The 72,089-nt window shown below is 42.3% G+C and overlaps 1 pseudogene; it reads left to right on the top strand.

Moving 5' to 3' along the window:
* Positions 1-26,790: 26,790 nt before the first annotated feature.
* On the top strand, positions 26,791-27,960 carry LOC114316870 (vacuolar iron transporter homolog 4 pseudogene; annotated as a pseudogene).
* Positions 27,961-72,089: the final 44,129 nt, after the last annotated feature.

Raw genomic sequence — 72,089 nt, 5'->3', positions numbered from 1 at the left:
ATTGCCTTTTCATCTTTTTAGTTAGATTCTCTATCTAGTCCTTTCTACTTGTGGCATTCTAGATTAGGGCATTTGTCTGCTGATTGCTTACGGTCTTTACCTCAGTCTGGTATATTAGGTAAAGTTTCTTCTAGTGAACTTACTGAATGTCGGGGGCGTAAAATTGCCAAAATGATAGCCTTACCTTTTCATAAAAGTACTTCTATATCTGATACACCATTTTCTTTAGTTCATACTGATGTTTAAGGCCCTTCTCCTGTTCTCCTGTCTGCCTCCTAGCCATCCTCGTCTGCCTCCATTGTTCTCTCTTTATTCAGGTTTGCTTAGGTCTTTTTCAGGTATTTCTTCGTCTGTCTGGATTTTTGATTTTGGCGCCTCTCATCATATGACTCCTCATCTATTATTACTTCATAATTGTACTCCACCTCTCGTTCTTATTACTGTTAATGCTGCTAATGGGTTTGGTATGTCTGTTATATCTGTTGGGTCTATTCTACCGTCTAGTATGTCTGTTATCTCTAGTCCATCAGTTTTATATGTTCCTCAGTTATTTGTCAGCTTGTTAGCAATCAGTCAACTTGATGTCTTTGGTTTTGATGTTATCTTTTTTTTTTCTTCTATTTGTTCTGTGTAGGATCGGATGATTAAGCAGCAGATTGGGACTGGCCGTAGAGCTGGAGACCTTTATGTGGTGGAAAGCTTGCATTTGCCTATGACAACTTCTCTGAATGTCTTTTTTTCTTTTTAGTTAGATTCTCTATCTAGTCATTTTTACTTGTGGCATTCTAGATTAAGGCATTTGTCTGCTGATCGTTTACAGTCTTTAGCTCAGTCTGGTATATTGGGTAAAGTTTCTCTTAGTGAACTTACTGAATGTTGCGGGTGCAAACTTGCCAAAATGACAACCTTACATTTTCATAAAAATACTTCTATATCTGATACACCATTTTCTTTAGTTCATACTGATGTTTGGAGCCCTTCTCATATTCTCACCAAAAGGGGTTCTACATACTATGTGTCATTTGTTGATGATTGCACCTGTTATACTTGGGTTTATCTTATGACTCATAAGCCTGACTTCTATCGAATACACCGTACTTTTCATTTTATGGTTACTACATAGTTTGGGTTTATTATTAAATTGTTATAGTCTAATTTGGGCAGGAAATACTTTAAAACTGAATTATGTGAATATTTGACCAAATTGGGTACCATTCACCAAACTTCTTGTACTCATACACCTGAGCAAAATGGTCGAGCTAAGCGTAAACACCGTCATCTTCTTGAGACAACTAGGTCTCTCCTTTTCTCTACCTCTATTCCGACTCCGTTTTAGGGTGAGTGTAGACGTCCCCGAACGCCCCGGGAGGATGAGTCCCGTTCTGTTCATTTGGGGTTCACTACAGTTCGGACTCTCAAATTGTCACGGTTCTAAATCTGAACCAAAAAGTCCAAATCCGACAAATCGTTTTGAAAAAACAGATTTTGAAAAAAGTGCCAAACAGGGACTGCTTTGCCAGATACAGAGTCGCCACCTAAATGTTTTATTTTGGGAAAATTTAGGAAACCCTAACTTGTTTGCCTAAGGCCACGTGTCCGTCATCACCAAAGTTGCCTCGGCTTGGGAACTTGGGTACGATTGGGGAAGGTCACTTCGTGAGCACCCCCGCTCGCCCGATCAAAGATCGGCATCTACTAACCATGATACCTATTTTTGAAAACATTATGCGTTCTTATTTCGGTTATTAGCCTAGATTTACTATGTGATGCGCACAGCATACAAGTATAGACTGGATCGTCTGAATTGGAACAAAATGTTTCATGTTTATTTTTTTAAAAGTGGTTTGATGGTGCTACCCGCAAGTAGGCTAAGACGTGGATTTGCCACCCTCGGGTGGGCTTAGAAAAACATGATTTTGCCACTATCTTGTGGGCTTAAAACACACATTTGATGAATTGTTCCAATTCAAATAACCCAACCTTCACCCACAGGCATTCAGACAGTTATATCACATAAGCAATTAGCCTCATGGTAAGCATGCTATCATGGCAGTCACTCACACGCATGCAAGGATGCTAAAGCATAAAACTTACCGAGTACTCCAAGCCAAAACAGAAACTAATTAGAAATCCATGCATGATCCTAATTATACAGAAATGCCTAATGCAACACATGCAAAAGTGCAACTATAGCAGGCTCGGCTATTCTAGACATGGTATATGAAATGCTACAACTAACATGTATTCAACTTGGAATTGAAAATTCAATGCAGTTAGTATGATGTGCCGAGCCCGGTGCATGCAAGACAGATGAATGAATGCAAACATGCTATCATACTGTATGCTAATTGAAACATGCCCTAATCTAACCATCATAAGCGGGTAAATAAAAGGGAGAAAGACGTGGGGTTGGAAGACATACATCACACACACGCACACTTATTACAGTTGTGCCCTCGCTCGGAGGGTCCGAATAAATAATACAGTCCCGAATAAATAATTACAGTCTAAATAATTACAAAATCCTAATTAATTAACAGATTAAATTAGGAAAGCAATAAATTGGCATGCAAGCCAGGGACTGCCTCAAATCTGCTCCGGATGATGAATGATGCATGCTCGGGTTGCCTTGTGCGGAGAATCCCTCGCGATGCCCCGGTTTGCCTCTGTTTGCAATTGTTCTTGGAATGCGTGCCAAGCTTCGGAAGGCTGCCGATTTCTGATTTGCTACAACAGAGAGCAACAAAGGGGCATGGCGAAATATTTTCACATATGTATGCATGACTACTCTTCAGGGAGTGTAGTCCTCGGTCCTCGTGCAACAACACGCATATCGATGCATGATGGCCGAGGAGTCGAATTGCACGACTCAATATGAAATGAATGCACATATGGACACAACAAAACCTAAACTCCATCATGGATAATCCGGAGTGTCGGTGACTGGGAATTGAGACACGTTCCGTCACTCGAAGTACGAAACGTCCCTCGTTTTCCGTGCTCGGGCTAACTCCTATCCCAAGCACAATGCAATATGCATGACATGCATGAATGCAACTAATATACAACCTAGCATGCACAATGCTATGAGATGGCATACACAATGCACGATGTAACAAGGCATACGCAATGCTCTAACATACAACCTAGCATACGCAATGCTATAAAATGAAATGGCATACACAATGCAATATGGGCTTACGCCAATGTGAGTGGACCTCAGCCGCACTCACATAGGAGGCCATGAGATGAAAAATGAGACACTCGAAATGCGTGCACACATGCACGCAAACCGAGGACCGAACCCAAGGCATAACATGCAACACTAACAAGGCATGGCAAGGCATGAAACATGGTATGCAAACTTGCAAATTTCAGTGCTGAAATATGATGCAAAACAGCCCCGAAGCATGGAAACATGGCACCCGATGTATGGAATGAACCCGAAACACAAAACTAGGCATATGCATTGGCCTATAGCTATACAAAAGATGCATTATTTGATCATGAAGTATGAATACAGAAGCAAGACAGTCCCCAAACATGCATATTTCCAGTCTATAACAAGTCCCAAAAACGAATGCAAATAGGGCTAATCTATCATGCAAGAAAAGGCCTAAAATAGAGATTAAACCCAAAGGGACAGAAGCTGGCCCCAAACAAAGAAGATCCATTCAACAAAGTTGAAGAGAGGCTCAAAATAATTCACTTTACAGTTTATGACCAAGTCCAAAACAGTGCACAAGTAAGCTTAAAACACTATGCAAAAATAGGCATAAAAGAAGGTTTAAACACAAAGAGCAAAAAGGGAGCCTCAAACAGCAAAGGACCCTAGATCAAACATGAAGAGGGGGTGAAAATAAGGCTATTTATAGTTCGGACCAGATCCCAAAAACACAAGCACAAGGGGCTAACAAAACATGCAAAAGTAAGGCCAAAAGAGGGATGAAGAGGCAAGTGACAAAAGGAAGACTCAAACAGTGAAGAGCCCTTCAACAATATTGAATAAAGGCTCAAAATAAGCCACTTTTCAGTTTATGACCAAGCTCAAAACAGTTTACAAATGAGCCTAAAATACTACGCAAGAAAGAGGCATACAAGAGAGGTAAAGAAGCAAGTGGTAGCTAGAGACCTTAAACATGGAAGGACCCTTAATCAATCATGAAAAAGACATCAAAACATGACTATTTTCAGTTAGGGTCGGAGCCCAAAAATGTAAGCAAGTATGGCTTAGATATAGAACAAAATAAAGCATAAAAGAGGGAGAATGAAGACTCACCCTTGTAGACCAAGCTTCAGTAGCTCTTGGCTTGAGAAAATGTGCTCCTAAGCTCAAGAAAACCAGCTCCAAGTGTTGGAAAGGATTGTGGTGGTGTGGTGCTATGTGGTGGTGTAGAAAGGGGTGTGGGATTTGAGGGGTTTTGAGGGTTGGAGTGTAGAGAGAGAGAGATACAATGTAGGAGGCTTAGACCAAACTTTCTAACCCCTCAAATGGGAGCTGGAGGGCCTGGACATATAGGCAAAAGAGGGGGAAAAAAATAGGGGAATGGAATTCAAATTTCCCCCCAAAAGTTGGCCCCCCCCCGAATACAAAATCTGGGGGGAAACAGAGGGCATTTTTGTAAAGTACCTGAAGAGAGGATCATGGCCAGCCGGTTTCCTAGGGTTTAGGTGGCCGGTCGGCCTTCCCCATGGCCGGTCGGCCAAGGGTCAAAAGGGTCAATGAAGGTTAATGGCCGGCCATGCCAAAAAGAGGGCCTCTTATGTGTGCACAACACAACCATGTGGTCAAAAACTGGAGAGAATGAACCAGGAGAGAGAAAAGGCCACGTTTAGGAGGGGTTCAAAAGGGTCACACACAATTACTGGCCGGTCATATGATATTGGTGGCCTCCCAGGTGTGTACAACACAAATATGTGGTTTGGGGCAAGAAAAAGTGTTCTTAGGGTGGTCAACATTGGCTTTCAAGTGGGAAAAACGGGCGACGGAGGGCGATGGAGGAATAAAACATGGTCGTTAGAACAATTGCTGGCCTCCCACCCTTCTACGACCTTCCTAACAATGAAATAGAGGTCCCTGCCAAAAATGAACTCAAACCGATGCAAAATGGAGGTTCGGGGGCCGAAACGCACAGCCCGAGGCCTCGAAAACTGACTGTTAGGCACCGGAAGTGGTGTTCGACCACGAAGTTGGTTTTTCGGACTGCAGTGTCCTTTAAAAGGGAGTAAATAAGATGCTTGCCAAAAATCGAAGCAAACGGAGGTGGTTAAGCGGTCCCGAACCGAGGCACACGGCCAACGGCTCCGAAAAACTGGAAACCGGACTCCAAACGGGCAAAATGGCCTACGACCACGAAACGTAGCCTACGGCCACTGAGAGATGATCTATGAGACTTCTCCCTCCCTTCGGGAAGAGAAAACAGAGAAAACAGAGCCTGGTTCGCAAACCGAGGCAAGACACGAAAGAGGCCGAAATTTCGGAGGCAAGGCTCGCAGCCGAAACTTTGAAACCTCAGAACGAGCACAATATGCAATATCACCGAGCGTTCAATCAATGATGTCTGAGTCTTAAGGTCGGTCAAAAATGGGGTGTCTACAGTTGCCCCTCTTTGACAGAACTCGGAAGTCATAAGTGACGGGAGTGAATGTCAGAGCCCAGAGACGACCCATTTTTGACAAGGCCGAAGACTTAGACAAACAGGCAAGACAAACAGAGATGTGCCCGCAGGCATGCCCGTAGGCAGGGGCAAAATGCAACCGACAATGCATGAAGCCGAAGGTATCTCAATGATCATGCAAATGCAGCAAGCTGTAATGAAGCACATATTCACAATAGATGCAACAGTTTTAAGCAAGAATGCAAAGCAACAACTACATTTCATGCAGTTAAGAATGCGGAGATTTGTTTGATTCTCGCCACGTTTCACACGGAGAAGATACAATATCTGCGCGATTCGTCTGGTTGCACCAGCTTCGAATGAACCGTGCATGCAATATCGTGCCTCATGCTGCTGGGGATCTCTCGCTTCTTCTTGATTGAGCCACAGGTACTACTTTTCTCCCTGACTATGGTCGCAACTTTCCCTATTCTCCAACAGGGTGACAGACTAGGTTGGTTCAGTATCCAGAATTGAGGCGCATACACATGCTATCTCAATCTATGGGGCTGCCATACAGATTTCAAGCCGAGGATATACCTCTGGGTATTTAAACCAGACTTTAGTCTCGGAAATTCTGAACCTTTGCGTTCTAGGCAAGTGCCATTCGAACTCTAGTTTCCACCGTCTCAGTTGATCTTCTAGGAACTCACTGCTAACACAGGCAGGTGGCTATACCAGACCACTGGAAGTCGTTTGGGCATGACAAACACCAAAGGAATTGCACCTTTAGAGGATTTAAGGTCTCATAGACCCGAGGATTTAAGATCTCCTAGACCAGAAAGTACACAAGACAGTGCGAATGATACAAAAAAAAACAATGTGCACAAGACAGTGCGATGCAGAGTGAATGCACAAAACAGGGCCAAGCAAATGTACAAAATAGTGCGATGCTAAAGGTGTACAAACTAGTACGAGCATGGTGAATGCACAAAACAGTGCGATACAGATAAGGTGCACAAGATAGCGCGATGCAATGCACTAACACGTGCAGGTGGGATGCGCAAGATAGCGCGAATGATACAATGTAATGCACAAAATAGTGCGATACGCTAAATAGCGCGAGTGTAAACTGCACAAAATAGTGCGATGCGCAAGAAAGCGCGAGTGGTTACAAATACGGCAGTGCACAAGACAGTGCGATGCGCAAAATAGCGCGAATGTAAACTGCACAAAACAGTGCGATTGAGGTGCGCAAAATAGCGCAAATGATAAACTGCGCAAAACAGTGTGATACGCAAAATAGCACGAATGTAAACTGCATAAAATTGTGCGATTGAGGTGCGCAAAATAGCGCAAATGATAAACTGCACAAAACAGTGCAATGCGCAAAATAGCATGAATGTAAACTGCACAAAATAGTGCGATGCGCAAGAAAGCGCGAGTGATTTGAAATGCACAAGACAGCGTGATACGCTAAACAACGCGAGTGATTTGAAATGCACAAGACAGTGCGATATGCTAAACAGCGCGAGTGTTTTGAAATGCACAAGACAGTGCGATACGCTAAACAGCGCGAGTGATTTGAAATGCACAAGACAGTGCGATACGCTAAACAGCGTGATTGATTTTGAAATGCACAAGAAAGTGCGATACGCTAAACAGCGCGATTGATTTTGAAATGCACTAAACAGTGCGATACGCTAAACAGCGCGAGTGATATGCAATGCACAAAATAGTGCGAGTGAGATACAAAGTGTAAGTGCACAAGACCGTGCGAGTGAATGCATGTTCTATGCAAAATGAGGTGCATTTTCTATGCAAGAAATAGGAGCATATTCTATGCAATATTGAAACCGTATTCCATGCAGAATCGAAAGCAAACATATTCTATGCATGAATCATAACGATGCGCGGCACGCATGTAACAGAACTGTATATGAAAGTGCACATTCTATGCAATAAAGGAGCATCAAATATGTACTCTGGTGCCTCTGATTTGCCTCTTAGAGGGCTTTACAACTCACTCAGCTCAAAAAGGGCACACCATGTTCATATTGGCGAGAGATAACATCTGCATGTGAAACCCTCGGGTGCTGCTTGGACTGCCATTCTGACTTGAAGTAGGCTTACACTTGGGGTCGAGATACACTCATACGCCAGAGAAACAGCGAGGCCTGAGAAGGTGCACCTGGAATGCAGTCTCGGATTTTCTGAAGGTGAAACACACTCAAATGCTCAAAATTTTCCCTCTTTTCTTTTACTTTGCAGTCCGGAACTTATATAGCTTCAGATAGGTCCTTGTTTTACTGTTCACACTTATCGGGGGTGGACCCTGCAGTTTTATGAAAGAACAAATCCTGTTTTGCACAAATGTAGAGAATGGCACAGCACTCTGAGCACAAGATGATTTTTTTGAAATTGAGAAATGAGTTCTCGACCGAGTATTGAGCCCACAACTGAACACAGCGAAAAAGACTCAATAATGGAAAACAAAAGGTAAACAACCTAAACACATCGAGACACACTCGGACTGACTCAAAGCAAGAATCGAGACAAAACAAATGACACAACACTCAGACGTGTTACAAAGACGAGAGACCTCTCAGTACGCAAGGAGCCAATATCTCCGGGTATTATTTCCCACCCTTTCTCATTTGTGATTCTCACATCACTCGGCCCTCAAGCTCTGTTTTTCTAAAAAAGCCCTTTCCTCACTTTTTCTCCCAACGCACACCTCTCTATTTTTCAATCTCTCATTTTAAATCCCTCCCCTGGGCGGTTGATGGATAAACAGAAAGTTGTGGGCTCTTGCCCCTAGCATTCTGCTAGATTCTTCTTCTTCTGTACGCAGCTAGTGAGTTTCTCCTACAAAGGGGCTGTGCTACAACTGGGTGTGTAGCAAATCTGCAGCTGACATCGGTTGACGATGCTCTGCTGGGGAGTTTGGACGTTATCAGATCTATCCAGATGAGGGAGTGGAATATCTTGATCCATTCCAGTTCGTGCTTCGCACTTGGCTTGATACCTCGTTGCTCGAAGGGTGAGAGAGCTTTCAACCCTTTTGTTGTTAACTTCAGTTGTGCCCTTTTCTGGTAGGTAGAGTGCCCTTCTTGGCAAGTATTGTGGCAATGGGGAAAAGACAGAACACCTGACTCGACTGTGCCCCTAGTTCATCATTTCGACCATTTTTTGTTTTTTGGCTTTCTACTAAGACAATTTTGACCAAAATGAGAGTTCGATTAACATGCTTGTTCAATTTTCTGATTTAAAATCATGCAAGTCAGGTTATGAGCACTGAAAATTTTTCTTTTTTGGGTCCAAGAAATGGTCCAGTTTTGGAAAAATGGAATAATTTTTTAGAGAAAATTAGTCAACCTCATTAAAAATTTTCAAAAACTATTTTTGCAAACGGCTACTTACTCAACGAGCATGAAACCTACTCCTGAGATGCACAATCTCGGATCCAAAGGAAAACTGCCCCGTGCTTGAAGAGAGCTGCATGGCAACGAAAAGTTGCCCCTTGTTTGAACGGCACCGCGGCGCATTGAATGGAAACGGAAAGTTGCCCCTTGTTTGGATGGCACCGCAGCGCATTGTAGGCAATCCTCAGAGTGACGAACACAACCAAATCCTCAGATACAGAGAAGACAAAGATGACCAGAACCATCGCATGGACACAATCGAATTTGAATTGTTTTACGGCTGGACTTCAGAATGAAGTTGCCTACGTATCCCAAAGATGGGAATCAAGCCTCACGTAGTTCGGGGTTAAGGTACACTCGGGTATTTAACCTCTCCTTTTGCGCTCTAACTTTTGCCAGGGCCACCCTTTGCGGGTTTTTAACCTTGCGAGCTATGTTTTTCTTCTTTTCAATTTTTGTGTTCTTTTCTTTTCTTTTCATTTCTTTTTTTCATTTCTTTTTTTTTTTGTTCTTTTCTTTTGCATCTTTCTTTTTTGTTCTTTTGTTCTTTTCCCTTTTTTCCTTGCTCTAACTTTTGCTTGGGTCGCCCTTCCGAGTTTTCGACCCAGCGAGCCTCTCAAGGGTAAAAGTGTAGCTTTGTCCATGTCAAATGGTTCTGAGATCTCAAATCCGTCTGAATCCAAGAGAGTGACTGCTGTTCGCTAACAATGCAGGAGTCCATCCCATGGGGGCTGGATTTGCCCCTAGTGTTGTGGATAGGAACTCAGTTGTTCTTCAGCAATACTTTCTTCTTTCTTCTCTTCTGGGGTTTGGCATTCTTGCCAGTCTCATTGATTTGCAGGACGATCCATCTTCGGCTCTTCGAGCACATCTGGCATTTTTGCCCCTAGTTCCAGGGATACTTCTGATCTAGCTTTGCAAGCTTCTTTTGGCGACATCTGATCTCCTTGATCTGACTTTTCTTGCCCCAAGTTTGAGGGCTGCTTTAAATATGGCCACACATGCCTCCTTTGATGGTTGACCATTGACCATTTTGAATTTAAGTCCAAGGTTTGAAAATGAGGGTCAAGTCTCGAGGCTGAGAGCGATCCTAGGCTGCACAATCTCAAGAGCGATTCCACATAGGTCTTCGCAGGATCATGCAAAACATTTATTTTTTTTTTGAAATCTTTTAAGAAAGCGACTAGTCGCTCACGCTAAAGACGGTGTGAGACCAATCTGGATCAAGCCAGGATCTTTCTCAATACTCACGTTAACAAATATGATTTCATTCATTAAGGGCTTAGCACGCCTCTCTTTCTCTCAATTTGATCAAAGTTTTGCAAATCCCAAGGAATTCCTTCCCCTTTGTTTTCATCACAATGTTCAAAAGGTTTTGAAAAACTTAGGTCAACGCGATGATTTTCAAAGCACAGAAAAGCAGGTGAAAAGCACTGTCGTTTCATTCAGAACTTCTGGTATAACTGGCACAAGGCAGAAGCGAACACAAGAATATAAAAATCACTGTTGTTCATTCAAATCTGTTGGCATTACTGGTTCCAAGACAGAAACAGACTCAAAAGAAAGCAAAAAGATAAACACAAAACAAAACAGTGATGCCCGAGGTAACACCCCCGGAATCACCTGACTCTAACAAAACAGGACTGACTCGGTACAACAAGACAGACCCAACTGACTCAGTAAAAAAAGACTGACTCTGTACGACACAACAAGACTGACCCAATACCCAAGTTAGAAAGCACAAAAACTGGTATTTGCATATTGCTCAGAACAGTGCATGCCATTCCCACGTCTGGAGTTAATCGACCGCTGCTTGCAGGTGGTTCATCCCCCGATCACATAACATTATCCCCCCAAATTCACCGATCCAGTGCCGATAGACTTTGCTGAGCTCGGCGGGAGGATGACCCCATTGTCAAATAGATCCTGTACTTCATGGCGAAGACGGAAGCAGTTGTCAGTAATATGGCCAGTTTGTTGATGGTACGCGCAGTACTGGGTAGCATCATGTGTAGCCGGAAGAGGATTTGGGAGAGGCCGAGGCTCAAGGGGTTTGAGATGGCCTTGTCCAACAAGGACTTGGAGAGCTTTGGACAAAGGCATATAGAGGGCATGGAAGACCCTTCGACCCCGGGGTTGGTACTTCAAGGCTTGTGGATTTTTACTGGGCGCACCAGCAAAGGGATTGGTAGGTGCTGGCCTGGTTTGCCGATCTCTTCCGAGTGGAGGATTAGAGATAACAGGATCGTCTCTGGTATGGCAGCCCTTCTCCCGATGTTCCCTTTGATTCAGACTGCCCCCAACTTGAGTAGCGAAAGTGTCATCCATAGCTTTTGTAACAACTGCGAGGACTTGCTCTTTGTTCAGTCCCTCGGCTTTCAAAGCCTTAACAGCGAACAGGAGATGTTCATGGGGATCCATGCCCGCCCCATCCATGCCCGCCCCTACCTTGTTCTTTCCACTCGCCTCCACTTTGCCAAGGGATTGGCCTTCCTCAAATACAGCTCGTCCCAAGATTGGGGAGCCTTTTGACATGAAGTTCCCGGTATGTGGTGTGGTCGATGATGGAGCCAATGTCCCGGAGGCCAGATCTGTCACGGTTCTCTGAAGATCTTCGATCATTCTCTTCAGCTCAGAAGTAGTGGGTTCACGGGTTTGAGGTGATTGGGGTTCAGATGTACCCATCATGCATAAGTCCATGCTTTCTGGGATAAACACCTCACGCTTGGGTAGATGGACTAGGGTGATGTATATGCTGGGATCGTAAGGGACGGCCAGTGTGTGGATCAGATTGAGATGTGGATGAGGTACTTGGTCATTGGGGGCTGAAGGTGGAGCTATCATTCGGCTGTCGATGAGATTTTGAACCTCATGACGATGGCGGTAGCAACGATCGGTGCCATGACCGCGCTACTGATGGTACATACAGTACTTGGAGGGGTTATGTCTGGCTGGGAGTGGGTCAGACAGAGGTTGAGGATCGAGGGGTTTGAGATATCCTCTTTCCATCAAGACTTTTAGTGCGCTAGTCAGGCTCATATAAAGAGGGGTGAAAGTTCTGCCCTGAGCTTGGGCTGGGCCGACGGTTTGTAGGCTTGGTTTGGCAAAAGGGTTGGTTGTGGTGACTGTATTGATTTTAGTGGGTTCGGGAATAGTGCTACTTCCAGCATTGGTACTCCTTGAAATCATCCTCTTTATCAGTTCCCTTGTTCTGGGAATGATCCCACTGTTGAACGCATTCTCGACCTGAACCCCCAGTTCATGTAGACTTTTGAAAGTGAATAGTGGAGCGACTATCAACTTTTGCAACATATCATGCTCGAGGTTTCGCACCATCATCTGCACTTGATCCCTCTCAGAAGGGCGACGATCTGTCATTTGTGCTGCCTTTGCTCTCCACCTCGCAACGAATTCCACAAAAGGCTCTGTTGGGTTTTGGCAGGTTGCTTCAAGCTCTTGGATGGTCATTTCAACTTGGGTATTGTAGGAATACTGATCGACAAAGGCCTCAGCCAATTCTTCCAAGTTTTGCTTCACTGTATTCTCCAACTTAGCGTACCAAGTGGCTGCTACACCCGATAGGGTTCTCCCATACAGAGAGAGTTTCTGTGGCTTAGTCAGACCCATCGGCTTTAGGACATCCAAGAAAAGTCGGATATGTACCATTGGATCCCCAGACCCGTCGAAACGGTCAATATATGGCATTTTGAATCTGTCTGGGAGCCGTACGGCAGACTCGGTCTACCCATCCTCAATGTCGGGAATGGAGTTAAGGCCTTGTGCCTTTTTGAACTGCTTCTCAAGGTTTGCAATTTTCACTGCAGTCGGATTGAACTCATCAACATGAAAGGGTTGAGTTCTCTCATTAGGCTGCACCAGGGGTTTGAGCACCTGAGCTTGAGTCAACCTTTCTTGAGGATTCGAAGACTGCAAATCTTCAACTGGCAGAATTGGGTCAAAGTTCGACTGGGGTCCCAAAGCTGGATGTGAAGCAGATGCCCCAGATGGGCACTGCGTTTCAATACTAGTCTCAGCCTGCATGGCAGTTCCCTGATTTAACGCTGCTATCACGGCCACAAATTCGTCCGAACCCTGTGCCATCACGGGTCTGCTGATGATGTGACTGGTGACTGTCGGATTAGATGAACCAATAAGCCTTGTCTGGCCCTTCTTTGCCTTGCCTTAGCGAAAGAACACTGGTTGCCCTTGAATTGAATCTCTGACCTAAAAAAGTCTATTAGCACTAGTTCAATGTACACGGGGGATATCGGAGCCTTCTGAAACTATGGTTCCCAGACTACCTAGCAAAAGAGAAAACACGCAGCATCTCAGCCTAACTTCACCAAAACAGATACGAGCATAGTAGGATGACTGTGCCCTCTACTGAATTCTGCCCCCAAAATTCTGCCTCAAATCTGATACCCTCGGGTAAAACTGATTCTTAAATACTGATGCCCGCAGGCCTGATACCCAGACTTGCAAACTGTTACATGCATTCCTGTAGGGACACACCCTAAAAGCACATAGCAAGCAAGTGAGAGCCAAAACACCCCTATGTTGGGGTAGGGTTTCCCTGTCCTATTTTGTCAGGAGCTAGGGTTTCACTACGCACGCAACGGTTTCAAACAACCTAAATCGGGTAAGCAACCTGTCCTAGCTTGGAATGGTCACTATGGATTCCGAATATGCACTAGGTCGAATGGTTAAAAGGGTGCCCTGGTAAAACCGGGGTTTGTGTTCCCATACTGGCAGAGCCCACAACCGGTCAGCCTTATGGTCATGTCTTGACAAGACAAGCCTCCGGCAAACCGTTCAGGAATAGCAGATGGCAAACACGGTGTCCTAGGCGCACCAATGCAAATGCAATGCAAAGAAACACATAAGTGCAGTCAAAACAAGATATCATGGGTTCGAGTCAAGTTCTCTAAATTCCCTAGCAGAGTCGCCAGAAACTGTAGACGTCCCCGAACGCCCCGGGAGGATGAGTCCCGTTCTATTCATTTGGACTACAGTTCGGACTCTCAAATTGTCACGGTTCTAAATCTGAACCAAAGAGTCCAAATCCGGCAAATCGTTTTGAGAAAACAGAGTTTGAAAGAAGTGCCAAACATGGGCTGCTTTGCCAGATACAGAGTCGTCACTTAAATGTTTTATTTTGGGGAAATTTAGGAAACCCTAACTCGTTTGCCTAAGGTCACGTGTCCGTCAGCACCAAAGTTGCATCAGCTCAGGAACTTGGGTACGATTGGGGAAGGTCACTTCGTGAGCACCCCCGCTCGCCCGATCAAAGATCGGCCTCTACTAACCATGATGTCTATTTTTGAAAACATTATGCGTTCTTATTCCGGTTATTAGCCTAGATTTACTATGTGATGCGCACAACATACAAGTATAGACTGGATCGTCTGAATTGGAATAAAACATTTCATGTTTATTTTTTTTAAAGTGGTTTGATGGTGCTACCCGCAAGTAGGCTAAGACGTGGATTTGCCACCCTCGGGTGGGCTTAGAAAAACATGATTTTGCCACTATCTAGTGGGCTTAAAACACACATTTGATGAATTGTTCCAATTCAAATAACCCAACCTTCACCCACAGGTATTCAGGCAGTTATATCACATAAGCAATTAGCCTCATGGTAAGCATGCTATCATGGCAGTCACTCACACGCATGGAAGGATGCTAAAGCATAAAACTTACCGAGTACTCCAAGCCAAAACAGAAACTAATTAGAAATCCATGCATGATCCTAATTATACAGAAATGCCTAATGCAACACATGCAAAAGTGCAACTATAGCAGGCTCGGCTATTCTAGACATGACATATGAAATGCTACAGCTAACATGTATTCAACTTGGAATTGAAAATTCAATGCAGTTAGTATGATGTGCCGAGCTCGGTGCATGCAAGACAGATGAATGAATGCAAACATGCTATCATACTGTATGCTAATTGAAACATGCCCTAATCTAACCATCATAAGCGGGTAAATAAAAGGGAGAAAGACGTGGGGTTGGAAGACATATATCACACACATGCACACTTATTACAGTTGTGCCCTCGCTCGGAGGGTTCGAATAAATAATACAGTCCCGAATAAATAATTACAGTCCAAATAATTACAAAACCCTAATTAATTAACAGATTAAATTAGGAAAGCAATAAATTGGCATGCAAGCCAGGGACTGCCTCAAATCTGCTCCGGATGATGAATGATGCATGCTCGGGTTGCCTTGTACGGAGAATCCCTCGTGATGCCCCGGTTTGCCTCTGTTTGCAATTGTTCTTGGAATGCGTGTTAAGCTTCGGAAGGCTGCCGATTTCTGATTTGCTGCAACAGAGAGCAACAAAGGGGCATGGCGAAATATTTTCACATATGTATACATGACTACACTTCAGGGAGTGTAGTCCTCGGTCCTCGTGCAACAACATGCATATCGATGCATGATGGCCGAGGAGTCGAATTGCACGACTCAATATGAAATGAATGCACATATGGACACAATAAAACCTAAACTCCATCATGGATAATCCGGAGTGTCGGTGACTGGGAATTGAGACACGTTCCGTCACTCGAAGTACGAAACGTCCCTCGTTTCCCGTGCTCAGGCTAACTCCTATCCCAAGCACAATGCAATATGCATGACATGTATGAATGCAACTAATATACAACCTAGCATGCACAATGCTATGAGATGGCATACACAATGCACGATGTAACAAGGCATACGCAATGCTCTAACATACAACCTAGCATACGCAATGCTATAAAATGAAATGGCATACACAATGCAATATGGGCTTACGCCAATGTGAGTGGACCTCAGCCGCACTCACATAGGAGGCCATGAGATGAAAAATGAGACACTCGAAATGCGTGCACACATGCACGCAAACCGAGGACCGAACCCAAGGCATAACATGCAACACTAACAAGGCATGGCAAGGCATGAAACATGGTATGCAAACTTGCAAATTTCAGTGCTGAAATATGATGCAAAACAGCCCCGAAGCATGGAAACATGGCACCCGATGTATGGAATGAACCCGAAACACAAAACTAGGCATATGCATTGGCCTATAGCTATACAAAAGATGCATTATTTGATCATGAAGTATGAATACAGAAGCAAGACAGTCCCCAAACATGCATATTTCCAGTCTATAACAAGTCCCAAAAACGAATGCAAATAGGGCTAATCTATTATGCAAGAAAAGGCCTAAAATAGAGATTAAACACAAAGGGACAGAAGCTAGCCCCAAACAAAGAAGATCCCTTCAACAAAGTTGAAGAGGGGCTCAAAATAATACACTTTACAGTTTATGACCAGGTCCAAAAAAGTGCACAAGTAAGCTTAAAATACTATGCAAAAATAGGCCTAAAAGAAGGTTTAAACACAAAGAGCAAAAAAGGAGCCTCAAATAGCAAAGGGCCCTTGATCAAACATGAAGAGAGGGTCAAAATAATGTTATTTACAGTTTGGACCAGAGCCCAAAAATACAAGCACAAGGGGCTAACAAAACATGCAAAAGTAAGGCCAAAAGAGGGATGAAGACGCAAGTGACAAAAGGAAGCCTCAAATAGTGAAGAGCCCTTCAACAATGTTGAATAAAGGCTCAAAATAAGCCACTTTTCAGTTTATGACCAAGCTCAAAACAGTTTACAAATGAGCCTAAAATACTACGCAAGAAAGAGGCATACAAGAGAGGTAAAGAAGCAAGTGGTAGCTAGAGACCTTAAACATGGAAGGACCCTTAATCAATCATGAAAAAGACATCAAAACATGACTATTTTCAGTTAGGGTCGGAGCCCAAAAATGTAAGCAAGTATGGCTTAGATATAGAACAAAATAAAGCACAAAAGAGGGAGAATGAAGACTCACCCTTGTAGACCAAGCTTCAGTAGCTCTTGGCTTGAGAAAAGGTGCTCCTAAGCTCTGGAAAACCAGCTCCAAGTGTTGGAAAGGTTGGTGGTGGTGTGGTGCTATGTGGTGGTGTAGAAAGGGGTGTGGGATTTGAGGGGTTTTGAGGGTTGGAGTGTAGAGAGAGAGATACAATGTAGGAGGCTTAGACCAAAATTTCTAACCCCTCAAATGGGAGCTGGAGGACCTGGACATATAGGCAAAAGAGGGGGAAAAAAAGGGGGGGGGGAATGGAATTCAAATTTCTCTCCAAAAGTTGGCCCCCCCGGATACAAAATCTGGGGGGAAACAGAGGGCATTTTTGTAAAGTACCTGGAGAGAGGATCATGGCCTGCTGGTTTCCTAGGGTTTAGGTGGCCGGTCGGCCAAGGGTCAAAAGGGTCAATGAAGGTTAATGGCCGGCCATGCCAAAAAGAGGGCCTCTCATGTGTGCACAACACAACCATGTGGTCAAAAACTGGAGAGAATGAACCAGGAGAGATAAAAGGCCACTTTTAGGAGGGGTTCAAAAGGGTCACACACAATTACTGGCCGGCCATATGATATTGGTGGCCTCCCAGGTGTGTGCAACACAAATATGTGGTTTGGGGCAAGAAAAAGTAGCCTTAGGGTGGTCAATATTGGCTTTCAAGTGGGAAAAACGGGCGACGGAGGGCGATGGAGGAATAAAACATGGTCTTCAGAACAATTGCTGGCCTCCCACCCTTCTACGACCTTCCTAACAATGAAACAGAGGTCCCTGCCAAAAATGAACTCAAACCGATGCAAAATGGAGGTTCGGGGGCCGAAACGCGCAGCCCGAGGCCCCAAAAACTGACTGTTAGGCACCGAAAGTGGTGTTCGACCACGAAGTTGATTTTTCGGACCGCAGTGTCCTTCAAAAGGGAGTAAATAAGATGCATGCCAAAAATCGGAGCAAACGGAGGTGGTTAAGCGGTCCCGAACCGAAGCACACGGCCAACGGCTCCGAAAAATCGGAAATCGGACTCCAAACGGGCAAAATGGCCTACGACCACGAAACGTAGCCTACGGCCACTAAGAGATGATCTATGAGACCTCTCCCTCCCTTCGGGAAGAGAAAACGGAGCCTGGTTCGCAAATCGAGGCAAGACACGAAAGAGCCCGGAATTCCGGAGGCAAGGCTCGCAGCCGAAACTTTGAAACCTCAAAACGAGCACAATATGCAATATCACCGAGCGTTCAATCAGTGACGTCTGAGTCTTAAGGTCGGTCAAAAATGGGGTGTCTACAGTAAGGCACTTCTTACTGCTGCTTTTCTTCTCAACCGTATACTTATCCCCTTTTTTTCTGGTCGGTCTTGTTATGAGACTCTGTTTTCTCAACTTACTAATTACTTCTTCCTTCGTGTGTTTGGGTCTGCTTGTGTTGTCATTTTATCCCGTAAAGATAGGACCAAACTGAGTGCCTGGTCTATCCTATGTGCCTTCTTGGGTTATAGTTTCACTCATAAAGGTTATCGTCTCACTGAGAAAGGTTATCGCTGTTATGACCCTGTTTTCCATTGCCTTTATGTCTCCCGCCATTTTGCCTTTCTCGAATGTCTACCTTACTTTCAGCTTCCTCCTCTCATTGCCCCAGTTTTCAAAGAGGATTTGGTTCATATTGATCGGTTTCCTTCTGAGGTCCCATCTGATGAGTACATCTCCACAGTTCCTCTTGAGCTTGTTATATATGTCCTCCCCTTGGCCTTCACCATTCTTCTGGACAGGTTTGTTGCCTTCGGTATGCTTTGTATGGTCTGAAGCAATCTCTTAGTACTTGGTATGATCGCTTTCAGACTGCTGTTACCGAGCTTGGGTTTCATCCTTGTGCCCAAGACTCTGTTTTATCTCCTCTCCATACCTTTTCTGGATTTATTACGTTATTACTGTATGTGGATGATATGATCATCACTGGTTCTGACTCTTTTGCTATATCTGAGGTCAAGCAGCATCTTTTTCGCACTTTTAACATGAAGGATTTGAGCCCCTTGCAGTATTTTCTTAGTATTGAAGTAGTTTCTTCTCTTAAGGGCTACTTTCTCTCTCAGGCCAAGTATGCCAATGAAGTTATTCATTGTGCCCGTCTTACTGACACTAAGATTTTTGATACCTCCATTGAGCTTAATGTAAAGTACAACACTACTGATGGTGTTCTTCTAGATGATCCTACTTTATATAGAGAACTCGTGGATTGCTTAGTCTATCTGATGGTTACTTGTCCTGATCTTGCCTATATTGTTTATGTGATTAGCCAGTTTGTCTCTTCTCCTCGCTCCACACATTGGGCTGCATTGATTCAGATTCTTCGCTATCTCCGATGTATTATATTTCAGGATTTACTATTGTCCTTTACTTCTTCTCTAGATTTGGTGGCCTATGTTGATTCTGATTGGGCTGGTGATGTTATTGATCGCAAATCCACGTCTGGTTTCTGTATGTTTCTTGGCGATTCTTTGATCTCTTGGAAATGCAAAAAATAAATTGTTGTTGTTCACTCTACTGCCGAAGCTGAGTATAGTGTCATGGCTCATGCTACTGCTGAAGTTGTTTCGCTTCGTTGTCTTCTCTCTGACTTGGGCGTCCCTCAGTTTTCTCCGACCTTCCTGTATTGTGATAGCTGCAGTGGTATTTAGATTGCACATAACACTATCTTCCATGAGTGGACCAAACACATTGAGATTGATTATCACTTTATTCGTCAGCATCTGCAGTCTGGCTCTATCTCGTTCCTTTTTGTCTCTTCGGCTCTACAGCTTGCCCAAACACCTTGAGTTTGAGTGCGGCGGCCGCAGGGGGGGGGGGTTGAGTATAATATTAATATAGTATATATTATGTGAATATTGTTTCCTATTTAGGATTGGTTTCGGTTTATTCTTTTCTAGGTTTATTCTTTTCTATTTAGGATTGGTTTAGGTTTATTCTGATTTCTTATTTAGGATTAGGTCTAGAATTGCTAATGTATTAGATGTACACATTGTATTGAAACACTATTGAATATAGAGATTCATTTAGAAATCTTACACCATCATCTTTGCATTCAATCAAAGTCATATGTGGTCAATTGATTAGAAAAATTCAATTAAAACTAGTCATCCATGACATAAACCATTCAATAAAATTTTTGGATTGTTTTTCTACTTCCGATTTTTGCGTCTTTCTAACCTAATATTTTCCAAATATCTTCATCTATGTTTCTTTTGGCATTTCTTATTTTATTTGCCTATGGAGTTATTGAACCAATCTTGTCTCATCTTTCATTTGTCTTAGAGAATGTACAGCTGCATTTCTTGCCTAAAAAATGTGCAGCATGTTGAGAGTTGTCAGGATGGTGCCCCCATTCCCTTTTCGAATCCTCACGCAAATTCATGATCCAAACACAAATTGGAAGTGTTAAAAGCTTTGTGAAACAGTTATATAGATCCTCTAATTGGCCTTAGTTTGAGATAATTGTTCTTTGTTGTATATCATTTTTATCCAGTTGAATTGCCGTTTGTCCAAAATTGTTGGAAAAGTCATTATTCTATTCCTTCTTTTCTTGTGCCTTTTAATTGTTACTATAACCTAACCTTGTTTAGCAACATTTGTTTCTGAAGTATTTAATTTGGGTATTTTTAGAGGGATTAGGACAAGCCAACCAAGCTGGGATCGTGTTGTTTAAGCCTGGCTTGTATACTGGGCGGAGCAGTAATCAAAGCTGTTGCTAACCCCAATTGATCTCTTTTATGTAGGCATGTGTTGAAAGGATCCAAGATGATGATTCTGGGCATGTGCAATGCAGTATTTTGATTATTGGTCTTGTGTTGACAAATGTGTAAGCCCTTTCTCTCTCTCTCTCTCTCTCTCTCTCTGCACTAAATTTTAATGATATAAGTAGATTAGTTCAATTTCCTGTCTTTGATTTTATACTGAAACCGCTCTGGAATGCACCCAAGCTGTTTGTGAAACTGAAGTAATGAGGGGATAGCTTTGTTTTCATGTCGCTCCTTTGTTCTTCAACCAGACATCTCGTGGATTGTGTCTTTTGCCGCAAACTTTTAATGTTTGTATGGTTACTTTTTAATCAGCGTTATGGGAGACCTTTGAGTTAGTCAATAATGAGGACTTTTGTGGGTTAAATTTGTTTTACTTGGATTTTTATGTTAAAACAGATCTGAAATAATAAGAAAATGTGTTGAGACATTTCATTATTGCAAAAATGAAGTTAATATCCCACGTGCACCTATACAAAAACATGTTTCTGTTCATTGTTTTGAGTTTGTAGAATTTCATTTACTATGGATTTGAATTTTGATTTGAGTATGTAACGTGCAATGATGACATGATATGGAAAAAAAGAGGTTCAAATTGTGTTTCATGTTCTGTTGTTCATCTCTTCTCTCTCTCTCTCTATAGAATTTTGGCTTTTTCAGAATTTGGCTTTAAAAAAAAGAAGAAGTTGAAACTGTGCCGTTTTAGGCACAGCAAGGTCACAACAGTGGGAGGTCATAGCAGTGACCTCAGATTTAAGGGACTCAAGGTCACTGTTGTGACTCCCCTCTACTGTGCCTAAAACGACATAGTTTCAATTTTTTTTTTTAAAACTCTAGAGAGAGAGAGAGAGATGAACATTGGAGTAGGAAACAAAGACAAGGGTTTGCTATGAAGGCTTCAAGTGATAAAATTGAAGCAATTAGGGAAGCTAGGACCTGCCTTCGGAATTGGCACCGGCTGTGGTGTCGGCCTCGACATTGGCCTCATCGGCGGCAATGGATTTAGTCCTGAAATCCCTGGCTTACAGCTCAGGGTTGGATGTGGAGTCGGCCTAATTGAACTTGTCATGAACACCAAGAAGCTAATCAAAGCCACTTCCACACAGGTTGATAAGTGGAGGAGGTTTGAATTTTGATGTACTGTGTTTTTTGGGTTATGTTTTGATTACTCAAATTTAAGATCTCATACCTATACAAAAACATGTTTGTGTGAATTATTTTGAGTTTGTAGAATTTCGTTTACTATAGATTTAAATTTTGATTTGAGTATGTAACATGTGGGTTTAAATTTTGATTTGAGTATGTAACATGCAAACAACTCATTGACAATATGATATAGAAAAAAAGAGGTTGAAATTGTGTTTCATGTTCTGTTGTTCATCTCTCTTCTCTCTGTAGAATTCTGACTTCTTCAGAATTTGGCCAAAAAAAGAAAGTTGAAAATGCGCCATTTAAACGTGTAAGGATTTTTAAATTTAAAAAAAAAAACTTCACTAAAAATAAAAATAAAAACTAATAAAAAGGATGACATGTCTGAATTTACTTAATAGATGTGGGTTACGACTGAGTATATTAATTTATATGGTGATGATGGGTTTACAGAATAATATACATTAAAATTTATATTCTGTGAATGGTTCATAGAATATATATATACAATAGTACGATTTAGTCATGGTGTATAATTGTATATCTTTTACTTGACAAAATGTCTTGCATTATATTATGATGGCCTTTCGATGGGCATTGGCTTGATGCCTTATGGCCGTCTGATTACGGATTGGCTCTAGTTTCACGTTAGCATGTTTTTTTTTTTTTTTTTTTTTTTTTTTTTGTGAAGGATTTGGGTTATATTTAATGGGACAGAATAAATATTTGGTCCATTTATTAAATAGGCTAGTTTTGAAAATATTTCATATAATTTAGTTCAGAGAAAAATGATATACAAATTCACTTTTTAACTTATTTTTTATTTAATGATGTGTTGTAAGTGGTATAATTAATTGATGATTACACAAGATATGAGAGAGAGTGTTACATTTATTATTTTAATTAATTACGACACCATTGAATTTATAAATTAGATCTAATTTTTGGTCTTGAATAGTAATGCTAGTTTTATGTCTAGTGGTTTTTATTTTATTTTATGTTATTTTTTAAAATTTAATAATGAAAATGCACCCTTGTAGAAAGAAAAGGGCAAAAAAAAAAAAAATACCACCATCGTCAAGCCAGTGCCTATCCTTATTCAGAAGGCAAACTTGCGGGATGCTTTTTCAATTTCATAATATCTCATAGATGTTAAAATGAAGGTGAATTGACTCGATTATGAATGGGCGTAGCATGGGTTGAGCCATTATTGTGTGGGATCAAATCTAACATGATTTATTCAAACTTATATTATGTTTGGTTAAAAAATTTGAATAAAAATTTAGAAAGAGAAATGAAAAATGTGAATAAAATATATTTATATTTCATCTATTTTCACACTTTTTTCATTTTTATTTTCAAATCTCTCTCCAAATCTCCCAATTAAACACAATGTTCAAAAGATAATTTTTCTCATTCTCCTGTGTTGTGTGTAAGTTTTATATTATACCAACAAGAATTTTCTTCCCCTTCCTATAAATTCTCTCCTTTGTCCTGATTACTACAGTATAATATAATATAATTTATTTTTTATAAAAGTAATAAAAACTAAATATCCAAATATAATACTTAACATTCATTTACTTCTTGCTAGTCTTATTATGGAGAGAGAGAGAGAGAGAGAGCATTCTGTCACATTGGACCTTTTTTTTCCTTTTGTAAAATTTGTACAAGATTAGAAAGAAAAATATATAATTAATGTTAGCTAAGAATCATAATATTATCTTTTATTTCGACTTTAATTTTAAAGCAAAATCTCACTACAAAAAGAAAAATACTTTATGTAATTTTTACCTTTCATATTGGCTTTAATTTCAATGCAAAATGACCACAACATAACTCAATTTTTACAAAAGAAAAAAAAAAACTTTGCAGATGTAATTTTCCTAGACAAATGTAGGTGAGAATCATATATTTATGGTACAAAAATTCAATTTGGTTAATCAAGCTAAATCCTTAAGTTTAAATTATATTAAAATTTCCTTAATCATGTGAAAAAAAAAAAAAACTGTATATGTTGCTATATATGTAAGTCAATAGTTTGTTCAACATGCTTTTGCTTTGGGACAGAATTAATTAATATGATGTTGTACTATATTACCCATTGATCAGTGGCATTACAAAAAAGCTAATTTTTTTTTTAAATCCGTAGTTGAAACACGAAAAATTAAGAAGAAAAAAAAAATTAGAATGATCAATTATACATACACAAAACACAAAGTTTGCATAATTGATTCAAAACTATGGTTACGTTTATGATTATTGTAATTTTTATTATACTCAAAAACTTTACAAAAATAATCACATCCCTTCAACTATGAATACATAAAAATTATGATAACAAATCATAAATGAATATAAAAAAATCCCTTATTTTAAAGTTGAATCCGTAGTCTAGTGACTAATGACTTGCATTATCAAAATTCACAATGCCCAACACAATTAGCCCATTATATAATAAGCTTCACTTTTTGTTTTCTTTTTTTCTTTTTTTTTTTTGGTGTGTGAATATTGTAGGTTTCATTACAATTAGTTTTTAGGTTTAATTCCAATCAATTGAGTTTTCGGGACCAAACTCAATGAAGAAGGTATTTTAAATATTTTATGTATAATTATATTAAATTTAATGGTAAAATACTCTTTTTCCTTTAGTTTTATTTAGCGAAAATGGATAAATAATTTAAATTGAAAATAATTGAAAATATTAAGATTTAAATTAATAAAATTAAAATATCCAAATTTATTTTGTTACAAGGTTGGATTTTTTTTTTCTATAATTATTCCTAAAAATTGTATATATATATATATATAGGTTTTCTTATCATTACAACAGACATTTGGCTCCGTTTGGTTTAGTTTTGAAATTATGATTTGAATGTGAAGTTGTGATTTAAGTGTAGAATTATAAATTGAGTTTTGAAAAGAGAAAATATATTTTGTTATGAGTTTTGAAAAGAGTTTTGAGTTATATATTGAGTTTTGAATTTTTGAATTTTGAGTTGTATTTTAAAATTTTTTGGATTTATTTTTTTAAAATATTAAAAAATGTTTAAGAAAATTTTATTTATTTTTTATTTTAAATATATAATTTTTATTTAATTTTTAATTTTTCTTTTATTTTAAGTATTTTATTTTATTTTATTTTGTAAATATTTTAATTTTGTTAATTTTAATATTTTAAACTCAAAATACAACTCTACACTTAAATTGTAACTAAACACATAACTAAAAACTCAATTCAAAAATTATTTTCAAAACTCATAACCAAACACATATCTCGAAACTCTACATTACTTTCAAAACTCCACACTTAAATCGTAACCAAATGTATAATAAAAAAATAAAATATTTAAAAATATATTTATAAAATAAAAATGATTTTTTTTAATTTTTTAATATTTAAAAAAATACAGCACGCAAATGCAAGAAATATAATGTACATTAAAATAAATAAATAAATATTTAAAATATAAAATAAATCTAAAAAATTTCAAAATACAAGTCAAAACTCTTTTTAAAACTCATAATCAAACAAATTTTATCTTTTCAAAACAAAATTTATAACTCAAAATATGACTCCATATTCAAATCATGATTTTAAAAAATAAAATAAATAAACATTTTTTTGAATTTTTTTTCTTAAACTAAAGTTTTGAAAGTTTTGAAAAGAATTTTAAATTGTACATTTAGTTATGAATTTTAAAAATAATTTTTAAATTAAATTTTGGGTATTTTTAAATTGCATGTTTGATTATAAATTTTAAATTTTTTTAATTAGTATCATAATTATAGAAGAAACGCAGACTAGAAGTCAGCTCCTACATATCAACAGGATACTTCTATTACCAGTGTGAACGCGTCAGATGCCACTCCACTGTCCCCATGCTCCACCTAAAGCCAAAGAATACATTAATACTATACAAAATTGTTTCATATTAGAATTTATTTATTTATTTTGTCTAATTAATGGTATTTATTATTTTAAAATTAAATGTTCATTAACTTATATTTAATTTCAAAAATGCTATTGTGACATTATTTTGTAAAAATTTTTGAAAAAAATGATAATTATTTAGTAGTCTTAAAATACTATGAGACATTATTTACGTAGTATAACTTGTTAATTTGCTTTTGTTAGACGATTGAGAAATAAAAAAAAAAAACTCCAAATGAAATATTTGCATGGAACCCAGAATGTGCTACAAATAAAAAGAGCAATATTAGAGATAAAAAAAAAATCTACTAAACACTTTTATGGGTGTAAAATCCATATTCCCGTGGTGTTTTGTGAAATCCATATTTAATACCTTTTTTGCATGTAAAATGTGGGGACAATAAAAATAAAAATAAAATTTTAAATTTGTATATTAATTTCTTGGACTAATTTAGAGGCAATTTGGCAAGCTAGTTAAAAGTTAATTTTTAACTTTTAACTCATTTTGGCTCATATTACCTCTCATATTTTTTATATAAAAAAAAAAAATCAATTTTTAACCAACTTTTTAAATTACCCGACTCCTAAACACGCCATTAGTATGTGTGTTAGTTTTTATTTATTTATTTAATATATGACATGACATATTGAAGTGAATTTCATTTAATAATCTTGATTTTTTTTAAATAATACTATATGTATAAATTAATATATTAATTAGCATATCAATATATATTATGATATTATTATTAATCTCACCTATTATACAAATTGTAAATATTTAAATTTTTTAAAATAAAATAATAAAATTTATGACACATTAATTAATAAAATAAAATAATAAAATTTATGACACATTAAAAAAAAAAGTCAAACTATTAAATCAATAATAAAATTTACATGCTGTCACGTGATTAGTGGTGTATTAAGGGATCTGAAGCATTTTTTTTTCCTATAAATACCCCCCTTGAGCCGTGTGTCCTCCACACTTCTTCACCCATTACAACAAATACACACACGTGTATCTTCTTTTTCTTCTTCTTACATGGCTTTTTCAACCCAAGCTCAAACCCACCTCAACCAAACAAAATATGAGACTCCTAACGTTGTTGATGATCTTGAGAGAGAACTACAACCACTCACCATGGAACCCCTCGAGCTTGAGGTCGTCGATTACTCGAAGCGAGCCCAGTGGCTCCGAGCCGCCGTATTAGGTGCAAATGATGGGCTGCTCTCCACCGCATCGTTAATGATGGGTGTCGGAGCGGTCCGAAAAGATGTCAAGACAATGATCCTCACTGGGATAGCCGGAACAGTGGGCGGAGCTTGTAGCATGGCGATCGGAGAGTTTGTCTCGGTGTACTCGCAGTACGATATAGAGATGAGTCAGATAAAGAGATGGGGTGGGGAGAGAGAGATGAGTGGAAGTGAAATTGAGGAGATGAAGAAGCACTTGCCGAGTCCATTGGCGGCAGCAGTGGCGTCAGCGGCGGCATTCGTGGTGGGGGCGGTGGTGCCGCTGTTGGCAGCAGCGTTTATGAAGGATTATTGGGTTAGGGTTGGGGTGGTGGTGGCGGCAGTGAGTTTAGCACTGCTAGGGTTTGGAGGGTTGAGTGCAGTGCTTGGGAGGGCACCTGTGGTGAAATCTTCACTTAGGATTTTGGTTGGAGGGTGGTTGGCCATGGGGATCACTTTTGGCTTAACCAAGTTGATTGGTTCTACTGGAATTTAAATTTTGAGTAGTAGAAAAAAAAAAAGATATTTGAAAATTAGTATAAATCAGATGTATTTTGTGTGAAATTGAATTTGTATTATATACTTATTTTCTTGGTATGTAATTTTCATTTTTTTTTTTTTGTGTGTTTATTTTGTCTTTTTGGCAAGTAAGATTATATCTTCTTGTTGTGAAGGTTCATAAAAAAGGGCTAGCTTGGAAAAGAAGCAAGGTGTAGATCTAGAGCAAAGGAAGGAGTTTTTTTGTTTGCTTATGATTGTTTTTGTTACTTTTCTTCCTTAATCTGCAGTTTAATAATGATTAATCTTCAGTTAAAAGACTCTCTCTCCCAATACCAGTCAGCTTGTTTTGTTTCAAGATTCAGTATTTATTATTATTTTTTTTAAAATTCAATTTTTTTTTTTATTTTCTGTATATTTTTATTATTGCTGAATTTCTTTAATATTCTTAGCAATTTTTTTAATTTTTAGATTCTCTTAACATAAATACACTTAAAAAATTATAAAATTTGTGAAAAAAATCTTTAAAAAATACACTAAATACAAAAAATACAAAAAAATACGAGAATTCAATATATTTTCATATTCTTGTGTATTTATTGATTGTTTAAAATATATTTTAGAAATATTTTACTTTTTAGATACATCTTAGTAAGCTGCATCTAAAAAAAGAAAAAAAATGACTTAAAATTTTAAAAATATTCACTAAATACAAAAAAATCCAATTTCTAAAAAATTGAAACCAAACACATTGAGTAGGTTTATTTTTTGAAAGAATAAATTTAAAAAAAAAATGAGTTTTCTATTTTCTGTATTTTTTTATTTTTAGTGAATTTTTAAAAAATATTTTAAGCAATTTTTTAGATACACCTAATCTGAATAAGTTTAAAAAGTATAATACTTGTGGGAAAAAAAAGTTTAAAATTCACTAAATACAAAAAAAAAAATGTTATTTAAGATGAAAAATTAGACCTACCTTTCAAGTCTAATGATGTAAAAATCAATTAAGATATTAAAGAAAATAATACTCTCTCTAATACATTATTTAATTATTAATTAATAGTATCACTTACATCCATTCACCTTTTAAGCTCAATGATGTGATGATGAATTAAAATATTAAACGACTCAGACAATACTGTCCCAGTTATCGGTATTTTTATTCTTGTGATGACACGTGTATATCATCAAAACCAATTGTCGGTCTCTGTCCACATTCACACGAGTCATAACTCGTTTACGGCTAATTATTGACAGCTTCGACCAACTTCATTGTCTCCTCCATGACTACTCTACGGAAACGGACCAACATGGACAGTCATCCTAGACAAAATTAAAATTAAAACGTTGCAACACCAGATTCATGAAGTTTTTCTTTCTGGAAAGTTTCCCAAATGTAATTCATCAAGAACTAAGAGAACCATGTTTGTGGAAATCTCTTATTCACTTCTCTCTATGTATGTATGTATATGTACATGTTTGAGTTTGTCAGTCTCTGTTATGCTAGTTCGCATATAGGGTTTTTTCTCCATAAATCAAGCAGACTTTGGTGTACGATTTGGGGGAAAATAGTTGTGATCCTTTATCTTTCACTTTCACTTTCAATTGATTATATATTTTTTCTATACACATTAAAAATACAGTTTATTTATATGTGAATATTGCATATATATATATATATATATATTTGTATTGTTGATAAAAGAGAAATAGAGGACAAAGAAGAAACTAGTGTGGTTGTGAAGCAGAGGATCTGATCATCGTCTTGTCTGTTTACTCGGTCGAGACGGAACTTCGCGACGGCGTTTGCCAACTACTTTAGCCGGAAAGTTTTATTCTTCAGGCTCTTGTTCGGAGCCGCAGAGTGGTCAACGCAGTTGGCCAGGGCTATGAAGCACAGATTTAAACTCATAGTAGAGTTGGTGAAGATGACAACAAAGTTTGAATCCATGGCCACCAGGAAAGGAAGACAAGACATTAACTTGTTGCGAATAGAGAGAGACCGGAAGGATTTGGTGGAGTTAAAATTGGTTGCTGGTAATAGACACATGTCAGCAAATGAGCAGTGGTACAGAGAACTGGACAGATGAATTTGTGTTTAATATTTATAAATTTAATTAGAATTAAATAAATTTTATATGATTTAATTTTTATTTTTTAAAATTTTAGTCTATATTTTAAGAAGTATTTTAATTTTTAAGTGATATTAATTATAATCATCAAACGGGTTTAATTGATTATTACTTAATCAATTCAATTTTAAGTATTGAATCATGTTATCAAAAGATGCCCTTACACATCATTGGGTCTCGAAAATAAGTTGAGGAACTAGACTTTATATCATTTTCCATACAAAAAATATAAAATTTCAATCAGCTTGTTTGGTTTTGGTTATTAGAAAACACTTTTCAGAAAATTCTACTTTTTTATTTTTCGTATTTTTTTTTTGTTTTCAATGAATTTTTTTAATATTTTAAGCAATTTTTTTTAATTTTTTTTAAGACACCCTAAAATAAATACACTTAAAAAGTATAATATTTGTGAAAAAATCTTTAAAAAATTTACTAAATACCAAAAATATAAGAAAAATACAAAAATTCAATATATTTTTCATATTTTTGTATATTTATTAATTTTTTAAAATATTTTTTCACAAATATTTTACTATTTAGATACATCTAAATAAGGTGTATCTAAAAAAGTTAAAAAATTGCTTAAAATTTTAAAAATATTCATATGGGAGCCGGATATTGTTGATATACGTGCAATAAAGCCAAATACAGGTATGAGGACAGTCAAGGACAGAATTTGTATTCGGCTCCATCTTAGACGATCGCAAAACCAAATAGATTAATCGACCGAAGAACCAGTTGAACAAAAGCCGAATAAACAAACATGCAATGGATTAAGGGTGGGCCCGACCCTGAGGCCCAAAAGAAAAATATAAATAGAGGGGTATCAGCCGAAGAAAGGTGTGTGAGAAAAATCCTAGAAACTTAAGTCACAAGCAAACTTGAGAGAGATACTAATTTGTCTGTCGGAGTGCTAATTCCGACCCCCGACCGAAATATTAATCCCTTTTTTTTTTCAGGTGTCAATCAGAGGACCAAGAACGTTCATCAGGATACAAGAGTATTTCCAAATCTACCTCTCCATAATTGGTGCCGTCTGTGGGAATACTCAAGCATATTCATGGCGAGCGTCACAGAAGATCCTCCGATAGTCGTTGACGAAACTACGCCAAGAGACGACCTTACTCCAAGAAACATGCTGGGACCGGAGAATATCGCCGCACGACGTGCGTTAAACTTTGATTCAGTAGCTCAGACCTCACCCTCGACTTCAATGCAAGAGACAATGCAGGTGATTATGGATCAAGCAAAGCAAAATGAACAGCGGCTTGAGAACATGATGGCTGAGAATGAACGCTTGAGCCAGGATTTGGCCTTAAAGTGGCGAAATCCCAACAAGCTGCATGCCAAGACCAAGTTCGACCTTTGGGAAAGAGGGATGATCGACGACGTCGACTTCAGAAACGCAATAATGACAGTGATTCAGACTCACCATCCCCTAAACCCAGAAAGAAAGGACGCGCCAATGTATCCAGCTCATTTGAGGGAAGTCCACATGTGCAGAATAAACGAGGGAGAAGCACTGATTCGGATGAGGAAGATAAACATGACCCTTTCGTGCGCTGTATTGCAAGGGCAGTGCTTCCCAAAAAGTTCAAGGCACCGTCGTTCACCCTTTACAACGGAAGGTCAGACGCCACTGATCACATTCGTCATTACAAGCAAGCGATGATGCTCCATGCTGATGACGAAGCCCTCATGTGTCGAATATTTCCAAGCAGCCTGGGACCACTGGCCGTGAGATGGTACTATAAACTGGAGCCGGCATCGATTCGGAACTTCCACCAACTCCAAAAGTCATTTAGGGCGAGATTCATCACTAATGAGGTCCAGCCGAAGCAAGCCGACTCTCTCTGGGCCATGCAAATCAAACCGGAAGAAACTCTTCACGCATACTTAGCTCGCTATTGGGAGTGCTTTAATATAGTAGATGATGCTTGCAATGACTCCATGGCCATCACTGCCTTTAAGATGGGTTTGCATCCATATAGCCCCCTCTGTAGTTCATTAACTAGGTGGCCCCCAAAAACCGTCTGGGCATTAATGAAGAAGGTCGAAGAGTACTGCAAAGTTAAAGACGATGCCCTGCAGGTTAAAGCCGGACATCAAACTATTGAGGCGGCCACGTCGGGAATTGTTCAGTCAATTAGCGTCGTGCCATCAAAAAGACCAGAGCGGCGGAGCCAACCTAAACAGGATAAAAGGCGTGATTCGCGCCGATCAAACGATCATTGTTCACATCGAGCTAATGAACAATATAAAGTGGATAACAGGTGCACAAGACGCTCAAGCAAGAAATATACAGAGCTAGTAGAGACGATTAGTAAGATCCTGCCGAAAGTACAACATCTTCCCTTCTTCAAGTGGCCGCCCAAGATGATGGGACCTTCCGATGCGAGAAGACAAGATAAACGGTGCGAATATCATAAAGACCACGGTCACGACACCGATAGTTGTTCTCATTGAAAGATCACCTGGAAGAATTGATGCAAGATGGCTGTCTTACGCAATACCTCCGAAAGAACAATTCAACAAATACAATAGCCATACGACCGCAGTCACCCCCTTTGGATGTAATTCATATGATATACAGCCTGCCGATGTCGTCCGAGGTACAAACAATCCAGTTTCAATCAACCTCATATAGCCCTATGATGTCAGCAAAACGGCCCCTTGACACTGGAAGGATCAGCTTCGATGATAGTGATTTAGCTGGAATAACCCTCCCCCACACTGATTCTCTTGTCATCGAGCTATGCATCAACAAATTTTCCGTTGAGCGTGTTCTCATTGACTAGGGCAGCACTTTAGAAATAATGTATTACAAAACTTTCATCAAACTTGGCTTTACCGACTCGGACCTGTTCCTAGCGGATTATCCGTTATTCGGCTTCAATGCTAACCCGGAGTACCCTATGGGCAAAATCGCATTACCCATACAGGCTGGCACCAGATCAGTGGACGTGGAATTTTTGGTTGTCAAGCTTCCTTCGCCGTATAATCTCATCATGGGTAGAGCTTGGTTGCATACGATGCAAGTCGTGCGAAGCACCTACCACCAGCTACTTCATTTTCTGACTGAATACGGAGTCGAACAAGTTTGTGGCTCTCAGAAATCAGCGTAGGCATGCTATCTTCTAACCGCGAAGAGACCAAGGAAGGTGAAAGTGCATTCCATTGAGATACCGGATAAGGAGAGCCTTGAAGACGTTGGGAGGATCCCAAGCGAAAAGGCAACTGAAGCCCTGCATCGGGTTGATATAGACAAGTGTCCTGAGAAGTTCTTCATGATCGGCGCTTCCTTGGATACAGTTGAAAGGTAGGAGTTGGTATCTTTCTTACTCGGCAATATTGATGTATTTGCATGGTCACCATATGAGATGCCAGGAGTAGAACCATCAGTGACCCAACACCGCTTACACGTTGATTCGAAATGTAAGCCAATTATTCAGAGAAGTCGACGGTCAGCCGTGGAGGATAATTCGGCCTTTGTTGAAGAAGTAGATCGATTACTTGACGTCGGGGCAATTCGAGAAGTAACCTATCCTACATGGTTGTCCAATACTATGGTCGTCAAGAAGAAGAATGGCTCTTGGCGTGTCTGTGTGGATTTTACGGACTTAAACAAGGCTTGTCCCAAAGACTGTTTTCCCTTGTCCAGAATAGACCAACTTGTAGACGTAACGACAAATCATCAACGCATGAGCTTCTTGGACGCCTACAGGGGCTATCATCAAATTGCTATGCATTCGGAGGATCAAGAGAAAACCGTTTTCCTCACCCCAAGAGGAACCTATTGCTACAATGTCATGCCTTTTGGGCTGAAGAATGCGGCGGCAACTTATCAGAGACTAGTGACTGCAATGTTCAAGGAAAAACTCGGCAGTACTATGGAAGTATACATCGACGATATGGTGGTCAAATCCAAGGAAAAGCACTCTCATCTAGCCGATTTGGCAGAGATATTTGGCATCCTTTGAAAGTACAAAATGAAGCTAAACGCCTCGAAATGTGCATTCGGCATTAGATCCGGTAAATTCCTTGGCTACTTCATTAAAAATCGCGGAATCGAAGCCAACCCGAAGCAAATAATGATGATTCTAGAGCTTGGCTCCCCTTGGTCAGTGAAATAGGTTTAGAAGCTAACAGGAATGGCCGCTGCACTCAACAGGTTTATTAGCCGTTCCACAGACCGCTGCCGATAATTCTTTCACACACTTCGGCAAGGCAGGGCATTTGACTGGACACCCGAATGCCAAGCCACTTTGGACGGCTTAAAATCCTATCGTCGATCAGTACCACACTTGGAAACACATGCGGCAAACGATCCCCTCATTTTGTATCTAGCGGTATCCGACAAGGCAATCAGCGCCGTATTGTTAAAGGAAGAACTTGGGGAGCAGCGATCGGTTTACTATGTGAGCAAAGCAATGGCCGACGCCGAAACACGTTAACTTCCATTGGAGAAGCTTATCCTTGCCCTCGTCATGGTTGCAAGAAAACTGATGCATTACTTTCAGGAGCACACCATTGGGGTACTAACAGATTATTCCCTCCGGTCGGCACTCCGCAGTGCAGAAGCATTAGGCCGTGCTTCGAAATGGGTTCTGGAACTCGGCCAGTATGTATAGACGTCCCCAAACGCCTCGGGAGGGAAATCACGTTCTGTTCATTGGGGTCACTACAGTTCAGGACTCTAAAATTGTCACGGTTCTAAATCTGAACCAAAGAGTCCAAATCCGGCAAATCGTTTTGAGAAAACAGATTTTGAAAGAAGTGCCAAACATGGACTGCTTTGCCAAATACAGAGTCGCCACCTAAATGTTTTATTTTGGGGAAATTTAAGAAACCCTGACTCGTTTGCCTAAAGCCACGTGTCCGTCATCACCAAAGTTGCCTCAGTTCGGGAACTTAGGTACGATTGGAGAAGGTCACTTCGTGAGCACCCCCGCTCGCCCGATCAAAGATCGGCCTCTACTAACCATGATATCTATTTTTGAAAACATTATGCGCCCTTATTTCGGTTATCAGCCTAGATTTATTATGTGATGCGCACAACATTCAAGTATAGACTGGATCACCTGAATTGGAACAAAAAATTTCATGTTTGTTTGTTTGAAAAATGGTTTGATGGTGCTACCCGCAAGTAGGCTAAGACGTGGATTTGCCACCCTCAGGTGGGCTTAGGAAACATGATTTTGCCACTATCTAGTGGGCTTAAAACACACATTTGATGAATTGTTTCAATTCAAATAACCCAACCTTCACCCACAGGCATTCAGGCAGTTATATCACATAAGCATATAGCCTCATGATAAGCATGCTATTCATGGCAGTCACTCACACGCATGCAAGGATGCTAAAGCATAAAACTTACCGAGTACTCCAAGCCAAAACAAAAGCTAATTAAAAATCCATGCATGATCCTAATTATACGGAAATGCCTAATGCAACACATGCAAAAATGCAACTATAACAAGCTCGGCTATTCTAAACATGGCATATGAAATGCTACAGCTAACATGTATTCAACTTGGAATTGAAAATACAATGCAGTTAGTATGATGCGCCGAGCCCGGTGCATGCAAAACAGATGAATGAATGCAAACATGCTATCATACTGTATGCTAATTGAAACATGCCCTAATCTAACCATCATAAGCGGGTAAATAAAAGGGAGAAAGACGTGGGGTTGGAAGACATACATCACACACACGCACACTTATTACAACATTGCCCTCGCGCAGAGGGTCCGAATAAATAATATACAGTCCCAAATGAATAATTATAGTCCAAATAATTACAAAACCCTAATTAATTAACAAATTAAATCAGGAAAGCAATAAATTGGCACGTAAATCCATGGACTGCCTCAGCTCTGTTCCGAATGATGGATGATGCATGCTTGAGTTGCCTTGCGCGAAAATCCACTGCGATGCCCCGGTTTGCCTCTGTTTGCAATTATTCTTGGAATGCGTGTCAAGCTTCGGAAGGCTGCCGATTTCTGATTTGCTGCAACAGAGAGCAAAAAAGGGGCATGGCAAAGTATTTTCACATATGTATGCATGACTACTCTTCGGGGAGTGTAGTCCTCGATCCTCGTGCCACCAATCACGCATATCGATGCATAATGGCCGAGGAGTCGAATTGCACGACTCAATATGAAATGAATTCACATATAAACACAACAAGACCTAAACTCCATCATGGATAATCCGGAGTGTCGGTAATTGGGAATTGAGACACGTTTCATCACTCGAAGTATGAAACGTCCCTCGTTTCCCGTGCTCGGGCTAACCCCTATCCCAAACACAATGCAATATGCATGACGTGCATGAATACAACTAATATACAACCTAGCATGCACAATGTTATGAAATGGCATACACGATGCACGAGGTAACATGGCATACACAATGCGCTAACATACAACCTAGCATACACAATGCTATGAAATGAAATGGCATACACAATGCACAATGGACTTACACCAATATGGGTGGACCTCAGCCACACACACATTAGTAGCCATTAGATGAAAATGAGACACTCGAGATGCGTGCACGCATGCACGCAAATCGAGGACCGAACCCAAGCCATAGCATGCAACACTAACAAGGCATGGCAAGGCATGAAACATGGTATGCAAACATGCAAATTTTAGTGCTGAAATATGATGCAAAACAGCCCCGAAACATGAAAACATGGCATCCGATGCATGGAATGAACCCGAAACACAAAACTAGGCATATGTATTGGCCTATAGCTATACAAAACATGTATTATTTGATCATGAAGTATGAAGACAGAAGCAAGACGGTCCCAAAAAATGCATATTTATAGTTTATAACAAGTCTCAAATATGAACACAAATAGGGCTAATCTATCATGCAAAAATGACCCCAAAATAGAGATTGAACACAAAGGGACAGCAGCTGGCCCCAAATGGCAAAGAGCCCTTCAACGAAGTTGAAGAGGGGCTCAAACCAAGGTATTTTATAGTTTTCATCAGGCCACGAAAATAATCACAAATAAGGCCAAACTATCATGCAAGAAAAGGCCTAAAAGAGGGGTAAAGTGACAAGTAGTAGCTGCTGTTCTCAAACAGAGGAGATCCCTTCAACAAAGTTGAAGAGGGGCTTAAAAAAATACATTTCACAGTTTATGGAAAAATCCAAAACAACTTAAAAATGAGCCTAAACTACCATGCAAAAATTGGCCCAAAAGAGAGATAAAGAGGCAAATGGCAGTAGGGGACCTCAAACAGAGAAGAGCCCTTCAACAATGTTGAAGAGAGGCTTAAAATAAGACTATTTACAGTTTGGCTTGGAGCCCAGAAATGATCAAAAATAAGGCTAATATATCATGCAAGATTAGACCCTAAGAGAGAGATAAAGAAGCAAGTGGTAGTAGGAGACCTCAAACAGCAGGAGGTCCTTAATAAAACATGAAAAGAGGCTCAAAATATGACTATTTACAGTTAGGGTCGGAGCCCAAAGTGTAAGCAAGTATGGCTTAGATATGGAACAAAACAAGGCAAGAAAGAGGGAAAATGGGACTCACCTTTGTAGAACCAAGCTTCAACGACTTTTGGACCAAGTTTAGAAGCTCTTCACCTATGGAAATCAGCTTCAAAGGTCTGGAATGGAGTATGGAGGCTTTGTGCTATGAGGTAGTGTAGAAATGGTGTAGGAAACTTGGGGTTTGGGAGCTTGGAATAGAGAGAGAGAGAGATATATATATATATAATGCAAGAGCCTTAAAGCAAATTTTGTAACCTCTGAAAACACAGCTGGGGGTTCTGGTTATATAGGCAAAGGAGTGGAGGAAAAAAGGGGGGAAAATGAAATTCAAATTTCCCCCCAAAAATAGGCCTAAAAGAGAGATAAAGAGGCAAGTGGTAGCTGCCGGCCTCAAACTGAAGAGAGCCCTTCAACAAAGTTGAAGAAGGGCTCAAAATAAGACATTTTACAGTTTATGATCAAGTCCGAAACAGCTCACAAATAAGCCTAAAATACCATGCAAAAATAGGCCTAAAAGAGAGTTAAAGAGGAAAGTGATAGTAGGAGACCTCAAACAGCAAAAGATCCTTAATCAAACATGAAAAGGAGCTCAAAATATGACTATTTACAGTTTGGGTCGGAGCCCAAAAATTCTTTCAAGCAAGGCTTAGATATAGAGCAAGATAGGAACAAAAAAGAGGGAAAAAAAAGCTTACCCTTTAAGACCAATGGACCAGCAGCTCTTGGTCTGAGAAATGGTGCTCCTAAGCTCTGAAAAAAACAGCTCCAAGTTGTTGGAATAGATGGTGGTGGGGTGTATACCAAAAACCGGAGCAAACGGAGGTGGTTAAGTGGTCCCGAACCGAGGCACACAGCCGCCGGCTCCGAAAAATCGAAAACCGGGCTCCAAACGGGAAAAATGGCCTACGACCACGTAACGTAGCCTACGGCCACTGAGAGATGATCTACAAGGCCTCTCCCTCCCTTCGGGAAGAGAAAACAGAGAAAAGAGAGCCTGGTTCGCAAACCGAGGCAAGACACGAAAGAGCCCGGAAGTCTAGAGGCAAGGCTTGCAGCCGAGACTCTGAAACTTCTGAACGAGCACAATATGCACCATCACCGAGCGCTCAATCGGTGACGTCTGAGTCTTAAGGTCGGTCAAAAATGGAGTGTCTACAGTTGCCCCTCTTTAACAGAACTCGAAAGTCACACGTGACGGGAGTGAATGTCAAAGCCCAGAGACGACCCATTTTTGACAAGGCCGAAGACTTAGACAAACAGGCAAGATAACAAAGATATGCCCGCAGGCATGCCCGTAGGTAGGGGGCAAGATGCAAAATGATATGCAGGAAGATTTTGATAATTGGACTTATACGCTATGCGAGGCCGGTTTGAAAATTGGACTTATATGCTACGCGAAGCCGGTTTTGAAAGTTGGACTTATACGCTACTCGAAGCCTGGTTTGATAATTGAGGATTCATGCAATGCGCTGTAATGTAGTGGCTAAAATGCAATGTAATAGCTAAGAGGTAAACGTACCTTACAGGAGCAATTGGCAATGACTTACCTCATGCTGTTGGGGATCTTTCGCTTCTTCTTGGTTGAACTGTAGGTGCTACTTTTCTCCCTGACTATGGTCGCAGCTTTCCCTATTCTCCAACAGGGTGACAGACTAGGTTGGTTCAGTGTCCAGAATTGAGGTGCATACACATGCTATCTCAATCTATGGGGCTACCATACAGATTTCAAGCCGAGGATATACCTCTGGGTATTTAAACCAGACTTTAGTCTCAGAAATCCCGAACTTTTGTGTTCTAGGCATGAGCCATTCGAACTCTAGTTTCCACTGTCTCAGTTGGTCTCCTAGGAACTCACCGCAAACATAGGCAGGTGGCTATACCAGACCACGGGAAGTCGTTCGGGCACGACAAACACCAAAGGAATTACACCTTTAGAGGATTTAAGGTCTCCTAGACCGGGGAGTGCACAAGACAGTGCGAATAAAGATGCAGGATTTAAGGTCTCCTTAGACCGGAGCATTTAAGGTCTCCTAGACCAGACAGTAAAATAGATACCATGTAATAGATACGGTGCAATAGATGCAAAGGGTGAACACACGCCAACCACGCTGGACTCGTGAGTGGAGGAAGAACAAAGAAAATCAAATCAGGAGCGCGTTCCACGCACCCTAAGATAAATTCCAAACACGCTGAAACCGTGTGAGGGAAAAGAACACTCTAACCACGCTGAAATCGTGAGAAGAGGTCCGAAAACAATTGCTCAAGTGCGCACACAACGCAACTAGAGATAAAATCCAAACACGTTGAAATCGTGTGAGGAACGGGACACTCAAACCACGCTGAAATCGTGAGAGGAGGTCCAAACACAAACCGCCCAGCGCGTCTACAATGCAACCTGGGATAAATTCTAAACACGCTAAAATCGTGTAAGGAAGGGGACACTCAAACCACGCTGAAATCGTGAGAAGAGGTCTGAAAAACCGCTCAAGTGCGCACATAACGCAACCTGAGATAAAATCCAAACACGCTGAAATTGTGTGAGGAAGGGGACACTCAAACCACGCTGAAATCATGAGAAGAGGTCCGAAAACAACCGCCCAGGTGCATACACAACCCAACCTGAGATGAATTCCAAACACGCTGAAAACGTGTAAGGAATGGAACACTCAAACCACGCTGAAATCGTGAGAGGAGGTCCAAACAACAACCGCCCAGCTGCGCACACAACGCAACCTGAGATAAATTCCAAACACGCTGAAATCGCGTAAGGAACAGGACACTCAAACCACGCTGAAATCGTGAGAGGAGGCCCAAACAACAACCGCCCAGGTGCGCGCACAATGCAACCTGAGATAAAATCCAAACACGTTGAAATCGTGTGAGGAAGGGGACACTCAAACCATGCTGAAATCGTGAGAAGAGGCCCAAACAACAACCGCCTAGGTGCACACACAACGCAACCTGAGATAAAATCCAAACACGCTGAAATCGTGTGAGGAAGGGGACACTCAAGCCACGCTGAAATCGTGAGAAGAGGCCCAAACAACAACCGCCCAGGTGTGCGCACAACGCAACTTGAGATAAAATCCAAACACGCTGAAATCGTGTGAGGAAGGGGACACTCAAACCACGCTGAAATCGTGAGAAGAGGTTCGAAAACAACCGCCCAGGTGCATACACAACGCAACCTGAAATGAATTCTAAACATGCTGAAATCGTGTAAGGAAGGGGACACTCAAACCACGCTAAAATCGTGAGAAGAGGTCCAAAAAACCGCTCAAGTGTGCACACAACGCAACCTGAGATAAAATCCAAACACGTTGAAATCGTGTAAGGAAGGGGACACTCAAACCACGCTGAAATCGTGAGAAAAGGTCCGAAAAACCGCTCAGGTGCATACACAACGCAACCTGAGATGAATTCCAAACACACTGAAATCGTGTGGGGAAAGGGGACAGGGAGAAACATAGGGACATATCCCGGTGTTTCGAAATGGTGTGAGCATTGGAACGTAATCCGAACGCTTTTAACCGAAGAGGGAGAAACATAGGGACGTATCCTGGTGTTTCGGAAAGAAGTGAGAAACATAGGGACGTATCCCAAAGGTTAGGGACGTATCCCAAGGATTAGGGACGTATCCAAAAAATTAGGGACGTATCCCAAGGATTAGGGACGTATCCCAAAGATTAGGGACGTATCCCAAGGATTAGGGACGTATCCCAAAGATTAGGGACGCATCCCAAGGATTAGGGACGCATCCCAAGGATTAGGGACGTATCCCAAGGATTAGGGACGCATCCCAAGGATTAGGGACGTATCCCAAGGATTAGGGACGTATCCGAAGGATTAGGGACGCATCCCAAAGATTAGGGACGTATCCCAAGGATTAGGGACGCATCCCAAGGATTAGGGATGTATCCCTGTGTTACGAACAAGGAGGAGAAACATAGGGACGTATCCCGGTGTTTCGACAAAGGAGAAGAAACATAGGGACGTATCCTGGTGTTTCGGAGAGGAGGAGAAACACAGGGCCATATCCCGTTGTTTCAGAATAGAAAGAGAAACATAGGGACGTATCCCAGTGTTTCGGAGAGAAGGAAGAAACATAGGGACGTATCCGTTGTTTCGGAATAGAAGAAGAAACATAGGGACACATCCCGGTGTTTCAGAAAGGTAGGAGAAACATAGGGACGTATCCCGGTGTTTCGGAAAAGAAAGAGAAAGGGAAACGTAGAGACGTATCCCGGTGTTTCGAAAGAAGGGAGAAACGGAAACGTAGGGACGTGTCCCGGTGTTTCAGAAAGGTATAAGAAACAAAAGGACATATCCCAGTGTTTCCAAACAAAGGAGCGCGTAAAACAATGTAATGCAGGTGCACAAGACAGTGCGATAAAATGCATTTTCTATGCAAGTATGGGGGCATTTTCTATGCAATATTAAAAGCATATTCTATGCAGAAACATAATGATGCGCGGCACGCATGCAACCGAAGTGTATATGAAAGTTCACATTCTATGCAATGGAAGGGCATCAAACATGTACTCTGGTGCCTCCGATTTACTTTTCGGAGGACTTGGCAACACAACTCTGCTCGAAAAAGGGACACCCTGTTTACATTGGCGAGAGATAACATCTGCTGCTACTTTAATTACCATTCTGACTTGAAGCAGGCTTAAGCTTGGAATAGAGGCACACTCATTCTTCGGAGCACTGACAAGGCCTAAAGAGGTACATCCGGAGCACAATCATGGAGTTTTCCGAAGTTGAAGCACACTCAGATACCCGATATTTTCCTCTTTTACTTTTGTTTTGTAGTCTGGAACCCATATAGCTTCAAATAGGTCCTAGTTTTACTGTTCTCACATGACCTGGGTTGAATCCTGCGATTTTATGAAAGAACAAATTCTGTTTTGTACAAATGTGGAGAATAGCACGGCACTCGGAGCACAAAACGATTTTATTTTTGAAATTGAGAGATGAGTTTTCGACCAAGTATTGAGCCTACGACTGAACATAGCAAAACGACTCAACAAGAAAATAAAAGGTACACAACCTAGACACATCGAGTAACACTCGAAACGACTCAAAACAAGAATCAAGATAAAACAAAAAGACACGGCACTCAGACGTGCACAGGGAGCCTGTTTCACCGGGTAGTGTTTCCCACCCTTTCTTATTTGTGGTTCTCACATCACTCGGCTCTCAAGCTCTGTTTTTCTGAAAAAGCCCTCTTCTCACTTTTCCTCTCATCTCACATCTCTCTATTCTTCAATCTCTCATTTTTCATCCCTCCCCTAGGTGGTTGAGGGATAAACAGCAAATTGTTGGCTCGTGCCCCTGGCATTCTGCTAGATTCTCTTTCTTCCACTCACAGCTAGTGAATTCCTCCCACGGAAAGGTTGCGCTACAACTGGGTGTGTAGCAAATCTGCAGCTAACATCAGTTGATGATGCTTTGCTGGGGAGTTTGGACGTGATAAGATCTGTCCAGATGATGGAGTGGAATATCTTGCCCCATTCTAGTTCGTGCTTCGCACTTTGCTTGATACCTCGTTGTTTGGAGGATGTGAGAGCTTTCTGCCCTTTGTTGTGCCCTTTTCTGGCGAATACGGTGCCCTTTCCGACAAGTAGAGTGCCCTTTCTGGCAAGTATTTTGACAAAGGGGAAAAGACAGAACACCTGACTCAACTGTGCCCCTAGTTCATCATTTTGACCATTTTTTGTTTTTTTCTTTCCATTAAAACAGTTTTGACCAACATGAGAGTTAGATTAACGCGCTTGTTCGATTTTCTGATTTAAAATCATGCAAGTTAGGCTATGAACACTGAGAGTTTTCCTTTTTTGGGTCCAAGAAATGGTCCAGTTTTGAAAAAGATGGAACAATTTTCGAGAAAATTTAGTCAACCTCAGTAAAAATTCTCAAAAACTATTTTTGCAAACGGCCGATGCTTAAAAAGCGCGGAATTTACTCTTGAGATGTACAACCTCGGATCTGGACGAAAATTGCCCCCTTACTCGAAGAGAGCTGCATGGCAACGGAAAGTTGCCCCTTGTTTGAACGGCACCGCAGTGCATTGAATGGCAACGGAAAGTTGCCCCTTGTGTGAATGGCACCGCAGCGCATTATAGTCAGTCCTCGAAGCGATGATTGCAACCGAACTCTCGGATACAGAGAAGGCAAAGATTATCAGAACCATTACATGGACATGATCGAATTTGAAGTGTTTTAGGGCTGCACTTCAGAATTAAGTTGCCTATGTATCCCAAGGATGGGAATCAGGCCTTACGTAGTTCGGGGTTAAGGTACACTCGGGTATTAACCTCTCCTTTTTAGGCTCTAACTTTTTCCAAGGCGCCCGTTGCGGGTTTTCGACCTTGCGAGCTTTGTTCTTTTTTTTTTTCCTTCAATTTTTGTATCTTTTCATTCCTTTTCATTCTTTTTTTTTTTTTTTTTTTTCTTTTCTCTTGCTCTAACTTTGCCTGGGTCGCCCTTCTGGGTTTTCGGCCTAGCGAGCCTCTCAAAGGGTAAAAGTGCAACAAGTCCATGCCAAATGTTTTTAGGATCTCGAAGCCATCCGTATCCAAGAGAGTGGCTGTTGTATCGATTTGCAGAAGGATCCATCTTCGGCTCTTCGAGCACATCGGACATTTTTGCCCCTAGTTCGAGGGGTGTTTCTGTTCTAGCTTCGCAAGCTTCTTCTGATGAGGTCTGATCTTCTTGATCTAACTTTGGTGCCTCTTGTTCGAGGGCTGTTTCAAATCTTGCCGCACAGGCCTCATATCGCGGTTGATCGTTGAACACTCTGAATCCAAGGTCAAGGTTTGAAAGCAAGGGCTCAAGTCTCGAGGCTGAGAGCGATCCTAAGCTGCACAATCTCAAGAGCGATTCCACACAAGTCTTCGTAGGACCGCGCAAAACATTGTTTTTGAAAATTTTTAAGAAAGCGACAAATCGCTCGCGCTGAAGATAGTGTGAAACCAGTCTGAATCAAGCCAGGGTCCTTCTCAGTACTCACGCTAACAAGCATGATTTCATTCATTAAGGGGCTTAGCACGTCTCTTTTTCTCTTAATTGATCAAAATTTTGCAAAACCCGAGGAATTCCTTCCTCTTCGTTTTCACCAGTGTTCAAAAAGTTTTGAAAAACTTAGGTCGATGCAATGAATTCAAGGCACAGAAAAGACACAGCTTCTAGTCAGATACTACCATCTCATTTGGAATTTCTGGTACAACTGGCACACGCCAGAAGCAAACATAAAAGCATGAAAAACCACTACTGTTCATTTGAATCTGCTGGCGTTACTGGCTCCATGGCAGAAATAGACTCAAAACAAAACGAAAAGACAAACACAAAATAAAATGGTGACGCCCGAGGTAACACCCCCCGGAATCACCCGACTCCTATACGACAGGACTGACTCGATACAACAAGACAAACCCAAAACAAAAGAGACTGACTCAAAACAAAAAGACAGACTCAAAAACAAAACAACAAGACTGACCCAATACCTAAGTTAGAATGTACAAAAACCAGCATTCACAAATGCTCAAAACAGTGCGTGCCATACACCATATCTGAAATAAACTGAACGCCACCCGCAGGTGGTTCATCCCTCGATCACATCACATTATCCCCTACAAGTTCACTGATCAAGTGCCGATAGACTTTGTAGGACCTGGTGCGGGGATGACCCTATTGTCAATCAAATTTTGTATCTCATGGCGGAGGCAGACGCAACTGTTGGTGTCATGACCGGTTTGTTGATGGAAAGCACAGTACTTAGTCGAGTCATGTTTTGGAGGGAGAGGATCGGGTAGAGGCCGTTGCTCTAACGGTTTCAGATGTCCTTTCCTGAGTAGGACCCCCAGGGCTTTAGACAAAGACATATAGAGTGGGGTGAAAACCCTCTTGCCTCGGGGTAGATAGTCTGAAGTTCGGGGGTTTGAAGTGGATGCACCAACAAAGGAGGTGGCTGCTCTTGGTGTGGTGGTGGCGACCATGCCCACTTCAGAAGATCTTGCAGCTGCATCACCGCTGGTGGTCGCATTCGAACTGCGGGTAAACGCCCTCCTGGGCTGCTCCTTCTCCTGGTCAATGAGGCCCTGCTTCATAGCATCCTCGATCTGTACTCCCATCTCATGCAAATCTGAAAAGGTAGGGAAGGGGAGTACGATCATTTTCTGCATTAGTTTGGGCTGGAGGTTGCACACAACCATCCGTATTTGATCCTTATCCGTTGGCCTAATGGTCATCATTGAGGCCTTGGCCCTCCAGCAGGCCACGAATACTGAGAAGCTCTCTTTAGGCTCCTGCCTCGTCGTCTCAAGATCACAGGTCGTAATCTCGATTTGGGTATTGTATGAATATTGTGCGACGAAGGCCTCGGCCATCTCCTCCCAGCTTCGTTTCACTGAATCCTCCAATTTGGCGTACCAGATGGCCGCAATACCCGATAGGGTCCTGCCAAAAAGGGAAAGCTTCTGTAATCTTGTCAAGCCCATCGGGCGTAGAACATCTGAAAACAAACTCAGGTGGACCATGGGATCTCCTGACCCGTCAAAACGGTCGATGTGAGGCATCTTGAACCTGTCCGGCAGTGTCACAGCTGCATTGGTGTACCCGTCCTCAATGTCCGGGATGGACTTTACCCCCTGGGATTTTTTGAACAACTTTTCAAGCTTGCTCAACTTCAACGCTGTATGGTTTACCTCGAACTCAAAGGGAGAGTCCGATGGGGTGATTGGTGCTTTGGACAGCTGGGGTAAGATTGGGGGCAGAGCCGGCCCTGTCGGAATGTCCGTACCTTCCTGGACATTTGGCGTCTCCCCGGGTATTGGATCTACTGGTGGAGGGAGCTTGATGCGAAGCAGATGCTCCATTTTGCCGTTGCAATCTGGTGATTAGCTCTGCCTGTTGGGCCATGACCGCAGCTTGCTGTTTGGCGAATTCAGCTTGGCGGACAGCATCTTGCTGCATGAGTTTCATACTTTCTTGCATCTGGTGCATCATTGCCTCCATCCCTAATGTGTTATGCTGATCCATCTAACTGACTGGTATCTATCCCTGTAGTAGAAACTGAGACCCCAGCCTGACTGTTCACTGGTGGGGTGGATAAGGGCCACTGATCTGGTAACTGCTGAACTGGTGATTTGTGCTTGACTAGCCCTTTTACCCTGCCTCTGGCAAAGGAACACTGATTGCCCTTGAACTGAATCTCTGACCTGACAAAGTCTATCAGCACAAGTTCGATGAACCTCGGGGGATATCGGAGCCTTCTGAAGCTGTGGTTCCAGGACTACCCTAGCAAAAGAGAAAACAAATATCACCTCAGCTCAACTTCACCAAAACAGATACGAGTGTAGCAGGATGACTGTGCCCTCTACTGAATTCTGCCCCCAAAATTCAGCCTCAAATCCGATACCCTCAGGTAAACTGAATCCCAAAATACTGAACTGGTGCCCGCAGGCCTGATGCCCAAACTACTAAACTGGTGCCCGCAGGCCTGATGTCCAAACTTGTAGACTGATACATGCATTCCTATAGACACGCACTCTAAAAGCACATAACAGACAAGTGAGAGACAAAACACCCCTATGTTGGGGTAGGGTTTCCTTGTCCTATTTTGTCAGGAGCTAGGGTTTCACTACGCACGTAGCGGTTTCAAACAACCTATAAACGGGCAAGCAACCTCTCCTAGTTTGGAATGGTCACTATGGATCCGAATATGCACTAGGTCGAATGGTCAAAAAGGGTGCCCCGGTAAGACCAGGGTTTGTGTTTCCATACTGGCAGAGCCCACAACCGGTCAGCCTTATGGTCATGTCTTGACAAGACAAGCCCTCGGCAAACCGTTCAGGAATAGCAGATGGCAAACACAGTGTCCTAGGCGCACCAATGCACATGCAATGCAAAGAAACACATAAGTGTAGTCAAAACAAGATATCATGAGTTCGAGTCAAGTTCTCTAACTCCCCAGTGGAGTCGCCAGAAACTGTAGACGTCCCCGAACGCCCCGGGAGGGATGAGTCCCGTTCTGTTCATTTGGGGTTCACTACAGTTCGGACTCTCAAATTGTCACGGTTCTAAATCTGAACCAAAGAGTCCAAATCCGGTAAATCGTTTTGAGAAAACAGATTTTGAAAGAAGTGCCAAACGTGGACTGCTTTGCCAGATACAGAGTCGCCACCTAAATGTTTTATTTTGGGGAAATTTAGGAAACCCTGACTCGTTTGCCTAAGGCCACGTGTCCGTCATCACCAAAGTTGCCTCGGCTCGGGAACTTAGGTACGATTGGGGAAGGTCACTTCGTGAGCACCCCGCTCGCCCGATCAAAGATCGGCCTCTACTAACCATGATATCTATTTTTGAAAACATTATGCGTTCTTATTCTGGTTATGAGCCTAGATTTACTATGTGATGCGCACAACATTCAAGTATAGACTGGATCACCTGAATTGGAACAAAACATTTCATGTTTGTTTGTTTGAAAAATGGTTTGATGGTGCTACCCGCAAGTAGGCTAAGACGTGGATTTGCCACCCACAGGTGGGCTTAGGAAACATGATTTTGCCACTATCTAGTGGGCTTAAAACACACATTTGATGAATTGTTCCAATTCAAATAACCCAACCTTCACCCACAGGCATTCAGGCAGTTATATCACATAAGCATATAGCCTCATGGTAAGCATGCTATTCATGGTAGTCACTCACACGCATGCAAGGATGCTAAAGCATAAAACTTACCGAGTACTCCAAGCCAAAACAAAAGCTAATTAGAAATCCATGCATGATCCTAATTATACGGAAATGCCTAATGCAACACATGCAAAAATACAACTATAGCAGGCTCGGCTATTCTAAACATGGCATATGAAATGCTACAGCTAACATGTATTCAACTTGGAATTGAAAATACAATGCAGTTAGTATGATGCGTCGAGCCCGGTGCATGCAAAACAGATGAATGAATGCAAACATGCTATCATACTGTATGCTAATTGAAACATGCCCTAATCTAACCATCATAAGCGGGTAAATCAAAGGGAGAAACACGTGGGGTTGGAAGACATACATCACACACACGCACACTTATGACAACATTGCCCTCGCGCAGAGGGTCCGAATAAATAATATACAGTCCCAAATGAATAATTACAGTCCAAATAGTTACAAAACCCTAATTAATTAACAAATTAAATTAAGAAAGCAATAAATTGGCACGCAAATCCATGGACTACCTCAGCTCTGTTCTGAATGATGGATGATGCATGCTTGAGTTGCCTTGCGCAAAAATCCACTGCGATGTCCCAGTTTGCCTTTGTTTACAATTATTCTTGGAATGCGTGTCAAGCTCTGGAAGGCTGCCGATTTCTGATTTGCTGCAATAGAGAGCAAAAAAGGGGCATGGCAAAGTATTTTCATATATGTATGCATGACTACTCTTCGGGGAGTGTAGTCTTCGATTCTCGTGCCACCAATCACGCATATCGATGCATAATGGTCGAGGAGTCGAATTGCACGACTCAATATGAAATGAATTCATATATAAACAAAACAAGACCTAAACTCCATCATGGATAATCCGGAGTGTCGGTGACTGGGAATTGAGACACGTTCCGTCACTCGAAGTACGAAACGTCCCTTGTTTCTCGTCCTCGGGCTAACCCCTATCCCAAACACAATGCAATATGCATGACGTGCATGAATGCAACTAATATACAACCTAGCATGCACAATCCTATGAAATGGCATACACGATGCACGAGGTAACATGGCATACACAATGCGCTAACATACAACCTAGCATACACAATGCTATGAAATGAAATGGCATACACAATGCACAATGGACTTACACCAATATGAGTGGACCTCAGCCACACTCACATTAGTAGCCATTAGATGAAAATGAGACACTTGAGATGCGTGCACGCATGCACGCAAACCGAGGACCGAACCCAAGGCATGGCAAGGCATGAAACATGGTATGCAAACATGCAAATTTCAGTGCTGAAATATAATGCAAAACAGCCCCAAAACATGGAAACATGGCATCCGATGCATGGAATGAACCCGAAACACAAAACTAGGCATATGCATTGGCCTATAGCTATACAAAACATGCATTATTTGATCATGAAGTATGAAGACAGAAGCAAGACAGTCCCAAAACATGCATATTTACAGTTTATAACAAGTCTCAAATATGAACCCAAATAGGGCTAATCTATCATACAAAAATGGCCCCAAAATAGAGATTAAACACAAAGGGATAGCATCTGGCCCCAAATGTCAAAGAGCCCTTTAATGAAGTTGAAGAGAGGCTCAAAAAAAGGTATTTTATAGTTTACATCAGGCCACGAAAATAATTACAAATAAGGACAAACTATCATGCAAGAAAAGGCCTAAAAGATGGGTAAAGAGACAAGTAGCAGCTTCTCTTCTCAAACAGAGGAGATTCCTTCAACAAAGTTGAATAGAGGCTCAAAAAAAGACATTTCATAGTTTATGGAAGAGTCCAAAACAGCTTACAAATGAGCCTAAACTACCATGCAAAAATTGGCCCAAAAGAGAGATAAAGAGGCAAGTGGCAGTAGGGGACCTCAAACAGGGATGAGCCCTTCAACAATGTTGAAGAGGGTCTCAAAATAAGACTATTTACAGTTTGTCTTGGAGCCCAAAAATGATCAAAAACAAGGCTAATATATCATGCAAGATTAGGCCCTAAAAGAGAGATAAAGAAGCAAGTGGTAGTAGGAGACCTCAAACAGCAGGAGGTCCTTAATAAAACATGAACAGAGGCTCAAAATATGACTATTTACAGTTAGGGTCGGAGCCCAAAAGTGTAAGCAAGTATGGCTTAGATATGGAACAAAACAAGGCAAGAAAGAGGGAAAATGGGACTCACCTTTGTAGAACCAAGCTTCAACGACTTTTGGACCAATTTTAGAAGCTCTTCACCTCTAGAAATCAGCTTCAAAGGTCTGGAATGGAGTATGGAGGCTTTGTGCTATGAGGTAGTGTAGAAATGGTGTAGGAAACTTGGGGTTTTGGAGCTTGAAATAGAGAGAGAGAAAGAGAAAGAGAGAGAGAGAGAGAGAGAGAGATAATGCAAGAGCCTTAAAGAAAATTTTGTAACCTCTGAAAACACAGCTGGGGGTGCTGGTTATATAGGCAAAGGAGTGGAGGAAAAAAGGGGGGAAAATGATATTCAAATTTCCCCCAAAAAATAGGCCTAAAAGAGAGACAAAGAGGCAAGTGGTAGCTGCCGGCCTCAAATTGAAGAGAGCCCTTCAAAAAAGTTTAAGAGGGGCTTAAAACAAGACATTTTACAGTTTATGACCAAGTCCAAAACAGCTCACAAATATGCCTAAAATACCATGCAAAAATAGGCCTAAAAGAGAGTTAAAGAGGCAAGTGATAGTAGGAGACCTCAAACAGCAAAAGGTCCTTAATCAAACATGAAAAGGAGCTCAAAATATGACTATTTACAGTTTGGGTCGGAGCCCAAAAATACTTGCAAGAAATGCTTAGATATAGAGCAAGATAGGAACAAAAAAGAGGGAAAAGAAGCTTACCCTTGAAGACCAATGGACCAGCAGCTCTTGGTCTGAGAAATGGTGCTCTTAAGCTCTGAAAAAAATAGCTCCAAGTTGTTGGAATGGATGGTGGTGGGGTGTATACCAAAAACCGGAGCAAACGGAGGTGGTTAAGTGGTCCCGAACCGAGGCAGACGGCCGTCAGCTCCGAAAAACCGAAAACCGGGCTCCAAACGGGAAAAATGGCCTACGACCACGAAACATAGCCTACGGCCACTGAGAGATGATCTACAAGACCTCTCCCTCCCTTCGGGAAGAGAAAACAGAGAAAAGAGAGCATGGTTCGCAAACCGAGGCAAGACACGAAAGAGCCCAGAAGTCCGGAGGCAAGGCTCACAGCCGAGACTCTGAAACTTCTGAACGAGCACAATATGCACCATCACCGAGCGCTCAATCGATGACGTCTGAGTCTTAAGGTCGGTCAAAAATGGGGTGTTTACAGTATGATATCCAATTTTTACCCAGAACTTCTACCAAGGGGCAAGTACTCGCCGACTTTGTACCCGAATTTACAGGATCCCTCGCCGATTTTAAATCTGATCAATTGCAAACCTAGCCCAACTGGAGAATGTATGTTGGTGACATTTGGCAAATGTATTACGACGGGTCTTCCAACCAGCGTGGCAGCGGGGCCGGCGTAGTAATCATGACCCTTGAAGGGGCAATAATCGAACATGTCATCAAATTGGGCTTCGATGCATCGAATAATGAGGCCGAATATGAAGCACTATTAACCGGCCTGCAAAATGCACTTTACCTCGGTGCGCGACGTTTGCTTGTTTTCTATGACTCAGAACTAGTAATCAACCAGTTGAAAGGGGAATATGCAGCCAAAAATGACCGCATGGCAGCCCATATGAAAACGGCGAATTCTTTGCTCGCGAAATTTGATCACCACGAACTGAATCAAATAACCAAGGATCAGAACACGCATGCAGACGCCCTAGCTTGCTTAGCTTTTGCCATCAATTCAGAAATTAAGCGGACAATTGAAGTTGGGTTCGTCCCTGAGCTGAGTATTGCCTCTTCAGAATCAGTTCATGTCAATGTTGTCGAACCAAGTCCAAGTTGGATGGATCCTATCGCCGCATTCCTATCTTCAGAACAGCTCCTGATGGATAGGAAAGAAGCACATAAACTGCGAAATAAAGCCCTTCGATACTACTTGGATCTGCAGGGGAAGCTCTACAAAAAATCTCTCTCTGGGCCGTACTTAGAATGTGTCAATCCGGATAAAGTCGAAAAACTTTTGTCTGAAATACATGAAGGCAGTTGTGGTGCTCACTCGGACAGACGTTCTCTGCCCCATAGAGCCATAACTCAGGGGAACTATTGGCCGACCAAGCAAACCGATGCCGAATGTTATGTCAAGAAGTGCGAGCAATGCCAGAAGTTTTCCCCCTTGACTTATCTTCCTCTTGAGGAGTTAAACACTATCACTAATCTATGGTCGTTCGCTCAATGGGGGCTCGATATTGTTGGACCATTGCCACGGGCCCCCGGCAACAGGCGATTCTTAATTGTTGCGATGGCTTATTTCACAAAATGGGTCGAAGCGGAAGCACTAACACATATTCGAGATTCTGATATTTAACGTTTTGTGTGGAGAAACATCATAACGAGATTTGGCAAACCTCGAGCACTTGTTTCAGACAACGGTACCTAGTTTGATTGTAGCATGTATCGAGAATTATGCAACACTTACGGTATACGACCCTACTTTTCTTCACCGGCTTGCCCCCGGCTTACCCTCAAAGCAATGGTTAAGCAAAGGCCACCAACAAGGTTATTTTGGATGGCATCAAGAAAAGGCTGGAGAAAGCTAAAGGCCGATGGGTCGAAGAATTGCCAAGCATGCTGTGGGCTCATCGCACTACTCCAAGGTGATCCACTGGGAAAACGCCGTTTGCCCTGTGCTTCGGAACGCAGGCAATCATTCCCCTAGAGATCGGCCTTCTAACCTTGAAATCAAAAGTTTTTGACATGGGTCGAAATGACATGATGTTGGCCTTGGATTTGACTCTAATTGAAGAACGCCGAGACCGTGCCCTTGCTTCCATGGCACGGTACTAGCAACAGCTCGCTAAATCATATAATCAGCTTGTTCAGTTACACCGTTAAAAACCAGGAGAATTGGTCCTTAAGAAAAAGTACTACCCACTGCTAGGATTCCCATCGACAAAAAATTGGGTCCCAACCAGGACGGCTCCTATCAAATTGACTCAATCGCAGGTGCAGGGGCATATCGGCTCAAAGACATGGATGGAAGAAGACTGCCAGATCCGTGGAATTCCACACACTTGCGCAAATTTTATAATTGACTTGTACGGCAAGACAACTTGTTTTGATTTTCGCTATGTACATGTTTCGTTTTTAATATAGTGTTCGCTTTTGCCCAGTTAGTTGTTCGCCAAAAGCCTCCGAATTCGGAGCGCCTTTCGTGGATATCACGATTGACCAAGAGAATAAGCCTCCGAATTTAGAGCGCCTTTCATGGACATCACGATGGGCTAGGAGAATAAGCCTTCGAATTCGGAGCACCCTTTGTGGACATCACGATCGACTAAGGGAATAAGCCTCCGAATCCGGAGCGCCCTTCGAGAAATCACGTTTGGGCCGAATAAGCCTCCGAATTCGGAGCGACCTTCGTAGACATCACGATTGGACAAGAGAATGAGCCTCCAAATTCTGAGCACCCTTTGTGGACATCACGATGGGCCAAGAGAATAAGCCTCCGAATCCGGATAGCCCTTTGTGGAAATCACGTTTGGGCCAAATAAGCCTTCGAATTTGGCCCGCCCTTCATAGACATCACAATTGGCCAAGAGAATCAGGCTCCGAATTCAGAGTGTCCTTCGTGGACATCACGATGGGCCAAGTGAATAAGCCTCCGAATCTGAAGCGCCCTTCGTGGAAATCACGTTTGGGCCGAATAAGCCTCCGAATTCGGAGCGCCCTTCGTAAACATCACGATGGGCCAAGAGAATAAGCCTCCGAATCCAGAGCGCCCTTTGTGGAAATCACATTTGGGCCAAAGAAGCCTCTGAATTCGGGGTGCCCTTCGTGGACATCACAATTGGCCAAGAGAATAAGCCTCTGAATTCGAAGCGCCCTTCGTGGACACCACGATTAGCCAAGAGAATAAGCCTCTGAATTTGGAGCACCCTTCATGGACATCACGATGGGCCAAGAGAATAACCCTCCAAATCCGGAGCGCCCTTTGTGAAAATCACGTTTGGGCCGAATAAGCCTCCGAATACGGAGCGCCCTTCGTGGAGATCACGATTGGCCAAGAGAATAAGCCTCTGAATTCGGAGCGCCCTTCATGGACATCATGATTGGCCAAGAGAATATACCTCTGAATTCGGAGCGCCCTTCATGGAAACCACATTTGGCCAAGGCAAAACGCCTCCGAATTCGGCGCTCTTTTCATGAATATTATGATTGACAAGCATAAACGCAGTTGACGAAAAATGAAAGATGATCATAGCTGAATTTATAAACATAAATTGAAATAACATGCAAACATTTAAAATAATATGTTTCATTGAATTAATAGATAATACATGATTCGCTTCCAATATACTTTAGAGCGGTACAATATGTTCAGTTTTATTCGGCATCCCCCTCGTCATCGCTCTTCTCGACTTCAAAAGCCGCGAAGGGAAAATGATGAATTTGATATAACGGCAACGCCGAATCAATGCCTACTGCCCGGATAGCCTCTGCAGCTTGGAGGGCCTTGACCCACTCGTGCTTAAATCCACGATTCTCGCATCGGCAGACCTTTTCGGTGAGCTTTTCCTTAGTCTTCTGTATCCCAACTTTTCGGCCTCCATGGAAGCGTTGTTCATAAGCCCTGGTCTTTGCAGCCTTTATTGCAAACATGTTTGCCGTATCTCGATCGGCAATCGCATGACTTATAAGCTGTTGGGTCACCCTTTCTTCCACAATTGGCTTAGCTTGGCCGGCCGATTGTGTCTCGGTAGTTTTGACCTTTCTTAGTTCATGCTCAGCCTTCTCTGTGCAAGCTTCTAAGTTTCGAATACGTTCATCCTTCTGCTCTATCTCCCGCCGCGCGGCACGCAGACGCATGTCGATTTCATAGGCGGTATACAGCCCTTTCATCGTTCCATAGATGCCCTCCCGAAACACTTTGAAATCAAGTCGACCGACCATCGACTGCTGGACTTCTGGTGGAAAAATCTATCGAGCGAACTCGACTGCCATATTTGGGTCGTGAACAATTGAATTCGCTTCCGTTATTGGTTTGTTCCCCACAAAAATAGCAAAACTTAACGGGCGCGGCGTCATACTGGTTTCTCCTCTCGAGTGTGATAGAGGGGAGTTACCTCGTTGTTGTTTTTCTCTTCTGGGTGACCTGCTTCGACGACGTGGGGACTGGCATTTTTCACCCTCCCTCGACGTCCTACTCCCCGTGCGCATAGGCTCGCCACCTGATTCATCTCTGCATCCAACTCCGCCAGTGTTCTCCATTCTCCTCTGCTGTTGAAGAGTAATCTTCTTGCCATCCACAGTCGTCCACACTGCTCTTTTCCTCCCATAATTTATTGGCTCTGAATGCAACGATGGCCTCTCCGCGCACCCAACACCCACCCCATTTATTCCTTACGGGTGCAGCACCCCCGAGGTGATCTCATCAATGCTAAATTTCAAAACCTTTCGCCAAATTCGATCAGGCTCTACTTGGCCAAAAGATTCATTAATCTAATTGCCCAAATGTCCAGGCCCTGTGCCGATCAGTTTGTGTGCCCCAGCCACTCCATGAACTAATAGCATTCGGTATTCCAATTTATGCATTAGCTGGGGCAAGGGCAGATTTATTAATCTATTCGACCAAATGTCCAGGCATGGCGCCAATCATCTCATATGCCCCAGCCACTCTATGAACTAATAGCATTCGGCGTTCCAGTTCATATATTAGCTGGGTCAAGGGCAACTTCATTAATCTATTCGGCCAAATGTCCAGGCCTGGCGCCGATCATCTCATGTGCCCCAGCCACTCCATGAACTAATAGCATTCGGCATTTTAGTTCATGCATTAACTGGGGCAAGGGCAAATTCATTAATCTAATCGGCCAGATGTCGAGGCCTTGAGCCGGCATATTCATTACTCTACTCGGCCAAATGTCAAGGCCTTGTGCCGATCAGATTGTGTGCCCCAGCCACTCTACGAACTAATCGCATTCGGCGTTCCAGTTCATACATTAGCTAGGTTAAGGGCAGATTCATTAATCTATTTGACCAAATATCCAGGCCTAGCGCCGATCATCTCGTGTGCCCCAGCCACTCCATGAACTAATAGCATTCGGCGTTCCAGTTCATGTATTAGCCGGGGCAAGGCCATATTCATTAATCTAAATGGCCAGACGACGAGGCCTTGAGCCGATTTACTCGTTATTTTATCGAATATTCATGTACCTTTCCAAATTGTTAACTGCCGATTCGTTTATTTGTTCGGGTAAATAGCAAAGACAAGCATAGGATGTTTAATTGATTCGGTTAATTTATCAGATGTTTAATTTACTCATATGCCGTAGACAGAAAAGCATAAGGAATTTTCATTAATAAATTGAAGACAAATAGTATATGCCGTAAATTGAAAAACATAGGAAATTTTCATTAATAAATTGAGTGCAGGTAGTAGTCATTTTACACATGAAAATTACCTTACGTTTAAACTTCCAGTCGAAGTAAAGAAATGAAAATCTACTAACAAAAACGTACAAAAACTATGCATCTAAGATGCCGAACAAAAATCAAAATATCACCCTAATCAATCTTTAAGGTTAGACTCCAGCGGCTCAACATCCACCTGCTCGTATGGAATCGGCTGTGCCAATATCACATTCGCGGTAGTGAGGTCTTTAAGCCAGCCATGTTTGAAGCCCCGATTCTTGAACTTGGGCACTTCCTCCATGTAGTTTTCCAAGGCCGTGTCCTTTCTAGCTTGGAACGCTTTGGAAATCTCAAAGTCGGCTATTTCTTTTGCCTTCCTTAACTCTTCCAAATCGATTTCTAACTTGGCGATCACCTCCTTGGCTAACTTGAGCATGTCTTCACGCACTCGGCTTCAAAGTCAGCTCTCGCATGTTCCTTCGCCGCTTTCGCTAGCTCGAAATCGGCTCTTTGAGAGGCTTCCACAACCTTACTCTTTTCATTTTCAATTTCGGCTTTCAGCAAGCCGATCTGTTCTATAGTGTCATGTTAACGGCGGCTGATTTCGGCTATCCTGCCCATATCTACAAAACAAGAAAATAGAGTTACAAATAAAATAAAATATATATATATATATATAGGCGGAAGACTACAGATAAGGAAAGTAATGTACCAATAAGACTGATTGAGCGGCAAGTGCAATTGGCAGTAGATCTAGCTCTGCCCGAAATATGGCTCTGTCAATCGGCAAGGAAATTGAGGAGGCCATGCTTAAGGCCATAGCTGGGTCCTTCAAAGCTGACGCATCAAAGGCAATCGGCATATTCCTTATCTTTGGTTGAACAATGAACGGAACAACCTAGTCTAATTCCTTAATGCGTGGCCATTTATCTGTTTGGTCCTCACTAGAGACGGCTTCTCGCTCGGCGGGTGCTTTTCCCCCCTTTGTTCAGCCTCTGGATCCCCTTGTTCCACTTACTCCGCCTCAGCCATTTTAGTCTGAGTCGTTTCTTCCTCAATAACAGGCAGAGAGGACTCAGCGACGATAGCGGGTGGAGTTTCCGATCGGATGGCCTCGACTCTCCTCCGGGTGGCCATCCTTTCGGCGTTTTTCCTTCTGGCAAGTTGAGTGAGCGACTCCCCAGCCATATTCTCAGGATACGTACTGCGAAGGTCTCCTAAGTCTGTAAAAGTGTTTTCAAATGAGACGTGCCCTCGACTTGAAGTGGGCGAAGGGTTAGATGAATTGAGGCCGGCTTCCTCAAAGGCTAAGTTTAGAGCCTCGTCTACCTCAGCTTCCGACTGGTTCGACTCCTCGGCGGCCTCTTCGGCTACTTGTTCTTCCACCTGCTCCGAATCGGAGGCTTCCAAACCAATCTGCCTTAGGTTTTTTAAGATGGGGAAGATAAGGGCCGTAAGCTGCTGTTCGCCCCTCGGAATTGGAATGTTGTCTGCCGCCGAAAACGTTGCATAAGTCGGCTCGTATCTCAGAAGAATGTGGGCCGCCCTCCCTTATTTCTAAAGGATTGGGCAACCAAAGAATTGGAGTGCGATTTTAATTTTCGCAAGTACGGCGTCGTCGGCTGAAACCAAAACTTTCTTCAAATCATTGCTTGCACAAATAAAACAGTAAGTACATAGAAGAAAAGCCAAATAAATATATAATAATAAAGAAATAAGGAGCTATATGGCCACCTTGTTTACCTCTTCGTCTTGGCACGGGATCCAGGTGATCTTCACCTTCGCCGAATTCCCAGTTGCCTCGGACAACGACCATTACATCGTCAACACGCTTGCCAGAACTGGCAAGCATAGACACCAAGCGATGGTCGGTATCCTTGGCCCTGAGAAAATAGCGTCCCTGCCGGCCAGAAGATTTGGCTAAGGCATAGCAATGCCGAATTACAGGTATACCAAGGTTGAGGTGTCGGTACAACTTTATAATCCTCATTATGATTCAGAAAAAATTTACATTAGGTTGGGAAGGGATTAGACCCCAGTGGTGAAGGACGGCTCTTAAAAATAGGTGAAGGGAAAAAAAGACTTCGCCGTCAGCAATTGATAAGAGAGGAAAGATGATTGTACTTTTATCAATCCTCTCCATATCAATGGTGCTGTCTGTCATGAGTGACATATGAATGTCGTCGGGGATAGAATAATGGCATTGGAAACTAGAAATTCGATCCTCAGAAAGGAGTTCTTTCAAGTGTTTTGCCATTCTAGCCAACCTATGGATTATGCAAAACTAAAAATAAACAAGGAAATGGGATTCAAAATGAAAAAGAAGAGAACTTACAAGAAGCAGAAGAGACAGTGAGAGACAGGAAGAAGTTGCAGAGGTCGCGAAATGAAGGTATATCGAAAGGCAGACCATAAGCTTTAAGTATTCAAAAAACTTAGATTTGAAGGGACAACATAGTTTCGAATCACATTAAATGAAGAAAGCCTACGAAGAGGTGGGAAGATGTAATGATGCCTAAAAAGCGTGTGTTCTGACATGTGTTAGAATGGGGTTAACCGCCGTTCTTTCCTTGTCTTTTCAAGTTCGAAACCAAACACGCCATTCAAAACCAAACATGCCAACTAATTGGCGTTAATAGGATGTTTGGGGGGCAATTGTAGGAGCCGTATATTGTTGATATACATGCAATAAAGGCGAATACAGGTATGAGGACAGTCAAGGATGGAATTTGTATTCTACTCCATCATGGACGATTGCAAAACCAAATAGACTAATTGATTGAAGAACCAGTTGAACAAAAGCCGAATAAATAAGCGTGCAATGGATTGAGGGTGGGCCCGACGCTGAGGCCCAAAAGAAAAATATAAATAGAGGAGCATCAGCCAAAGAAAGGTGTGTGAGAAAAATCTTAGAAACTTAAGTCACAAGCAAACTTGAGAGAGATACTAACTTGTCCGTCGGAGTGCTAATTCCGGCACCCCTGACCGGAGTGTTAATCCCCTTTTTTTTCAGGTGTCAATCAGAGGATCAAGAACGTTCATCAGGATACAAGAGTATTTCCAAATCTACCTCTCCACAATTCACTAAAAACAAAAAAAATACAAAAAATAAAAAACTCAATTTTCAGAAAATTGAATTTAGAAAATTGAAATCAAACACACTAAATACATTTTCATATTTTGTTGTATTCAATGAATTTTTAAAGATTTTTGCACAATTTTTAATTTTTTTTAAATATGTTGAAATATTTTTTTAAAAAAATTAAAAATATAAAATCACGAATTAAAAACTCAAAAAACTATTTTTAAAAACTAAAAATCAAACATTATATATAACTTCTTTTTCTTTGTTGAAAAATTGAGAATCATCTGTCTCACTATTTCATGTCGTTCTATAATAAACACCCCCTGTATTATATAAGATTTATATCTCTAATTCTGCTCGTTTAATAGAGATGGTGAAAAGTTGGTGTACGGGAGAGAAATATTCACCCCGCTCCGTACCTCCTTACTTCTAAGCTTGTCGCACTCCGTTAGAACTCTGTCGCACTGTAAACGAAACAAAGGTGAGCTACCCGACGGGTGGGTTTGCTAGAAAACCCCTCCGATGGTCAAGTTAGATTGCTAGGAGAAGAGAGAAGGCAGAGAGCACTGTAGAGAGAGACAGAGAGTTGCACAAAATTGCTTACCTCCAACGTCTGCATACTCCTCATTTTCAAGGCTGGCCATGCAATTTTAGAGGTTGTGGGCACACTACCTCTACTGTCCTTCTCTGGACAAGCGGTTGTGCTCCCCTATACACTTCTTATATGTGTAGAGACTGAAACCTCCAAACAGTGTTCGTCACTCCGCCAAACGGTATTGGCTCATACTAGGAGTGGGTTTCTCTCTTCTCTTTATTGGCCCACGTGGAATTCCCGACTGGGTTATTACTTACGAACACCCTACATTATGTCGACCCCTTTATGCCGGGCTAAACGAGACCGATCTCTCAGGAGTAGTGCGCTCAGACAAAGCCCTGATCGCTCGGCGCTGACTGAGGGTAGGTGCGCTGAGCGACATCTCGGCTAAACCTGAGTGGGATTACCTTTTCTAACCGGGCTATCTGTTTGGCCGGTCATTGAGACTTGCGCTGGTTGTCTTGTCGTCAATTAATCCTTTGTACTGACGGCCCATCACTTCATTGCCACGTGGCCCTCCTTGACTGGCTTCATGCAACCCTACAACTATCCCCATTACCTCTGAAATTTGAAAAGTTTGCACCTCTTCATCATCACCTACACGTGTAAGGCCAGATATCGTCCCCACATTGTCCATCTCCTTTCTTGCATAAAAACCTAAACCCTTGAGCTCCTGCCTCCGTTGCTATTGTCGTCGTCACTTTCGTTCGTGTCGTTTCAGCATTTTTTGTCTTCACGAACACCACAGCAGGCGTCAAGACTGATTGGGTTTTGATTCGGCACCCAAATCCGTAAGTTCTTCTCACTTTTATCTTTTTTTCATCGTTATTCTTCGTGTTCTTCACATTTTTCTTGTTTGGGATTGTTGGTATTCTGCCAATACCCTTCCCTTGGGGTAAAACCAGCAAATATTCATAGAAATTAGGCGAAATCGAAACCCAAACCCAAAACACGGATGGGGCTTCCTTGCCCCTCATTACCTTCAAATTCAGTACATTGTCTTGAGTTTTGAGTAGATAACGTAAGTTCTGGGCAAAACTGAACTAAATCCTAATTTTAGATCCAAAAATAGGATTGAGCTGGGCTGAAACTGGTTCGTGTCCTTGCAAGTGATTGTGACCGCGCGGAAAGCCTATAAGAACCACTAGTCGAGATAAGCGCCAAGAGATTAGGATGAAGGCCCAAAACCGACCTAACGTCTTAGGCTCCACTACCGAGCTAAAACGTAAACTGAGTTAAGACTAGGGGGTAGCAGAACTTTTGTAGTCGAGCTAGGTGTATTTTGATAGCCGCGCACTTGAGGCTGTGCTAACACTTGCACTTACTTTTAATAATGCAGAACGAACTAGGACCGAGCAGGCATATTCAACATCACAGTTGGTGAGGCTCAAACACCAAGCAAACAATCACCAGAGCCACCTAATTTTGACCGAGCTACTATCAAATTTATTATTCAAGTAAAACCGGGGTAAATAGGGAAATACCGGTTTATGGTTAGTTCGCCTGGGGTAATGGCTAAGTTCCGTAGAGAATACAACATTTCATATGATGTCCACCTGAAGTTGGCCAAGAAAGGCGACACTCCATGGGGCAAATTGGACGTCTTTCCCTTCACGATTGTGTCCATTGTGGAAGGTGGCCAACGTTTTCCGGTCCAACCCTTAGTCTGTGAATATTTGAGGCAGACTAGGTAGTGTCCAACCCAAGTGTCCAACAACCCTTATAAGATAATAAATGGCGTGGCCGCACTAAACCAGATCCTTGGTTTGAACCTCGGCCCCACCGAGATATTCCATCAGTATACACTTAGCAAAAATAAAGGCGACTTTTGCTGATACCTCAAAGTTAGGAAAGGCTGAGCAAAACTTATTAAGGGTAACCCGGTGTAGCTCGACTATTTGTGCTCCTTTCGGAAGATGAATAAGCTCTACAGTTCGGACTCCTACGGTTCTGAATCTGATCTCACAAGTGCAATGTGAAATAGATAAACTCCAAAGAGTCCAAATCTGGCAAATCTTTTGAGAAATTGATTTTGAATCAAAAATGCCAAAAATGGACTTGTGGGAGCCGAATATTAGGGGATGCAAAGAGGCCAAATATACACTTAGAAAATCAGGATATATATTATATTCGGCCCCGTCTTGTACGATCCAGAAGCCGAACATCCTAATCGGCTATAGAACTAGTTCAGGGAGGAGCCGAGTGGGAATTAGTTTACGACAGAAGGAGCCGAATGAACAATCACACGGTGGATTAAAAGTGGGCCCGACCCTGAGGCCCAAAAGAAAATATAAATAGAGAAACATCAGGCAAACAAAGGTATGTGAGAGATAACCCCAAGAAACTTAAGACATAAGCAAACGTGAGACATATACTGACTTGTCTGTGGGAGTGCTAATTCTGGCACTCCCAACCGGAGTGTTAATCCCTTTTTAGGTGGCAATCAGAGGATTAGGAACGTCTTTCAGGATCTAAGAGTATTTCCAAATCACATCACCACAATTGGTGCCGTCTGTGGGAATACTCAAATATATCCATGGCGGGCGTAACAGAAGATCCTCCGATAGTCGCTGGCGAAACTGCACCAAGAGACGACCTCACTCCAGGAATCATACTGGGACCGAAGACTATCGCCACACAACGTGCCTTGAACTTTGACTCAGTAGCTCAGACATCACCCTCAACTTCAATGCATGAGACAATGCGGACGATTATGGATCAGGCCAAGCAAAGTGAATAGCGGCTGGAGAACGTGCTGGCTGAGAATGAGCACCTGCACAAGGATTTGGCCTTGGAGGTGGTGAAATCCCAACAACCCGCATGCCAAAACCAGGGTCGACCTCGGGAAATAAGGATGGTCGTCGACGTCAACTTCAGAAACGCAATAATGATAGTGATTCAGACTCACCATCCCCAGAGCCTAGAAAGAAAGGGCGCGTTGATGTATCCAGCTCATCCAAGGGAAGTCTATACGTACGGCATAGACGAAGGAAAAATGATGATTCGGATGAAGAAGATAAACACGACCCATTCGTGTGACGAATTGCCATAGCTGTGCTACCCAAGAAGTTTAAGGCACCGTCGTTCACCCTCTACGACGGAAAATCAGACCCCACTGATCACATTCGTCATTACAAGCAAGCGATGACACTCCGTGCTGACAACGAAGCCCTCATGTGTCAGATATTTCCAAGCAGTCTGGGACCACTGGTCGTGAGGTGGTACTATAAATTGGAGCCGGCCTCAATTAAGAGCTTCCAGCAACTCCAAAAGTCATTTAGGGCAAGATTCATCACCAATGAGGTCCAGCCGAAGCAAGCTGACTCTCTTTGGGCCATGCAAATTAAACTGGAAGAAACTCTTCGTGAATACTCGGCCGCTATTAGGAATGCTTTAATCTGGTTGATGATGCTTGTAATGATTCCATGGCCATCACCGCCTTTAAGATGGGATTGCATCCCGATAGCCCCCTTCGCAGTTCATTGACCAGGTGTCCCCCCAAAACCGTCTGGGCATTAATGAAGAAAGTTGAAGAATACCTTCAAAGTGGAAGATGATGCCCTTCGAGTCAAAGCCGGGCATAAAGCTATTAAGATGGCCACGTCGGGAGTTGTTCAGCAGATTAACTCCGTGCCTCCAAGAAGCCCCGAACGGTGGAATCGACACAAACGAGACAAAAGGCATGATTCGTGCCGATCAATCGACCAATGTTCACAACGAGCTAATGAACAATACCAAGTGGATAACAGGCACACAAGGTGTCCGGGCAAGAAATACATAGAGCTGACAGAGCCGATTAATAAGATTTTATTGAAAATACAACACGTTTCGTTCTTCAAGTGGCCGCCCAAGATGACGGGACCCCTCAATGCGAGAAGACAAGATAAACGATGTGAGTATCATAAAGACCATGGTCACGACACCGATAGTTGTTTTTCTTCAAGAGATCACCTGGAAGAATTGGTGTATGACGGTCGTCTTACGTAATACGTCCGAAAGAACAATTCAACAAATACAGTAGCTTTATGGTCGGAGTCACCCCCTCTTGGTGTAATCTATATGATATATAGCTTGTCGGCACAACCAGAGGTGTACACAATCCTGTTGTCATCTAGCACACATAGCTTGATGACGCCAGTGAAACGGCCACACGACACTAGAAGGATTAGTTTCGATGACGGTGATTTAGTTGGAGTGACCCACCCCCACGCTAATCCCTGTCATCGAACTACGTGTAAACAGATTTACCATTGAGCGTGTCCTTATTGACCAGGGCAACACTTCGGAGATAATGTATTATAAAACTTTTGTCAAACTTGGTTTTACCGACTCGGACCTATCTCCGGCTAATTATCCGTTATTCGGCTTCAATGCTAACCCGGAGTACCCTTTGGGTAACATCACACTACCCGTAAGATCACAACCACATACGATGCAAGTCGTGCCAAGCACCTACCACCAACTACTCCGTTTTCTGACTGAATACGGTATTGAATAGATTCGCAGCTCTCAGCAGTCGACGCAGGCATGCTATCTTCTACCTACAAAGAGATTGAGGGAACTAGAAATGCATTCAATTGAGGTACCGGATAGGGAGAGTCTTGAAGACATTGGGAGAATCCCAAGTGACAAAGCAACCGAAGCCCTGCATCGGGTCAAAATTGACAGAAATCCTGACAAGTTCTTCATGATCAGCGCTTCCTTGGATAACATCAAAAGGCAGGAATTGACAACTTTCTTACTCTGCAATATTGATGTGTTTCATGGACTCCATACGAAATGCCAGGAGTAGATCCATCAGTGGCCCAACACCGCTTGAACGTTGATCCGAAATGTAAGCCAATTGTTCAAAGAAGCCAGCGGTCAGCCACGGAGCATACTTCGGCCGTCGTTGAAGAAGTAGTTAGGTTACTTGAAGTCGGGGCACTCCGCGCAGTAACTTATCCTACATGGTTGTCCAATACTGTGGTTGTGAAGAAGAATAATGGCTCTTGGCGCGTCTGTATGGATTTTACGGACCTGAACAAAGCTTGTCCCAATGACTATTTTTCCTTGCCCAGAATAGACCAACTCGTAGACGCAACGACACATCATCAACGCATGAGCTTCTTGGATGCTTACAGAGGCTATCATCAAATTTCCATGCATCCGGAGGATCAAGAAAAAACCGTATTCCTCACCCCAAGAGGAACCTATTGCTACAAGGTCATGACTTTGGGGCTGAAGAATGCGAGGGCAACTTATCAAAGACTAGTGACTTCTATGTTCAAGGAATAGCTCGGCCATACCATGGAAATATACACCAACGATATGGTGGTCAAATCCAAGGAAAAACACTCCAATCTAGTCGATTTGTCAAAAACATTCGGCATTCTTCGAAAGTACAAGATGAAATTGAACACTTCTAAGTGTGTATTCGGCATCAACTCCGGAAAATTCCTTGGCTACATCGTTAACCACCACGGAATCGAAGCCAATCCAAGGCAGGTCATGGCAATTCTAAAGCTTAGATCCCCTCGGTCAGTCAAAGAGGTTCAGAAGCTAATGGGGATGGCCGCCGCACTCAACTGATTTATCAGCCGTTCCACAGATCGCTACCGACAATTCTTCCACACACTTCGGCAAGGTAGAGCATTTGATTGGACTCCTGAGTGTTAGGCCGCTTTGGACGGCCTGAAATCTTACCTCCGATCAGTTCCGCTCTTGGCAACACCTACAGCCGGTGATCCACTCATTTTGTATCTGGCAGTATCCCACTGGGCCATTAGCGCCGTATTGTTAAAGGAAGAACTAGGGGAGCAGCGACCAGTTTACTATGTGAGCAAAACTATGGCCGACGTTGAGACATGTTACCTTCCACTAGAAAAGCTTATCCTTGCTCTCGTCATGGCTGCAAGAAAACTGATGCACTACTTTCAGGGGCATACCATTAGGGTGCCAACAGAATATCCCCTCCGGTTAGCTCTCTGCAGCGCGAAGGCGTCTAGGCACATCTCGAAATGGGCTCTTGAACTCGGCCAGTATGATATCTAGTTTTTACCCAGAACTTTCATCAAAGGGCAAGTGCTCGCCGACTTTGTTGTCGAGTTCACAGGATCCTTGGCCGACTTTAAGTCTGATCAAGTGCAAACTTAGCCTGACTGGAGAATGTATGTTGGCGACGTTTGGCAGATGTATTGTGATGGATCATCCAACCAGCGTGACAGTGGGGCTGGCGTAGTAATCATGACCCCTGAAGGGGCAATAATCAAACAGGCCGTCAAATTGGGATTCGACGCATCAAATAATGAGGCTGAATATGAAGCACTGTTTACCGGCTTATGAAATGCTCTTCACCTTGGTGTGCGGCGTTTGCTTGTTTTCTGTGACTCAAAGCTAGTAATCAACTAGTTGAAAGGGGAATATGCAGCCAAAAATGACCGCATGGTAGCCTATATGAAAACGACGAATTCTTTGCTCGCGAAATTTGATCACCACGAACTGAATCAAATAACCCAGGATTAGAACACGCATGCAGACGCCCTGGCTTGCCTAGCCTCTGCTATCAACTCAGAAATTACGCGAACAATTGAAGTAGGGTTTGTCCCCGAGCCGAGCATTGCCTCTTCAGAACCAGTTCAGGTCAACGTTATCAAACCCCGTCTGAGTTGGATGGAACCTATTACCGTATTTCTATCTTCAGAACGGCTCCCGATGGATAAGAAAGAAGCACACAAACTCCGAAACAAAGCCCTTTGATACTATTTGGATCCGCAAGGGAAGCTCTACAAAAAATTTGTCTCCAGGCTGTACTTAGAGTGTATTCACCCAGATAAAGTTGAGGAACTTTTATCTAAAATACATGAAGGCAGTTGTGGAGCCCATTTGGGCGGATGTTCTTTGGCTTACCGCGCCGTATCGCAGGGGTACTATTGGCCGACCATGCGAACCGACGCTGAGTGTTATGTCAAGAAATGTGGTCAATGCTAGAAGTTCTCCCCTTTAACTCACCTGTCGGCTGTGGAGTTAAATTCAATCACTAGCCCTTGGCCATTTGCTCAATAGGGCCTTGATATCGTTGTATCGTTGCCACGGGCCCCGGGCAATAGGTGATTCCTAATTGTTGCGACGGATTATTTCACAAAATGGGTCAAAGCGGAGGCACTAACACATATTTGAGATTCTGACGTTAAGCGCTTTGTATGGAAAAACATCATAACAAGATTCGGCATACCACAAGTACTTGTTTCTGACAACGGTACTCAGTTTGATTGTGGCATGTATCGAGAATTGTGCAACACTTATGGTATCTGGCCCTACTTTTCCTTGCCGGCTTACCCTCAGAGCAATGGTCAAGCGGAGGCCACCAATAAGGTTATTTTGGACGGCATCAAGAAAAGGCTGGTAGAAGAGTTGCCCAGTGTGTTGTGGGCTCATCGCATTACTCCGAGGCGATCCATTGGGGAAACGCCGTTTGCTCTGTGCTTCGGAACCCAGGCAATCATCCCCCTAGAGATCGGCCTCCTAACCTTGAAATCTAAAGTTTTTGATATGGGCCGAAATGACATGATGTTAGCCTTGGACTTGACTCTGATTGAAGAACGTCAAGACCGTGCCCTTGCATCCATGGCACGGTACCAGCAACAGCTCGCTAAGTTGTATAATCAACGTATTCAGCTACGCCGTTATATACTAGGAGAATTGGTTCTTAAGAAAGTGTTTCCCGCAGCTAGGAATCCGGCTGATGGAAAATAGGGTCCTAACTGGGATGACCCCTATCAGATTGATTCAATTACAGGGACAGGGGCATATCGGCTCAAAGACATGGATGGAAGAAGCCTGCCGCGCCCATGGTAACTCCACACACTTGCACAAATTTTATCATTAACTTGTATGGCATAACATCGTGTTTTGATTTTACGCCGTGTACATCTTCTTCTTTTTTTCAATATAATGGCCTCTTGCTCATTGAGTTCTGGTTGTGTGAATAAGCCTCTGAATTCGGAGCGCCCAGCGTGAATAACGTTCGGGGCAGAATAAGCCTCCGAATTCGGAGCACCCTTCGTGGAAATCACAATTGGCCACAAAAAGCCTCCGAATTCGGAGTGCCCAGTGTGAATGATGTTTGCGCCAAATAAGTCTCCAAATTTGGAGCGCCCAGTATGAATGACGTTCGGGCCAAATAAGCCTCTGAATTCAGAGTGCCCTTCATGGAAATCACGATTGGCCACAAAAAGCCTTCGAATTCGGAGCACACAACGTGAATGACGTTTGTGCCGAATAAGTCTCTGAATTCGGAGCGTCCTTTCACGAATAACGTTTGGGCCAACACAAATAAGCCTTCGAATTTGGAGCGCCCTTCGTGGAAATCACAATTGACCACAAAAAGACTTTGAATTCGGAGCGCCCAACGTGAATGACGTTTGGGCTGAATAAGTCTCCGAATTCGGAGCGCCCTTTCGCAAATGACGTTTGGGCCAACACAAATAAGCCTTCGAATTCGGGGTGCCCTTCGTGGAAATCACGATTGGCCACAAAAAGCCTCCGAATTCGGAGGGAATTCGGAGTGCCCAACGTTAAAGACGTTTGGGTTGAATAAGTCTCCGAATTTGGAGTGCCCTTTCGCGAATGGCGTTTGGGCCAATACAAATAAGCCTCTGAATTCGGAGTGTCCCTTCGCAAATATCCTCACAAAGAAGCCTCTGAATTCGTACCGGCCTTCGTGATTGACATTTTTTAGCCGAATAAGCCTTCGAACCTGGAGCTTCTTTTGTGGATATTGTGATCAACGTAAAGTAGTAGACAACTTAATCTGCAAGCATTGATCGAAATGACATATTGACATCCAGAATGATAAGTTCTATTCAATAGATCATAAGTACATGCTTTACATTAAATAAATAAATAAATAAATAAATAATAATAATAATTAAATAAAATATACATCAAAATTATTTAGCGCCTCCCTCATCATTAGTCTTCTCGGCTTTGTACGCCTTGAACGGAAAAGTGTAGCTCTGATATAAGGGTGATGCCAGATCAATGCCCGCGGCTTGGAGAGCCTTTGTCCATCCATGCTTAAATCCGCAATTCTTGCATCGACAGACCTCCCCGGCTAGTTTTTCCTTAGTCTTATCTATTCCGATTTTCCGGCTGTCATGAAAGCCCTTTTCGTAGGACCTAGTCTTCACTGATTCAATTGCGAACATGCTGGCAGTTTCTCGATCGAAGATTGCGTGATCCAAAATTCGGCGATTTACTTGCTCTGCGACAATTGGATTCACTTCACTCAGCGAGTGAGTCTTAGAGGCGCTAGTTTTCTTCAGCTCATTTTCGGGCTTCTCTGTAGGGGCTAGCAAGCTCTGAATGCAAGCATCCTTTTGCTCTATCTCTCTTCGTGCAGCATGTAGACGCATGCCGATTTCGTAGGAGGTATACAGATCCTTTACCGCTCCATGAACGCCCTCCCGGAAAACTTCGTAATCAGCCCGGTCGACCATGGACTGCTGAACTTCTGGTGGAAAAATATGTCGTGCAAACTCGACTGCTACATTTGGGTCGTGGATGATGGAATCCGCCTTCGTCATCGGTTTGTTCCCAACAAACACCAAAAAGCTCAACGGGCGCGGTGTCGCACTGGGTTCACCTCTTGAACGGGGGGAGTTACCGCGTTGCTGCTTTTCCCCTTTGGGATGACCTACTTCGGTGACGTAGGGATTGGTGTTTCTCGCGCTCCCTCGACATCCTACTCATCGTGCGCGTAGGCTAACCACCCCGTTTCATCTCTGCGTCTAACTCTGCTAGTGTTCTACTTTCCCCTCTGTTGTTGAAGAATAGTCTTCTTGCCATCCATAGTCGTCTACACTTCTTTTTGGAATATAATGCAACAATGGCACCTTTACGCACGTAGCCGCCGCCCTATTTATTGATTACGGGGGCCGCACTCTCGAGGCGATCTCATCAATGCTCGCATTCCATGAGCCACCGATATTCAGCATTCTAGTTCACTCCTTAACTGGGGCAGGGGCAGATTCGTTAATCCTAGCGGCTAAGGATTCGCTAATCTAATAGGCCAAATCTCAGGGCCTTGCGCTGATTGGATCATGTGCCCCAGCCATTCCATGAGCCACCGATATTCGACGTTTCAATTCATTCCTTAATTGGGCAAGGGCAGATTCGTTAATCCTAGCGGCTAAGGATTCGCCAATCTAATCAGCCAAATCTCAGGGCCTTGCACCAATTGGATCATGTGCGCAGCCATTCCATGAGCCACCGATATTCGGCGTTCCAGTTCATTCCTTAGCTGGGCAGGGGTAGATTCGTTAATCCTAGCGGCTAAGGATTCGCTAACTTAATCGGCCAAATCTCAAGGCCTTGTGCTGATTGGATCATGTGCCCCAGCCATTCCATGAGCCACCGACATTCGGCGTTCCAGTTCATTCCTTAACTGGGGTAGGGGCAGATTCATTAATCTTAACGGTTAAGGATTCGCTAATCTAATCGGCCAAATCTCAAGGCCTTGATTCGGTTGGTTCATGTGCTCCAGTCATTCCATGAGCCACTGATATTCGGCGTTCCAGTTCATTCCTTAACTGGGGCACGGGCAGATTTGTTAATCTTAGTGGTTAAGGATTCGCTAATCTAATTGGCCAAATCTCAAGGCCTTGATCCGGTTGGATCATGTGCCCCAGCCATTCCATAAGCCACCATTAACTAGGGCAGGGGCATGTTCATGAATTCAGTCGGCTAAATTAAAAGACGGCTAAATTGTTAAGTTGCCAAGTTACGCAGTTATCTAATCAACAGCTATTTGGTGAGATGTTTAATTCACTCATCTCATGATCTTACATCCTATTGGATCGATAGCTAGCATGCACAATAGACAGCAATCATTTTACCTAAAGTAGTGAAAAGCAAAAATCTTCATTAAATAACAAAGATTGAGTACAGATAACAGTAACAAGCAAAGGAAATTTTCATTAATAAATTGAGTATAGATAGTGATCATTTTATACATGAAAATTACCTTAAACTAATAGAAATATACTAACAAAAATTTACAAGAACCATGCATGGGAGATGCCTAACAAAAATAAAGATGTCACCCTGGTCAATTTTTGGGGTCAGACTCCGGCGACTCAACGTCCACCTGCTCGTATGGAATCGGCTGGGCTAATGTCACATTAACGGCAGTGAGGGCTTTGAGCTAGCCGTGTTTGAAGCCCCGATTCTCGAATTTGGGGACTTCTTCTACATAGTTCTCTAAGGCGACGTCCTTCCCAGCTTGGAACGCTTTGGAAATCTCGGAGTCGGCTACTTTCTTCGCCTTTTTCGATTCTTCCAAGTCAGCTTCCAGCTTGGCAATCACCTCCTTGGCCATCTTGAGCGCGTCTTCGCTCGCGTTTTCCCTTTCCTCGGCGGCCAATCTGAGCTGGTTAGAACTCTTCACCTTTTCTGTCTCGACGTCAGCTCTTGCGCCCTCATCCGTCGCTCTCGCCGCCTCGGACTTGGCTCTTTGAGAGGCCTCCATGGCCTTGCCCTTCTCATTTTCAATTTTGACTTTCAAAAAGCCGATCTGCACAATAGCACCATGTTGGCGGCAACCGATCTCGGCTATCTTGCCCACTGTTTGCAAAACAAGGAGTTAGAATTTAAAAGTAAAAGAAATAAATAATAATATACGTTTATATGCACATAAGCGGAAAGCTGAAAATAAGGTTATGTCATGTACCAATAGGGCTGATTGAATGGCTAATGCTATTGTCAGCAGATTTGGCTCCGCACAAAAGGTCACCCTGTCAACCAGCAGGGAAATTGAAGAAGCCATACTCAAGGCCACTGCCGGATCTTTCAGAGCTAACGCGTCGGATGCAATTGGCACGTTCTTTATCCTTGGTTGGATGATGAACGGCACGACTGAATTCGACTCCTCCAAACGTTGCCGTTTGTCGGTGAGTAATTCCTCACGGTTAGCTTCGCTCTCGGCGAGACGCTTCTTCCCCCTCTGATCGGCCTCCTAAC

The sequence above is a fragment of the Camellia sinensis genome, chromosome 12 (assembly GCF_055761805.1).
Source record: "Camellia sinensis isolate YWXY chromosome 12, ASM5576180v1, whole genome shotgun sequence".
Classification (NCBI taxonomy): domain Eukaryota; kingdom Viridiplantae; phylum Streptophyta; class Magnoliopsida; order Ericales; family Theaceae; genus Camellia; species Camellia sinensis.
The sequence above is the reverse complement of the archived record's forward strand: the minus strand, read 5'-3'. Positions and strand labels throughout refer to the sequence as shown.